The sequence below is a fragment of the Nicotiana attenuata genome, chromosome 10 (assembly GCF_001879085.1).
Source record: "Nicotiana attenuata strain UT chromosome 10, NIATTr2, whole genome shotgun sequence".
NCBI classification, from domain to species: domain Eukaryota; kingdom Viridiplantae; phylum Streptophyta; class Magnoliopsida; order Solanales; family Solanaceae; genus Nicotiana; species Nicotiana attenuata.
In genome coordinates, this window is record NC_031998.1 from 12,133,224 (window position 1) to 12,205,312 (window position 72,089).

The 72,089-nt window shown below is 41.5% G+C and overlaps 1 protein-coding gene and 1 long non-coding RNA gene across 2 annotated transcripts; both read right to left on the reverse strand.

The window, feature by feature from the left end:
* LOC109233838 lies at positions 1,155–23,626 on the reverse strand. The gene is made up of 3 exons (XR_002069092.1): positions 23,499–23,626; positions 23,013–23,411; positions 1,155–1,252 (listed from the first exon to the last, which is right to left on the reverse strand). It is a non-coding gene; the product is annotated as an uncharacterized LOC109233838 (long non-coding RNA).
* On the reverse strand, positions 36,942–43,951 carry LOC109233582. The gene is made up of 3 exons (XM_019399466.1): positions 43,819–43,951; positions 43,523–43,719; positions 36,942–37,010 (listed from the first exon to the last, which is right to left on the reverse strand). Exons 1-3 carry the CDS (start codon positions 43,949–43,951, stop codon positions 36,942–36,944), a joined length of 399 nt encoding a protein of 132 aa, XP_019255011.1.

The window sequence follows — 72,089 nt, forward strand, 5'->3', positions numbered from 1 at the left end:
CGATAAACCGATAACCGAAGAGGACAAAATCGAAATCGAAATTGATAACTCGAAGAGGAAAATTTCGAAATCGAAATCGATAAATCGATAAACCGATATCAATAAACCAATTCGAATGCACACCCCTATTTGGGTTGCTAGTTTCTAGTGTCTGGTGTCCTCTTACGCGATCGCGTAGTGTCCTGTTGATCTGCCCCATTCTTCTTCATCGCGTTCGCATAGAACCTTCGCGATCGCGACAATCTTCTTCCTTCTTCTTCGCGTTCGCAGGTCCTCATCCGCGTTCGCATAGTAGAAATTAGGAGCTGGGGGCTGGTGGCTATTTCTTCTTCGCGTTTGTGTCAGTAAGCCCGCGTTCGTGAAAGATTATGTTTCTTACTCTTCGCATTTGCACCCCTTAGATCGCGCTCGTGATGTGCATTTCTTGGCAGCCTCATCTTTCTTCTTCGTGAAGGCGAGCCTTTCCCCACGTTCGCGATGCATATTCACCCGGGCAGAATATAAGTTTTCCAAATTGAGGCACTACAAAAAAAACAGCGTTTAGCGACGGCCGAATTCCGTCGCTAAATCAATGATTCCGTCGCTATAGTTGTTTAGCGACGGAATAGCGACGGATTCATTTTGGTCCCTAAAATGCTCGTTGCTAAGCTTATAGCGACGAAAAATACCAAACCGTCGCAGAATTAGCGACGGATTAGCGACGACATATATCCGTCGCAAAGGTTAGCGGGGGAAATAACCGTCGCTATATAGCTTGTTTCTGTCGCTATTTTGACGGCTTTCGTCGCTGCAATACATAATAAAATTCGTCTTTTGTTCTTATAGCGACGAAATAGTCCGCCGCTAGTCGTGTTATAGCTAATTGTCCCTGTTTTTTGCAACAAAAAACTTTTGTCGCCAATTCGTAGCAATATATAATTTCACGCGATAATTTTAGCTACGAAAAGTATCCGTCACTAATTTATTTTCAATATTTTGCTGATTTTTTTAAATTATTTCTATTTATTATTTTAAATGTACTCTGTTCAAGCATATTACATAAAAGCTATTAAATACACATAATAAAAAGTCACTGATATTAATATAAATTAACAATATATTCAACATGGTCCAAAATATATAACATAATGCATATAACAGTATCATTAATTAAGTACAAAAAATCCACAAAGACCAACAATAAAGTCCAAACAAAGTAGACTAACTATGTGGATGGAGAGTTACTGTCATCATCCGAACCCAATGCATGAACCTCATCAATGTTAGCATCAGTAGAAGATGTTGGAACTGTAGGTGCCACATCTTGATTGGTGAGATCAGTATTTGGCTGATGCGAGGGGTAAGGGAACTAATTCGCGTACCCGCTAAACGATTACAGGAACTATATGATCTGTCAGAGCAGGAATCAATCGCATCACTAACTTATCTAGATTCCCTGTCGGTGTTGATTGAGCATTTGGAGGTGTTGTTGACGATGTAGCATCAGATCCCAAAGAGCCATGAAGATTTGGCCCGTAGTAGCATTTTGCTTGAGATCCAAGACCATATACTCTTCTTTTCTTTTCTCCTCCCGCGGCTTGATAATATGCTTTACACTGATCAATATCAGATTGGGTTTGTGTTTGTTGTTGTAATATCTCCTGATATTTTTCCTGTAGAGTTAATAAGAATATTCAATTTACAAAATGAAAAAATATATGAAACTAAAGTGAATAAAATTATTAAAAAGTTATCTTACATGTACGATTTGGGATTTCTCAGCAACAAAAGATTTTCCGTCATTACCATGTGTATAGACATGCAAATGCAACTCACTTGGTGTTGGATCTCTGTCGCGCCCCCTTTTTCTCGCGAAATCGGGATTATGACATTTGGGAGGACAACTCGTTCCCTTTTGGGAATTGGGTTTTGAATTGAAGAGTCGACACCTAATGATTAAAGTGCATTAGGACACAAAGAGGGTTTTGATTTAGAAACCAGAGATTTGGGTAAGGGCTAAAAATTATCTCGAGGGGAAGGTGTTAGGCACCCCTCAAGATCCACTAGTGTGGTTCCCGGCCATGCTATAATTGTGACTTTAAATGCAAACAACAAGTAGACACATAAGGGTTTCAAATAGATTTTTTACACAATGGTTGCAAATAGTTGTGATTGAAAGAAAGCAAAGAAGGCTGAAGTTGAAATAGTTTAAAAGAAGGTTCTGAAAACAAACAAGTAAAAGGGAAAGGGGTCTTAGGTTTATGAAAAATATGGATCACATCAATGCAATACCCGGTAATCACTCCTCAGAAGAGGGGTTACACGTGGTATTAGCGCACCGGTCATCATATCCATGTCTACCCTTTCCCATCCCGTTAAGGTATTAAACGCGGAATGGTTTCGTTACTTATTGCATGCTAGTACCCACCCCAATCTGATCAGTCCCGGAGGCATTTGGGACTACTAGTCCAAAAGGGAAGGGAGGTTTGGGCTTTTATGGTTTCAAAAGGATAAAATTTTAAGGCGTCAAGCAAAACACGCAAAGCAGGTATGGGAAAGCACATAACAATTAAAAGGCTCCAACAGGCCTCCTCACTTAAATGCAGATTGTTTAGCATGTCTTGCATGTACTGGTTATTTAAACTTAAACGGAGGAGGCACACTGATTTATTACATATTTCAGATGAGAAACCGGAATCAGACCTGCCTGCTGGTTAGAATTAACGAAGCCTGATTCATTAGCTAATTCACCTTGTAGCTTGCCTAAGTGAAACCTATAGGCATGGTATCTAATAGTGCAGAAGTGTATTGGTTTTAAAGAAGAAGACTTGTTGATTATAGAAAAACATAAGCTCTGCGGACTTGAGTAACGTCACTACTGATTTTAGACTTGTAAGCGAGATAGACGGTTCAGATTCAGATTAGCCGGTTACTCTTATAGGCATGATTTCTAAGTGTTATTCATTTTAAAACGTTTATAGAAGTGCAGAAATCCTATAGGCGTGGTGTCTAGAATACTGATTATTATTTAAACCTACGTATCGTTTGCCTAGCGATGGATGCATATGCAGAATTCAGGAAAACCTATAGACATGCTCTCTATATGATAGGCAAAATGCAGAATCCTATAGACATGTTCTCTATATGAGATGCAAAAATGCAGAAGCTATTGATATGATATATATGTGTGAAATGCAGAACTTATAGGCAGGATTTCTAAGATACAGAAGTGCAGAAATATATAGACATGGCTTTCTAAAAAATGCAGAAGTGCAGAACCTAAAGACAGGATGTCTATATGAAATGCAGAACATGTAGGCATGGTTACTTTATGCAAAATGCAACAATGCAGAACTTGACATGATTGCAGAAGTAAATACCTATGAACATGATATCTACCCTTATGCATACATGAGCGACCCTCCCCCTTTTTCTATAAACCCCATAAGCTATTACAAATTATTACAGCCCAGAATGAATAAAGGAAAGTAAAAATAAAATTACATCAGAAAGCCAAAAAATCCCAACCAAGGAGAGCCTGATTCAGACTTCTGTCTGAAGCATGAAGTAAACCAACTCCAAAGGATCAAATTCCAAAGCGTTTCTCTTATTTGGGATGTGTCAGAGTTCCCTAAGAGTCTCAAGTGGACTCCGGGCAGTGCTTACACCCAAATATATTGCAGAATTGAATTATAGTGCAGTGTGAAAGGGCCAACCCTCAAATGTCCAAGTTCAGAGGGAGCTCAAGGTCCCAAAGCAAGGCTCATAGGAGAGGGCAGAACTTAGAATCTAAGAGAGAGTGCAAGTGCATAGAGGGGATTTTAGGGAAAGCCAAGACAGGCTGGTGGTCATACCCAGCAATGAGGAGTGGTAGCACACCCCAACCATCCTGTTAACCACATTGTTTGGGAGTTAGGATCCATTAAAGGATCAAGTCCAGACATGAGCAGCAATTTGGATACTGCCATGCCTGAACTTTTAACTCAAACACATTGAGGGAATAAAGGTATGGGGGATTCACAACAGCAACAGATGCAAAGAGAAAAGCATATTCAATACTGAACATAAACAGCAAAGTAGACAAGATTGTAGAAGCTGTAAAGCAAACACATAAGGATGAGGCTGAAGACTAAATTAGAACATACCAGTTTCAGGGAAACAAGAAGAGAAAAGCAGTAGTAAAGCCAAATTTGCGAGCAAACAGCCAGAAGATCTCAGAAGAGAGCGGAGTGTTGAATTGAGAGTGTAAGAGTATTGAAATTGAAAGTGTTCAGTAAGTGATGTGTGTTGAAAGTGCAGAAGGGTCGTACCTTTTATAGTGCAAGGAGCAAGTAAAAATAGGCAAGAAAATAGTTTTGAAATCAATTACATAAGTTCCCCTTCAATTAAGGGATTCTGATTTCAAACGGGTAAAAGATAATTAAGGAAAGAGTTTGATCAAAAAATCTTTTCCAAAGTAGCACAAGAAGGGTAAATACACAGAAGTTTATTTAAGGCAAAAGTCCGGTGGTACACGGTTTGTGCAAATAAGGAAAGGCAATCACTCAACAGCCAGTGAAATTAGAATTGAGTTTTTGGTATGAATGAATCCAACCAGAAAAGGTGAAGAAAGGTTTAATTAAAGAAAAATAGTAACAATCAATCGAACCTTATTAAAAGGAATTCTGAATCAATCACAAGTTGGCAAAACCTTTTTTTGTAGGGAGAATTCATCATACATAAAGCGTACAGACATGTGAATCAAGAAAGAACTGTCGTGCTAATTAGAAAAGCCTAGCATAGAAAGTTCAGAGTCACAAACTAAGAGGCTCAAATTCAATACATAGACTCAGAATTAGTTTTGAGAGATCCAGGTTTCCATAATAGAACCTTGGTCCACACACAAGACCAAACTCGTCCAAAACCCCAAACCCTAGGGTTTCCAACTCGAGTAAGATGTGGAAACGAGGAGGCAAATAATCGAAACAGGCTCAGAGGTCTCTTTCAGAGACTCATGTGACGACAAGCAGGTTTGAAACAACAAAGTGAAAAAGCTGATTTGAAGCATAAAGAACACGTTTTAAGAAAAGCCTGGAACTTAAGCAAGTTCAGAAGAGAAATGAGACAGTATAAACTTAAGAAAACAGTAGAGGAAACATGTGTAGAGAGAACTCAAACAAAGTTCAGTAGAAGCAAACAAAACTTAAGAACTCAGTAGGAAATACATACAGTAGAAGAACACAAAATATTGGAAAAGTATAGCATAATTGTGCAGCCATGACACCTGGGACCTGACTAATGGCAACTTTGCACATACTCCTCGTTGGCCTCTGCCTCTAGTGATACCTGTTCCAGAAGCAGCGCCATTAATAACCGCAGCTCGTGTCCTCACCGTCGGTGAGAGAGTGGAAGTATAAAAGTTCAAACTCCAAGATNGGAAAAGTATAGCAAAAGAACATATAGGAAAACACAACAAGATGAACATGTGAGCATGGTGTAGAAGCACAGTAGAACACAAAGCACAGAAGAATCATGTATAGTAGAAAGAAAGCAGAAGAAAAACACATGCGTGGTAGAGAAGAAAACATACGAACATAGTATAGACAAATACACATAAGGAAAAGAAAAGGAAGAATCAGAAAAACATTTTGAAACTTTTCAGAAACCCTAAATCGAAGAGAAGTAATTTTTTGTAAGAAAATTGGGGAAAACGTTTAAGAACTCAAGTAGAGCACACACATATGCCAGATCTTAAAAATAATCAGAGAGAACCTCGAGTAGCTGGGGTTTCAGAGAAACCCTAGAGTGAGAAAGACTTTGGAAAGTCCGATCCTGAGTCGGATGAGTTAGAATCAAGCTCGAAATGCTTTGGATGTGCCGGAGCAAGGTCGGAGAAGCCATGGAACCATGGCTCTGAGAGGATCTGAGAGGACACCCTTGAGGTCAGACCTCAAAACTTCGAACCCCAAATGTTTAAGAATGAAGGGAGGTGCGTATAGGTCATCCATGGCCTGAGAAGCCATGGATTCCGGTGAGGTTGTGGTCGGAGAGGATGAGAGAGGCTAGGGTTTCGTGGAACCTTTGAGAGAGTTTGAGAGAGGGAGAGTATTCAAAGGCAGCTGACCGAATGAAATGGGGGAATTAGGGTAGGGTTAGGTGAATTAAAAAGGCAAGGAACGATCGTGGCCGTTGATCAAAGGCAAGGAACGATCGTGGCCGTTGATCAAAATGATCAACGGTCTGGATTGAAAGAAGGGCCAGGCGGGTTAATTAGTTGAGTCGGGGGTCTGGTTAATATTAAAATTGGACAGGTCCAATTAGGGTTAAGATTGGGTCAGTTGGAGGGTCTATTTTGGCTATAATTGAAACAAATTGGGGCTATATATTAAATAGCCAATTTTTTTCCCTTTTTTATTTTACAAAAATAATAAAAATGATTTTGAAAATAAATTAAAAGTATGGGATTAGTTAATAATACATAAATATTAAACAAAAATATCAGAACCAATTTTATAGTTGTAAAATACTATTAAATCTTAAAATAGGCTAGAATTGTAATTATATGCAATTTTACTTTAAAAATACCAAATAAATTTATAAAAAATATATAAAAATTACCTTAACTATATTTTGGTATAAATATGGGATTAAAATAAATTATTCACCAAAAATTGATGATTTTGGGAATAATTTAAGTGATTTTGTACTGCTAAAATGGACAATAAATTGATTTTAAAAATTGGAAAAATACTAAACACTTGGGCGTACTTATATATGCATATATATGTTATTTTGAAAGTACTTTTTATATATGAAAATATACAGGGAAAAATTGGGTATCAACAGCTGCCCCTCTTTACCTGGGAAAGATGAAAGAGTTGTCGAGTAAAGATATGATGGCCAATTTGATCGAACTAAATGGTTCGAAGAATTTGACCGTGCTCTAGTTCCTGAGCTGCCTACATATCCTTGGTCTTACAGGAATCAGGCCATATGTAGTTCGGGATCCATCGACGGAATATGCCGATGTGGATTTTACAAGAACATACGAGATATCCGGGTTGGGAAGGATAGTTAAGGTCTAATAGGGCTGCGGGAACTGGAGTAGTATCGCTCCTGCTGAGATGGCTGTTGCTCACCGGTCTACCTTCAAATGAGCAATACAAGCATATATTGTGCATAAATTTAAACGTGATGCAAGTTCCCATTGGCCATGAATGTTGTCTTTGGACGGTTAGGATGACGTCCTCAGACCATGACGTTCTGGCCATGAAGCGTATAATAAAGGATTCGCAGGCTATGAAATGATGTTCTCGGGCTATGAGAATGATGCCTCCGAACTATGATGCCTTTGAATAATGATATGCAAAAGATGAAACGGGGTCCTCAGGCCATGGCATGGCATTCTCGGGATATGAAAATGGTTCCTCTGAACAATGACGCCTTTGGAAACTTTGGCGATCTTTCAGCCCATGAGATGCAAAAGGTGGCGATTTTTCAGTCGATGCAAGACGTAAATAAAAGGTGGCGGTATTAGCATGCGGAAAAATAAGTGACGATATTTCAGCCATGCAAGAAAAATAAAGCGGCGATATTTCAGCCATGCAGGATGGAGGTAGAGCTTAACATCGGAAGGCAGAAAGGTAGCCTTATGCAATGCAGGGAAATAGAGATGGAGGTAGAGCTTAACCTTGGAAGGCAGAAAGGTAGCCTTATCCAATGCAGGAAATGCAGATGGAGACAGAGCTTAGTCTCGGAAGGCAGAATAGTAGCTTTATGCAATGCAGGAAATGCAGATGGGGGTAGAGCTTAACCTCGGAAGGCAAAAAGGTAGCCTTATGCAATGCAGGAAATGCAGATGGAGACAGAGCTTAGTCTCGGAAGTCAGAATAGTAGCCTTATGCAATGCAGGAGATGCAGATGGAGACAGAGCTTAGTCTCGGAAGGCAGAATAGTAGCCTTATGCAATGCAGAAAATGCAGAATGGAGACAGAGCTTAGTCTTAGAAGGTAGAATAGTAGCTTTATGCAATGCGGGAAATGCAGAATGGAGACAGAGCTTAGTCTCGGAAGGCAGAAAGGTAGCCTAATGCAATGCATAGAAATAAAAGGCGAATAGTAATAAAATCTCTTAGCTGATAGCTGATAGCTGATATCGTGGTTGCTGGGGATATCGTGTACGGATAGCAATTGTAGATAGGTGATGGTTCTGAGAGTTGTATTCCCGAGAAGTGTAAGTGTATAAATATATCCGATGATTTTGTGACTCGGGTGCCTGCATCCAAAGAAAAATCATGAGTTTTGTAAAGGGGGAAGGTTAGTTCGCATCCCTGTGGACTTCGCTTGACCTTCTTGGCTTTGATCTGGTGATACTGTGTGTATCATTGAGGTAGCGTTGCTAAACAAAGCAATTTTGATAATAGACATGCATGATTTAGTAAAAAATACAACATAAGTATATAATCGAGAGTGGTTTTCTTTAGATGAACCGACGACTGCGACGCGGTTCAAGGCATTGCAATCTCTCTTGCTCCGGAATTTTGAGGGTCCTCCTCAAAATTCTGCCCCAGTTTACTAGGCTGGTACTTTTGACGGCTGCTTGCGGTAAATGGCCGAAATCAACTTTGGAATTTTGAGGGTCCTCCTCAAAATTCTGCCCCAGTTTCCAATAGCGGGGAAAAATGAAAATTTTATGGAATTGTGACCGAACCCATAGGGCTGCCTATGTATCCCCTCTCAAACGGGAATCAGGTCAGGCGTAGTTCAAATTACATCATAAAAGGGAAGCATAAAGGTTACACATAGTATCGCTTGACTGCATCTAAATTGATCGGCTTTGGCCAAACTTCTCCATCCATTTCTGCAAGTATGAGGGCTCCTCCTGTTACAACCCGGTGTACCATGTACGGACCCATCCAGTTGGGAGAGAATTTCCCCTTGGCTTCATCTTGATGTGGAAAAATCTTCTTTAACACCAGCTGCCCCGGTGTAAACTGTCTTGGTTTGACTCTTTTGTTGAAGGCTCTGGACATTCTGTTCTGATAAAGCTGACCGTGGAAAACTGCATTCATTCTCTTTCCGTCTATAAGAGCTAGCTGTTCGTAACGACTCTTCACCCATTCTACACCGTCGAGTTCTGCTTCTTGTATGATCCTCAAGGAAGGAATTTCCACTTCGACGGGAATGACCGCTTTTGTACCATAAACCAGCATATATGGAGTTGCTCCAGTTGATGTGCGGAATCTGGTGCGATACCCCAACAAAGCAAATGATAGCTTCTCATGCCACTGCTTGTGCTTCTCCATCATCTTCCTTAGTATCTTCTTGATATTCTTATTCGCGGCTTCTACGGCTCCATTCATCTGAGGTCTGTAGGCTGTAGAATTCTTGTGTTTGATCTTGAAGGTGTCACACATGGCTTTCATCAAGTCACTGTTGAGATTGAAACCATTATCAGTAATGATTGACTCCGGAATTCCAAACCGACAAACAATACGATCGCGGACAAAATCTGCCACAACTTTCTTAGTCACTGCTTTGTATGATGCTGCTTCGACCCATTTGGTGAAATAATCAACTGCCACTAGGATGAACCTATGCCCGTTTGATTCAGTGGGCTCGATAGGTCCGATAACATCCATTCCCCAAGCGGTTAACGGCCATGGCGAGCTTGTTGCATTAAGCTCATTTGGAGGCACCTTTATCATGTTTGCGTGTATCTGACAGCGGTGGCACTTTCGGACATACTGGATGTAGTCCATTTCCTTAATCATCCAAAAGTAACCTGCTCAGAGTATCTTCTTGGCTAAGACATAACCGTTCATATGTGGACCGCAGGTCCCGGCATGGATTTCTTCTAGCAGTTTAGATGCTTCCTTTGCGTCGACACATCTTAATAATCCCAAATCAGGAGTCCTCCTGTACAGGATCCCTCCGCTGTGTAAGAAATTGTTAGATAACCTTCGAAGTGTGCGCTTCTGAGTAGCGTTTGCAAGTTCTGGGTATTCTCCTTTTGCCAAGTATTCCTTGATATCATGAACCAAGGCTTTCCGTCTGCTTCTTCTTCGACATGAGCACAGTAAGTTGACTGATCATGGACCTTTACTGGAATGGGGTCAATGAAATTCTTATCTGGATGCTGAATCATAGATGATAGGGTAGCCAATGCATCGGCAAACTCATTCTGGCCTCTGGGGACATGCTGGAACTCTGTCTTTGTGAACCTTTTCCTCAATTCTTGTACATGATGCAGATAAGGGAGTATCTTGGAGTTCTTGGTTTCCCACTCTTCTCGGACCTGATGTATAAGCAAGTCTAAATCTTCGATCACTAGCAACTCTTGAATGTTTATATCAATGGCCATCTTGAGCCCTAAGATGCAGGCTTCGTACTCTGCCATGTTGTTGGTGCACAGGAATCTGAGCTTGGCGGACACCGGATAATGCTGACCAGTTTCAGATACTAGGACTGCTCCTATGCCAACTCCTTTGAAATTTGCTGCTCCGTCGAAAAACATCCTCCAACCATCATAGGACTCTGCAATATCTTCTCCTACGAATGATACCTCTTCATCAGGAAAATACGTCTTTAGGGGTTCGTATCCTCCGTCCACTGGATTCTCGGCAAGATGATCCACCAAAGCCTGTCCCTTGATTGCCTTCTGAGTTACGTAGACAATGTCCAATTCACTTAACAGGATTTGCCACTTGGCTAGCTTGCCAGTGGGCATGGGCTTTTGAAAGATGTACTTCAGTGGATCCATTCTTGATATGAGGTACGTAGTGTAGGCACAGAAATAGTGCCTCAACTTCTGAGCTACCCAAGTCAGAGCACAACAGGTGCGTTCTAACAGAGAATACCGGGCCTCGTACGGGGTTAACTTCTTGCTAAGATAATAGATGGCATTCTCCTTCCTTCCCGTTTCATCATGTTGTCTCAGAACACAACCGAACGCTCCATCCAATACTGGAAGGTAGAGTAATAAGAGTCTACCTGGCTCCGATGGGACCAAAACTGGCGGTGTGGATAGGTACTCCTTGATTCTGTCGAAGGCTTTCTGACAATCATCAGTCCATTTGGTAGCGGCGTCCTTCTTCAACATCTTAAAGATTGGCTCATAGATGATAGTATATTGTGCTATGAACCGGCTGATGTAGTTGAGTCTTCCCAAGAAACTCATAACGTCCTTCTTGTTCTTTGGCGGTGGCAATTCTTGAATGGCTTTAACCTTTGATGGGTCCAGTTCTATTCCTCGGCAACTTATGATGAACCCAAGTAGTTTTCCAGCAGGAACCCCGAATGCACATTTTGCGAGATTCATTTTCAGGTTGTACCTTCTCAGCCTGTTGAAGAACTTCCTCAAATCTTCCATGTGATCAGTGAATTTCTTGGACTTGATGATGACATCATCTACATACACCTCGATCTCCTTATGTATTATATCATGGAAAATGGTAGTCATGGCCCTCATGTAGGTGGCCCCAGCGTTCTTTAACCCAAACGGCATCATCTTGCAGCAACACATCCCCCATGGCGTAATGAAAGTCGTTTTCTCAGCATCTTCCTCATCCACCCAGATCTGATGATACCCGGCAAAACAATCTACAAATGACTGCAGCTCATGCTTGGCGCAATTGTCGATCAGAATGTGTATGTTTGGCAAGGGGAAGTCATCTTTCGGACTGGCCCGGTTGAGATCCCGGTAGTCGACACAGACTCTGACCTTCCCATCTTTCTTCGGTACCGGCACAATGTTGGCTAACCATGCTGGATATTCTACTACCCTGAGAACCTTAGCTTTGACTTGCTTAGTAACTTCTTCCTTGATTTTCAAACTCATGTCGGGCTTGAACTTTCTAAGCTTCTATTTTACCGGTGGACATGTCGATCGGTTGGCAGTTTGTGAGCCACAAATGTACTCAGACCAGTCATATCATCATAGGACCAGGAGAATATGTCCTCATATTCCCTTAGAAATTCCGTGTATTCTTCCTTTTCTGACGATGACAAGTGAGCGCTGATTCGTGTTTCTTTGACGTTTTCTGCATTTCCCAGATTAACAACCTCAGTCTCGTCCAAGTTGGACTTAGGTCCGTTCTCAAAATTCTCAACTTCTTTAACAATCTCTTCCGGTATATCATCTTCCTCCGAATCTATGTCCGTTTGTTGCGCTGTCTCGTTGCATGTCACAATCATCGGTTCATCAAGATAAGTAATAGTAATGCTGTATAAATAAAGTAAATGAGAGAAAGTAATAAGAGTAAAATTTATAAGAAACCGAAGTGCTTTGATAAATTTCATAACTGTTTTTGAACATTGGAGCTCTTATTTTGAAATTAAAAATGCGAAAAGAAAGTCAACTAGCGAAAATAAAAGATAATGCATGGTGCTTTATTCAGGCTTGCTACCCCGAAGCTTTCCGTGCTCTGGTGGTTCTGACGGTCCAATTGTTGAGGCATGCTCCTCGGCTTACGGCTTGTATAGAAGGGCCTTCCTCCCCCTCCTCCTCGAAAATGACGCAACAATCCATGTCATTATCTTCTAGGAACAGATTCCTTACTGCTGTCAGTGCTTCCTCTTCTTCCGACCCATAGATAACATCGGCTGGCTGGAAAGTCTGTTCCAACTGGGGTATCGGCTGCTCCAATGGGTAGTAAGGACCGCGCCATGGTGGCGACCATTCATTGAACTCTTTCTAGGTATACTCGTATCCCAGACTGAAGGTAATGCCATGTTTCTTCAGCTTGATAGGCTTAGCGATCCCTTGAAGGTTTTTGCCAAGTCCCTTGCCTGGTTCGTATCCGCACCAATTCAGTATGCTTTCGATTTTATTGTCCCACCACTTGTCCTTATCAACGGTATTGACTCGCTCGATGTGGTGATAGGTCTCCCCACCTATCTTCCTTCTTCCCCCGATGGCCGAGATGGTTTGGCGACTGTATATGGGATTGCTACCATCGCCGTGAATAATTACCTCTTGGTGATTCCTCTCAAACTTCACTGCCTGATGTAAGGTTGATGCTACAGCCCTAGCGGCATGAATCCAAGGCCGTCCCAGAAGCAAGTTATAAAATGCCGGCACGTTTATTACTTGAAAATCAACATCAAACCAAGTAGGACCCATTTGTAGACACAGGCTAATTTCCCCAATAGTGGACCTTTGGGAACCACTTTAACATTGATGGCCCCACCCTTGATCTCATACAGGCTCTTTCCCAATGTTCTAAGCGTTACCAATGGACAAATATTGAGGCTGGACCCTCCGTCAATCAGGATTCTGGTGATAAAATAATCCTCGCACTGTACAGTGATGTGCAATGCCTTATTGTGACTCAACCCCTCTGGCGGCAACTCATCTTCGTGAAAAGTGATCTTGTGACTCTCCAATACCTGCCCCACCATGTTTGCCATTTCTCCTCCGGTGATGTTGCTCGGTACATACGCCTCACTCAGCACCTTTAACAGAGCATTCTTATGTGCATCGGAGCTTTGCAACAAAGCTAGGATAGAGATCTGTGCCGGAGTTCTGTTTAACTAATCAATGACTGAGTACTCTTTCGCTTGTATCTTCCTCCAGAGATCATCAGGCACGATTTCAGTGATGGTCGGCCGACCAGAGGCCTACTTGCTTGACTCAGCCAAATGTTCCGGAGTATAGACCCTACCGGTTCTCGTCATACCCTGTGCCGCAACTGTTTCTCCGAATTTGGCTTTACCTTTCCTCCTTGCCTCGGCTGTGTAATTCCAAGGGATGGCCCTGTATGGAATGGTGATATGGCCGACATTGCTATTGGAATGGGTACTCTTGCTTCGGAAGGTAACACAGCAACCTCAAATGGCACAGGTGCCTTTGGGGACCCAAACTCGACCTCAATCGGTGCTGGCGTCTTTGCTTCGAACTCAAGTGGTATCGACATATTCACCTCGGCGTCCCCAGAAAGATGAATCTGGACTACAATCGAATTAAGGGTGACTATTGGTTTCTTTGGCTCGTCACCTTCTGTGATCAACCCGATCGATCCTTTGGGGTCCCAATCATCTTCTATCTCAATCATGTGAACGCCTCCGCCCTTGTGGTCAGGCAGAGGGTTGTTGCGTACATTTGGAGCAGGCTCCTTTGCCACGATGATCTTGTTGTCAATCAAAGCCTGGATCTTATCTTTCAGAGAACGGCATTCATCAATGGTATGCCCTTTCATGCCCGAATGGTATACACAGGATTTATTTGGATTGACCCATTGGGAAGGGTTTTCAGGAGTTATAGCAGGAACGGGGGTGACATAAGCAGCAGCTTTGAGCCTTTCATACAGCTGGTCAATTGGTTCGGCAATGGCGGTATATTGTTTGGGAGGTCTGCGATCGAAATTTGGTCGGGGTCTAGGAAAGTTTTGGCGAGGGGGAAGTGATTGATAGTGGGCTTGTTGGGTGTTGTAGGCTTGGTATATGTGTGCGGGTTGGGAATATCTGGGTGAAGCGGGTTAGTATGTAGGAGGTGGAGGTGACTGATAAGTAGGCGGTGGAGCTTGGTAAGAGGGCGAGGGTACTTGATAATTTGGGGTGGGTTGATATGTGAGTGGAGGTATTGGGTAGGTTTGGTATTTGATTGGAGACTTTGTTCTCTGTGCAACCATCACGGCGCTCACGTCCCTTTTCTTGGACGCGCCACCAGACTGTAGAGCCTTGTTGGTAGCCTCCAAAGTTTCAAAGTTTGTGACCATACCACTTTTGATACCTTCCTCGATCCTCTCCCCTAGCCTGATGATGTCGAAAAACTTCTAGCTTTCAATCAGCATCAACCTTTCATAGTACTGTGGGTCTTGAGCTCAGACGAAAAACCTGTTCATTTGTTCTTCTTCTAAAGCCGGTCTGACCTTAGCAGCTTCTGTTCTCCAACGAGTAGCATACTCGTGGAATGTCTCCATAGGTTTCTTCTTTAGGTTCTGGATGTAGAACACATCTGGCACATTTTCTGTGTTGAGTCTGAACCTTTCCATGAAATCGGACACCATACTTACCCAATTCGACCACTTCTTCGGGTCTTGGCTGATGTAAAAAGACAGAGCATCTCCCTTCAGACTCCTCATGAAGAGTTTCATGCGAATCTTTTCGTCCTTCCCTACTCCGACCAACTTGTCGCAGTACGTTCTCAGATGAACTCTCGGATCCTCTGTACCGTCAAACATCTCGAACTTAGGAGGTTTGTACCCCTCGGGCAGTTCTACATCGAGTCGAATGCAAAGGTCTTCATAATTTAGCCCTTCAATCCCCTTACTTCCCTCGACGCCCTGAATTCTGCAAGTCAGCTTCTTGAGTTCTTCTGCCAGATTCCTGATAAGTGAGTCTTTATCATTAGACTCGGGTGTGTTTGAAATGGGTTGAGTAGGGTGCGACACAGTTTCCACATAGATGGGGGTGTTGTGGCGAGGATGAAAATGGTCATTTGTGGAGTTCGCAGGTTCCGGGATGAGTAGTGGGGTATTGTTGGATGTGTGGCAAGTGTTGCAGTGGTGGTGAGGAGCGGAGTGGTTTTGTGGTTTTGGAATGTTTTGTGGAGGTGTGGGGTTTTGAGCGTTTGGGAAACTGACATCTAGGGTGGTGAGGGAAAATAACAAGCTTGCCAAGCTCCGAACTTGGTCCAGTTCTTCTTGAAATTTCAACAGCTTCTGTTCGAGCTGGGAGGCACTTTCCTTGGAAACCTGAATTCCCTGAGTAACCTCTACCCGTTCAACTGAATTCTCCTTTCTGGTGTTGCTCAAATCTTCCATTTTCCCCTGTTCCTGTTTCTGATAGGACTCGGAGGAGGAGTAGGTGGAGGGCCCTTGGATCTTGTGGAGTAAGATGATAATGCTAGAGTGCACGAACTAACCTTTGGGGAGGGGAATAAACAAAATTAAAAACAAGGTAACAAGTTAGTGAGGGTTATAAGAAAAGATGTTGCGATATGTAAACAAATAGTGCGAGAATATAAATCGTGTCCTAATTTGGGAGCCTCGTTGTGCCGAGGTAGGCCTAGCAACAAATTGATTTGGAGAACTTATAATACTAATTGCCACATTTTATTGATAAAAATAAGACGAATCCCAAAACGACACTAAATAGCAGGAAATAAAATGTCATTAATGGCCATTGGCCTTATTACATTCTTAATGTAAAGAAAAGACTCCTATTTATTTGGTCTCAGAAGGACCTTCCCCAGACTCGACATCTTTGGCACCATCGAACAGCTTCACCAGCTCATGAAGCCCTAGCAGCAAGTAGGCACTGGCAAGGTGCCCACCTTCATTTCCTTCAGCATTCTGGCAATCTTCGATCCTCTTGATGAACTTCCTTTCCAACTCCACCAAACCCGCTCCAAGTACCCCAGACGCTTGTTGGTGCTGACAGCCATGTCTTTCCACTCTTCAATCAGCTTTTGGTTGGCTTCTTGAATTTCACGATGCTCACTTTCGCATTCCCTAATCCTCTTGCGTAGTTGCTTGTACTTAACTTGTGCTTCAGCCTTTTCGTCGATGATCCTATGACCTCGAACAAACCTGGGTTGACCCAAACCGTCGTGATTGTCCCCCAGCCAGCTTGGATAGTATGGAGTATAGCCAGCATGGTACCTGTCCGGCTCGATGCTATCCTTTCCTGGGACGAGTTTGCAGTGCCACATGTGCTGAGCTTGGCACTTGTAAGGGCTATCATCATCTTGAAAGTCGGCCCGGAAGTGACTCATCTTGTCGACCCTTGGTATAATCTGCTTCTTACCCTGCCTGTCTCATAACCCGGAGAGGGACATAAGGATAGGTTCCTCTCAAACCGATAAGTATCAGAAACGGCGCATCCCGAGATCGAGAAATGAACTCTTTAGTAGGGAACCATTAGAACATCCATTGTACTTGATCCTCTTTCAGATTTTCAAACAGTTTTACCCATCCTTTGGCATCCTCCGGCTGAGCAAACATGTTGGGCATATAGTTCATTCGCCTTGGCTGATGGAAGGCAATATGATCGTCGCAGTCTCTACGCTGAATCTCCTGTCGATATTCACCCTACTGGAGGTGCTCCATGAGCTAGAGTTAGAGTAGTAAGTTGCAACCCTCGAAGTGCTTGGCTCCCTGTTGACATTTTTCCAAAGCTCGGTACATCTCTACAAAAATCATGGGCACTATGCTAAATGGCTACCCGCCAATTCCCTCCATTAAAGTCTTGGTGACCATGGCTAGTCTAGTATGGATCCTAGCCTTCTTCATAGGAAATACTATCATCCCCAAGAAGCAGAACATGAAGATAAAGACCCTTCTATGGATATGCCCCAATGACGTGAGGGCGAACTCCTCAGGGTAAGTACGGTGGGACTTGCTATGACTGTAGCTTCCGTACAAATATTCAAAGGGAATGTACGACTCCTTCAGGAAAGTTAAATCCGGATTCTTCTTTAGATCCATCATCTTGAGAAAACCTCGATCCTTGCGGTTCTCTAGCATTAGCAGACCCGGAGTTTCCCATGGTATACCAGCCAGTCCTCATATTTCCTCTAGTAGGGGTGTCATCTCAATCTCCCCGAAGCGAAACACAGACCTATCGCAATCCTAGAACAGGGTGGCAGCTTCAATAATTTTGTTGTTGGGTTGAATTTCTAGAAGGGAAGGTAAATTCCCCAAGTATTTTCGGACAAGGGTCTGATCACTAGAATGAAGATCTTCCCACCAATTTAGCAATTTCGGTGGATGTTGGTGACCATGCCGAGTCTGGGGACTTCGTGCCTCATTTCTGCAAAACAAAAGTGTTAGGCCCTTACACCCGCCAGACTCAACCATTTAAATATCAATAATTGGCATAAGAAGCATTTAGTTCTCCAAATAAGTGCACAGACGTGATAGTGTCCGTTTGGGTTCCAAGAAAACCCATTGGACTTGGACAAGGCTATCTTAAAGAGTTATAACTGACTCGGCTAGGTTTTAACAGTGATGCATGCACAATTAAACAGAGTAGGATTTCTATGGGGTATTAGACTGGTACCCTTGAGCGGACAACTCAAGAGGGAAAGGCACGGAACCGTCGACTACACCGTTTATCGACTGGTTTTACCGCAAATATGCCTTTGCCAAATTTAGGGGGAGATAATATCGGTAGGGTGCCACCACTCATTATAAGCGTTGCTATGGTATTTTATTTGGCACGAGTGGAATATGATGCTGAATATGCAGTTATAATAATTAAACAAATTGCCATGTATTTGCACGTTCATAAAGTAATAACTACAATAGTTGCTCATAATTACAACAGTATTAAAGGAAAGCGGTAAAAGAAAGCATTAAGAGAAGTAAGGAAAAGAAACAAAGAGCCAAGTCAGTTTCATAGTAGAAGAAGGAATTAAATACTTAAAGGCATTAAATGGAGATATATAAAGAAGCATAAAGTCACAAATAGCATGAAATGGTAAAAGCCTTAAGATATCCCCAGCAGAGTCGCCATGCTGTCGGGCCCCCTTTTTCTCGCGAAATCGGGTTTATGACATTTGGAAGGACAACTCATTCCATTTTGGAAATTGAGTTTTGAATTGAAGAGTCGCCACCTAATGATTAAAGTGCATTAGGACACTAAGAGGGTTTTGATTTAGAAACCAAAGATTGGGTAAGGGCTAGAAATTATCTCGAGGGGAAGGTGTTAGGCACCCATCAAGATCCACTAGTGTGGTTCCCGGCCATGCTATAATTGTGACTTTAAATGCAAACAACAAGTAGACACATAAGGGTTTCAAATAGATCTTTTACACAATGGTTCCAAATAGTTGTGATTGAAAGAAAGCAAAGAAGGCTGAAGTTGAAATAGTTTAAAAGAAGGTTCTGAAAACAAACAAGTAAAGGGGAAGGGGGTCCTAGGTTTATGAACAATATGGATCACATCAATGCAATACCCGGTAATCACTCCTCAGAAGAGGGGTTACACGTGGTATTAGCACACCGGTCATCATAGCCATGTCTACCCTTTCCCACCCCGTTAAGGTATTAAATACGGAATGGTTTCGTTACTTATTGCATGCTAGTACCCGCCCCAATTCTATCAGTCCCGGAGGCATTTGCGACTACTAGTCCTAAAGGGAAGGGAGGTTTGGGCTTTTATGGTTTCAAATGGATAAAATTCTAAGGCGTCAAGCAAAACACGTAAAGCAGGTATGGGAAAGCACATAACAATTAAAGGGCTCAAACAAGCCTCCTCACTTATAGGCAGATTATTTAGCATGTCTTGCATATACTGGTTATGGTTTGAATTAAACTTAAACGGAGGAGGCAGACTGATTTATTACATATTTCAGACGAGAAACCGGAATCAGACATGCCGGCTGGTTGGAATTAAGAAGCCTGATTCATTAGCTAATTCACCTTGTAGCTTGCCTAAGTGAAACCTATAGGCATGGTATCTAATAGTGCAGAAGTGTACTGGTTTTAAAGAAAAAGACTTGTTGATTATAGAAAAACATAAGCTCTGCAAACTTGAGTAACGTCACTACTGATTTTAGACTTGTAAGCGAGATAGACGGTTCAGATTCAGATTAGTCGGTTACTCCTATAGGCATGCTTTCTAAGTGTTATTAATTTTAAAAAGTTTATAGAAGTGCAAAAATCCTATAGGCGTGGTGTCTAGAATACTGATTATTATTTAAACCTACATGTCGTTTGCCTAGCGATGGATGCATATGCAGAATTCAGGAAAACCTATAGACATGCTCTCTATATGATAGGCAAAATGCAGAATCCTATAGACATGTTCTCTATATGAGATGCATAAATGCAGAAGCTACTGATATGATATATATGTGTGAAATGCAAAACTTATAGGCAGGATTTCTAAGATGCAGAAGTGCAGAAATTTATAGACATGGCTTTCTAAAAAATGCAGAAGTGCAGAACCTAAAGACAGGATGTCTAGATGAAATGCAGAACCGGTAGGCATGGTTTCTTTATGCAAAATGCAACAATGTAGAACTTGACATGATTTGCAGAAGTAAATACCTATGAACATAATATCTACCCTTATGCATACATGAGTGACCCTCCCCTTTTTACTATAAACCCCATAAGCTATTACAAATTATTACAGCCCAGAATGAATAAAAGAAAGTAAAAATAAAATTACATCAGAAAGCTAAAAAAATCCCAACCAAGGAGAGCCTGATTCAGACTTCTGTCTGAAGCATGAAATAAACCAACTCCAAAGGATCAAATTCCAATGCCTTTTTCTTATTTGGGATGTTTCAGAGTTCCCTAAGAGTCTCAAGTGGACTCCGGGTAGTGCTTACACCCAAATATATTGCAGAATTGAATTATAGTGCAGTGTGGAGGGCCAGCCCTCAAATGTCCAAGTTCAGAGGGAGCTCAAGGTCCCAAAGCAAGGCTCATAGGAGGGGGCAGAACTTAGAATCTAAGAGAGAGTGCAAGTGCATAGAGGGGATTTTAGGGAAAGCCAAGACAGGTTGGTGGTCATACCCAGCAATGAGGAGTGCTGGCACACCCCAACCAGCCTGTTAGCCACATTGTTTGGGAGTTAGGATCCATTAAAGGATCAAGTCTAGACATGAGCAGCAATTTGGACACTGCCATGCCTGAACTATTAACTCAAACACATAGAAGGGAATAAGGGTATGGGGGATTCACAACAACAACAGATGCAAAGAGAACAGCATATTCAATACTGAACATAAACAGCAAAGTAAACAAGATTGTAGAAGCTGTAAAGAAAACACATAAGGATGAGGCTGAAAACTAAATTAGAACATACCAGTTTCAGGGAAACAAGAAGAGAAAAGCAGTAGTAAAGCCAAATTTGCGAGCAAACAACCAGAAGATCTTAGAAGAGAGCGGAGTGTTGAATATAGAGTGTAAGAGTATTAAAACTGAAAGTGTTCAGTAAGTGATGTGTGTTGAAAGTGCAGAAGGGTCGTGCCTTTTATAGTGCAAGGAGCAAGTAAAAATAGGCAAGAAAATAGTTTTGAAATCAATTAAATAAGTTTCCCTCCAATTAAGGATTCTGATTTCAAACGGGTAAAAGATAATTAAGGAAAGAGTTTGATCAAAAAATCTTTTCCAAAGTAGCACAAGAATGGTAAATACACAGAAGTTTATTTAAGGCAAAAGTCCAGTGGTACACAGTTTGAGCAAATAAGGAAAGGCAATCATTCAACAGCTAGTAAAATCAGAATTGAGTTTTTGGTATGAATGAATCCAACCAGAAAAGGTGAAGAAAGGTTTAATTAAAGAAAATTAGTAACAATTAATCGAACCTTATTAAAAGGAATTCTGAATCAATCATAAGTTGGCAAAACCTTTTTTTTACGGGAGAATTCAGCATATATAAAGCGTACAGACAGGTGAATCAAGAAAGAATTGTCGTGCTAATTAGAAAAGCCTAGCATAGAAAGTTCAGAGTCACAAACTAAGAGGCTCAAATTCAATACATAGACTTAGAATTAGGTTGAGAGAATCTAAGGTTCCATAATGGAACCTTAGTCCACACACAAGATCAAACTCGTCAAAAACCCCAAACCCTAGGGTTTCCAACTCGGGTAAGACATAGAGACGAGGAGGCAAGTAATCGAAACAGGCTCAGAGGTCTCTTTCAGAGACTCATGTGAAGACAAGCAGGTTTGAAACAACAAAGTGAAAAAGTTGATTTGAAGCATAAAAAACACGTTTTCAGAAAAGCCCGGAACTTAAGCAAGTTCAAAAGAGAAACGAGGTAGTATAAACTTAAGAAAATAGTAGAGGAAACATGTGTAGAGAGCACTCAAACAAAGTTCAGTAGAAGCAAACAAAAACTTAAGAACTCAGTAGGAAATACATACAGTAGAAGAACACAAAATACTGGAAAAGTATAGCAAAAGAACATATAGGAAAACACAACAAGATGAACATGTGAGCATAGTGTAGAAGCACAGTAGAACGCGAAGCACAGAAGAATCATGTATAGTAGAAAGAAAGCAGAAGAAAACACATGCGTGGTAGAGAAGAAAACATACGAGCATAGTATAGACAAATACACTTAAGGAAAAGAAAAGGAAGAATCAGAAAAACATTTTGAAACTTTTTCAGATACCCTAAATCGAAGAGAAGTAATTTTTTGAAAGAAAATTGCAGAAAACGTTTAAGAACTCAAGTAGAGCACAGACATATGCCAGATCTTAAAAATAATCAGAGAGAACCTCGAGTAGCTGGGGTTTCAGAGAAACCCTAGAATGAGAAAGGCTTGGAAAAGTCCGATCCTGAGTCGGATGAGTTAGAATCAAGCTCGAAATGCTTTGGATGTGCCGGAGCAAGGTCGGAGAAGCCATGGAACCATGGCTCTGAGAGGATCTGAGCGGACACCCTTGAGGTCAGACCTCAAAACTTTGAACCCCAAATGTTTAAGAATGAAGGGAGGTGAGTACAGGCCATCCATGGCCTGAGAAGCCATGGATTCCGGTGAGGTTGTGGTCGGAGAGGATGAGAGAGGCTAGGGTTTCATGGAACCTTCGAGAGAGTTTGAGAGAGGGAGAGTATTCAAAGGTGGCTGACCGAATGAAATGGGGGAATTAGGGTAGGGTTAGGTGAATTAAAAAGGCAAGGAACGATCATGCCGTTGATCAAAATGATCAACGGCCTGGATTGAAAGAAGGGCCAGGCGGGTTAATTGGTTGGGTCGGGGGTCGGGTTAAAATTGAAATTGGACCAGTCCAATTGGGGGTTAAGATTGGGTCAATTGGAGGGTCGATTTTGGCTATAATTGAAACAAATTGGGGCTATATATTAAATAGCCGTTTTTTTCCCTTTTTATTTTACAAAAATAATAAAAATGATTTTGAAAACAAATTAAAAGTACTGGAATAGTTAATAATACATAAATATTAAAAAAAAACATCAGAACCAATTTTATAGTTATAAAATACTATTAAATCTTAAAATAGGCTAGAATTGCAATGATATGCAATTTAGCTTTAAAAATACCAAATAAATTTGGGAAAAAAGATGAAAAAATTACCTTACTTATATTTTGGTGTAAACAGGAGAATGAAATAAGTTACTCATCAAAANGAACCTCATCAATGTTACCAGCAGTAGAAGATGTTGGAACTATAGGTGCCACATCTTGATTGGTAAGATCAGTATTTGGCTGATGCGAGGGTAAGGAAACTAATTCGCGTACCCGCTCAACGATTACAGGAACTATATGATCTGTCAGAGCAGGAATCAATCGCATCACTAACTCATCCAGATTCCCTGTCGGTGTTGATTGAGCATTTGGAGGTGTTGTTGACGATGTAGCGTCGGATCCCAAAGAGCCATAAAGATTTGGCCCGTAGTAGCATTTTGCTTGAGATCCAAGACCATATACTCTTCTTTTCTTTTCTACTCCCGCGTCTTGATAATATGTTTTACACTGATCAATATCAGATTGAGTTTGTATTTGTTGTTGTAATATCTACTGATATTTTTCCTGTAGAGTTAATAAGAACATTCAATTTACAAAATGAAAAAAATATATGAAATTAAAGTCAATACAATTATTAAAAAGTTATCTTACATGTACGATTCAGGATTTCTCAGCAACAAAAGATTTTCCATCATTACCATGTGTATGGACGTGCAAATGCAACTCACTTGGTGTTGGATCTCGACCCATTTTAACAACCTATACAAAAGTTATTCAATTAAGAAGATAGAAAATATGTAAACAGTTGGACAAATGAAAAAAAACAGTTTACTAATTACATTAATACATTAGTAGAAGTTCAAAGGAAACAAGAAATTTCAGCAAGCTAGAAGATATATTCTCCAGATTTCAGCAAGCTAGAAGAAACAACTTAAAGGAAATGCCAAAGGCTGGATAACTTAAGACAATAAGTTACTCACTTTGTCATCTGCTATTGTTACAGGCTAAAATAAAAACAAAAACCTGTAATGTTAAAATCACTCTAGCGATGGAAGGTATCCCTAAATCTGAACTAGCTTCAGATAAATGTTAAAATCACTCTAGGTAGAAGAAAGTTAATGGAATACATAAATCTGAACTAGTTAAGAAAAGGACAAATTTAGGGAAATATAAGTGGTAATTTCCTCATCAGTCTCAACAAAGATTGACACAGACATAAAGCACCCTAGGAAAGAGGTAATGTGGTCATCAATTCTGTGCTTGAAAGAATATTGATAAATTTCCTTCAAGATCTTCCATAACACCACCATCATCATTACGGGACAGATTATGATTACGTGTCATGACATGAGGTTCAAAATAATGAAAAAATAATTGTGTTGATTCCATCATCAAGTATGCTTCACAAATTGAACCCTCGACACTAGCTTTATTCCCTATCATTTTTTAAGAGTTCGAAGGTACCTATACAAGTAAGTGGATAGACCATTAAATTCATAAAGTCATGTGTAGCATATTTTTCATAATAAGAGCATAAAAAGTTCAGAACCTCTCAAAAGGATACATCCATCTATATTGTACAAGTCCAGCAATCCTTGCTTCATATGGCAGGTGTACAGGGACATGTTCCATTGAGTTAAAGAATCCAGGAGGAAATATACGCTCCAACTTACACAAGATCTGTGGGATGTCTGCCTCTAATCTCTCCATGTCCACCACTCGAAGAACAGTCGAGGTGAGATCCTTAAAAAATAAGCTCAATTCCGTAAGTGCTTGCCACACGTTACTAGGAAGTAGCTCACGAAAGACAATAGGCATTAATCGTAGCATGAACACATGGCAATCATGACTTTTAATACCAAATAATTTATACTTGTCTGCGTCTAGGCACCGACTCAAATTCGAAACATACCCATCTGGAAACTTCACAATTTCCAACCAATTGAACAAGGCAATTTTTTGATTCTTCTCTATTGTATATGCAGCTTTGGGATAGCTTCCATCAATAGGATTATTTGCCAATTGCGGTTGATCGCAATAGTTTGCCATATCTTCACGTGCCTTTGGATTGTCTTTTGTTTTTCCATCAACATTAAGAACTGTGTTTAATACATTATCAAAGACGTTCTTCTCAATATGCATGACATCGAGATTATGTCGGATCATGTTAGAGCTCCAATAAGGCAAATCCCAAAAGATACTCCTCTTTTTCCATCCACAACACCTAGAAATTCTCCCATTAGCTTCTTCTGCATCTAGCTCAGTTACTTTCCTTAGTCCCAACTCACAAATTTGGTTCAAGATTTCCTCTCTTGTTCTAAGGGGTGGTGGTAACCTTCTGACAGTCTGACCTTTACGAAAGTTTTTACGATCTCTCCTAAACGGATGATTTTGGTCAAGAAACATTCTATGACTGTCAAACCAAGTTGTTTTCCCACCATGACGTAATCTGAAGGATTGTGCTTCCTCCATACAATAAGGGCATGCTAAGTTACCGGCAGTACTCCACCCAGATAACATAGAATATGATGGAAAGTCATTGATTGTCCACATCAAAGCGGCCCTTTATTGAAAATTTTGTTTTTTTGAGATGTCAAATGCTTCTACACCCGTCTCCCACAACAAGGTCAATTCCTTTATTAAAGGTTGTAGATAAACATCAATTTTTTATTTAGGGTTGTTTGGCCCTGGAACAATGACAGTTAAGAACATGTACGCCTCTTTCATACACATCCCTGGAGGCAAATTGTATGGAGTGACAATCACTGGCCATGATGAGTATTTCCTCCCTGAATGACCAAAGGGTTGAAAACCATCAGTACATAATCCCAACCTCACATTTCTTGGTTCAGCAGCAAAAAAAGGATGAGTTTCATTGAAGTGCTTCCAAGCCTTAGAGTTTGATGGATGACACATTACGCCCTCCTCTTGTATGTGCTCATGATGCCATCTCATATCTGCGGCTGTAGCATGAGATGCATATAATCTCCGCTATCTAGGAATCAAAGGAAAATAATACATTTTTTTGTAAGGGATTAATTTCCTCTTACGAGAACTGACACGATGTTTGTACCTCTGGTGGCCACAAAACTTGCAAGATGTGAGGTCCTCGTCTTCACCCCAATACAACATACATCCAGAATTACAATAATCAATCTTTTCAATTGGCAAACCCAAGCTACGCACTAGCTTCTTGGTCTCGTAATAGTTATCAAGCATTGTGTTATCTTCTGGTAAAGCCTCTTTCAACAATTGCATCATTTGGTTATAACCTCTTTGTGATAAAGTATTCTCCATTTTAATATTTAGCATCCTGGAAACCACTGCGAGTTGTGAGAGGGAAGAACCAGGGTATAATTTTGCATCAGCGGCCTGTAACAAATCATAAAACCTTTGGCACTCAAGATTTGGCTCCTCCTCCATTAAAGGATTAGGCTCCTCCTCCGTTGAAGGATTAGGCTTCGCCTGCATTGAAGGTTCATGAGACGACTCAGGTTCAGTATTATTATACGACTGCCAGCTCAAACCATGACCAAAATTAGGTCCAGCTGCATCCAAGACCATTTGTCGATATGGATTCTCATATCTAGATTCAGGTTGAGCGCCACCATGCAAATCACCACTAGAAGACATCTCACCGGCCACATTTTTTTCTCCTTGATACTTCCAAAGAAAATAGTTCTCAATAAATCCATACTGATAAAGGTGCAATTTAACAGTTTCAACATCCGAGTATTTAATGTTGTGACATTTTTTACATGGACATCTAACATTGTCACCACTCATGCGATTGCGCTGAGAACAAGCAAACTGGAGAAACTTGTTCACACCAGTTATGAAACTTGAATTAATACCCCCTCGACCATCCAACCTTTTGTACATCCAATCACGCTCTAGATTGTCCATGTTCCTATTTAATATTAAAATAAACAAGACCTTAGAGTTCTTTATTTAATAAGACATCAGAATGCTTTCTAAAAAGAATAACAAGTTGACATTAGAATAAGATGAGAATTACTAATACCCCAATCTTGGAATGAAAAAAAATCTTGGAATGCTCAGTTCCTTTCTTTGACCAAAATAAGAACCTCAAATAGACAAATGAAAGAGTTAAAGGAGCAGCTTTAGGAACTCCTTGATAAGGGGTTCATTCGGCCTAGTGTGTTACCTTGGGGTGCGCCGGTTTTATTTGTGAAGAAGAAGGATGGCACTATGAGAATGTGCATTGATTATAGGAAATTGAACAAAGTAACAATTAAGAACAAGTATCCCTTTCCTTGCATTGATGATTTGTTTGACCAACTTCAGGGAGCGAGAGTGTTCTCCAAGATTGATCTCCGTTCGGGTTATCACCAGTTGAAGATTAGGGACTCGGATATTCTTAAGACAGCTTTTAGGACCCGATGTGGTCATTATGAGTTATTGGTAATGGCTTTTGGGCTGACCAACCAATGCCCCAGTAGCATTCATGCATTTGATGAACAGCGTGTTCCGACCTTATCTCGATTCATTTGTCATAGTCTTCATTGATGATATTCTAGTATATTCGCGTAGTCAGGAGGAGCACGCGGAGCATTTGAGAGTTGTGCTACAGAGATTGAGGGACGAGAAGCTATATGCAAAATTCTCCAAGTGTGAGTTTTGGCTCAGTTTAGTGGCCTTCTTGGGGCACGTGGTGTCCAGCGAGGGTATTCAGGTTGATCCAAAGAAGATAGAGGCAGTTCAGAGTTGGCCCAGACCGTCCTCAGCCATAGAGATTCGCAGATTTCTTGGTTTAGCAGGCTATTATCGCTAGTTTATTCAGGGATTCTCATCTATCGCATCGCCCTTGACCAAGTTGACTCAAAAGGGTGCTTTATTTGTATGGTCGGACGAATGTGAGGAGAGCTTTCAGAAGCTCAAGACAGCTTTGACCACAGCTCCAGTGTTAGTTTTGCCATCAGCTTCAGGTTCATATACCGTGTATTGTGATGCTTCGAGAGTGGGTATTGGTTGTGTTTTGATGCAGGAGGGTAGATTCATTGCTTATGTTTCTCGTCAGTTGAAGCCACATGAGAAAAACTACCCCGTTCATGATTTGAAGTTGGCTGCCATAGTTCACGCGTTGAAGATTTGGAGGCATTACTTGTATGGTGTGTCTTGTGAGGTATTTACTGATCATCGTAGCCTCCAGCACTTGTTTAAGCAGAAGGATCTCAATTTGATCAGCGGAGGTGGTTGGAGTTGCTTAAGGATTATTATATCACTATATTGTACCATCCGGGGAAGGCCAATATGGTGGCCGATGCGTTGAGCCAAAAGGTGGTGAGTATGGGGAGTTTAGCATACATTCCAGTTGGGGAGAGAACTCTTGCAGTTGATGTTCAGGCCTTGGCCAATCGGTTCGTGTGGTTAGATGTTTCGGAGCCCAGTCGGGTATTGGCTTGCGTGGTTTCTCTGTCTTTCTTATATGATCGCATCAGAGAGCACCAGTATGATGATCCGCATTTGCTTGTCCTTAAGGATAGAGTTCAACATGATGATGCCAGAGATGTGACCATTGGTGATGATGGGGTGTTGAGGATGCAGGGCCGGATTTGCGTTCCCAATGTAGATGGGCTTCGGGAGTTAATTCTGGAGGAGGCCCATAGCTCGTGGTATTTCATTCATCCGGGTGCTGCGAAGATGTATCAGGATTTGAGGCAGCATTATTGGTGGAGAAAAATGAAGAAAGACATTGTAGGATTTGTAGCTCGGTGTCTCAATTGTCAGCAGGTGAAATATGAGCATCAGAGATCGGGTGGCTTGCTTCAACAGATGGACATTCCCGAGTGGAAGTGGGAGAGGATCACTATGGACTTTGTTGTTAGACTTCCACGGACTTTGAGAAAGTTCGATGCTATTTGGGTGATTGTGGATTGGCTGACCAAGTCCGCACACTTCATTCCTGTGTGTACTACCTATTCTTCAGAGCGGTTGGCAGAGATCTATATTCGGGAGATTGTTCGTTTGCATGGTGTCCCAGTTTCCATCATTTCAGATAGGGGCACTCAGTTTACTTTGCAGTTTTGGAGGTCTGTGCAACGAGAGTTGGGTACTCATGTTGAGTTGAGCACAACTTTTCACCCTTAGACGAACGGGCAGTCCGAGCGCATTATTCAAATATTAGAGGACAGGTTGCGTGCTTGTGTTATTGATTTCAGAGGGTCATGGAATCAGTTTCTACCGCTTGCAGAGTTTGAACAATAGCTACCAGTTGAGTATTCAGATGGCTCCGTATGAGGCTTTGTATGGGAGGCGGTGTAGATCTCCAGTTGGTTAGTTCGAGCCCGACGAGGCTAGGCTATTGGGGACAGACTTGGTGCAGGATGCTTTAGAAAAGGTGAAGGTGATTCAGGAGAGGCTTCGCACGGCGCAGTCGAGGCAGAAGAGCTATGCTGATAGGATTGTTCGGGATGTGTCCTACATGGTTGGCGAGAAGGTTCTATTGAAGGTTTCACCCATGAAGGGTGTTATAAGATTTGGTAAGAAAGGGAAATTGAGTCCTCGGTTCATTGGGCCTTTTGAGGTGCTTTGGAGGATTGGGGAGGTGGCTATGAGCTTGCTTTTCCACCCAACCTGTCGAGTGTGCATCCGGTATTTTATGTTTCTATGCTTCGGAAGTATATTAGGGATCCGTCTCTTGTTCTGGATTTCTGCACGGTTCAGTTGGATGATGATTTGACTTAAGATGTGGAGCCAGTAGCTATTTTGGGTCGTCAGGATTGGAAGTTGAGGTCAAAGGACATAGCTTCAGTGAAAGTGCAGTAGAGAGATCGGCCCATGGAGGAGGCTACCTGGGAGACCGAACGGGAGATGCGGAGCAAATATCTTTACCTGTTTGAGGCTTCAGGTATGTTTCTTGACTCATTCGAGGACGAACGTTTGTTTAAGTTGGGGAGGATGTGATGACCCGGCCAGTCGTCTCATGAGTTACTGCTCCGTTTCCCACATTTCTGCTTCTTTATGCTTTGTTATTCGTGTTATGTGGTATTGGGTTGGTCGGATCAAATCCGGAATAATTTTTGGTAAGGTTTGAGACACTTAGTCTCTTTTAAGGAAGGTTAAGTTGGAAAAGTCAACCGGATGTTGACTTATGTGTTAGAGGGCTCGGATGTGAGTTCCGATGATTCGGTTAGCTTCGGGAGGTGATTTGGGACTTAGGAGCGTGATCGAGATGAGTTTTGGAGGTCTGGAGTAGATTTAGGCTTGAATTGGCGAAGGTGGATTTTTGGCGATTTCCGGTTGGTAGGCGAGATTTTGATATAAGGGTCGGAATGGAATTCCGAGAGCTGCAGCAATTCCGTTGTGTCATTTGGGATGTGTGTGCGAAATTTCAGGTCATTCGGACGTGGTTTGGTTGGGTTTTTGATCAAAAGTGGAATTCAGAAGATTTTAGAAAGTTTGGCTTGAATCCGATGTGTTTTGGTTGATTTGATGTTGTTTGAGGTGTTTTGAAGATTGGTACAAGTTTGAATAAGGTATTAGGACACGTTTGTGCTTTTGGTTGAAGTCTCGAAGGCCTTAGGGTAATTTCGGATGGTTGACGGAAAGGTTTGAGACTTGTTGTAGCTGCTGAGCTTTGCTGCTTCTAGTATTTCCGCACCTGCGGATTAGGGACCGGTGGTGTGACGCCGCACGTGCGGGAGATCGGTCGCAGAAGCGAAAAGGGATTGAGGAGCAGGAACCGCAGAAGCGGCTAAGAGGATCGCATCTGCGAAGTCGCAGATGCGGGTATGGGATCGCAGGTGCGGATGGGGCATTTAGTGATATCCGTAGAAGCGGAGGAAGAACCGCATATGCAGTATCATAGAAGCGAGTATTGGACTGCAGATGCGAAAATGTCTGGGCAGAAGGTATAAATTGTGGCCTTCGCGAATTTGAGCTATTTCACCAATTTTGACTTCGGCTTTGGAGCTTTTTGGACGATTTGAAAGAGGGATTTCAAGGGAACTTCATTGAGGTAAGGAATTTGGACCTAAAACTCATTTCTATGCTATTATTTCACGGATTAGAGCTAGAAATCATGGGAATTAAGGGTGAAAATTTGGGAAACTAGGGCTTGGAAACTTAGACCTTTGCTTGAGGATTTGAAGGACCATTTGAGGTCGGATTTCAGAACTTTTGATATGTATGAACTCGTGAGGAGATAAGGAATCTATTGATGTAAAAATTATCGAATTCCTAGACGTGGGCCCGGGGGTCGAGTTTTGGTAATTTCGAGATTTGTGTCATTTATTGATTGTTTTCGCTTGGGCTTCGTTCCTTTAGCCTATTTTGACGTCCTCATTCTGATTTTGGATAATTTCGACGCGAGTGGAGGCCGATTCGATGGGCAAAGGCGTCGTGGAGTAGTATTTTCACCAGTTTGAGCTAAGTAACCATTGTAAATCTAGAACTGAGGGTACAAAACCCAGGTATTTGACTTGTTTTGATAAATGTAGTGACACACATGCTAGGTGACGAGCGTGTGGGCGTGCACCGGTAGGGATTGTGACTTAGTCCGTCCTGTAGCGAATATTAAGCCGCGTGTTTGATTTGGAAATTCTTATATTATACCGTAGTTTAGTCATTTATATTGTATTATGGGTTGTATGCCATGTTTGGGGCCTTGTGCCGATCTGTAGTAACCCTCAGGGGAATTTTGACTGTTTTTCCTCACTTTACTTTCTAAAAGCATATCCTCAATCATGTTTTAGCTGTTTAAATGTTTAAAAACTGGTTTTATCACTCCACTTCTAAACGAGAGGACTATTTGGGCTAAGTTCCCTAATTTCCACTGTTGTGCCGGAGAGGCTGTGAGGTTAATGACTGAGAGAGGTTGAGAACCTAACTGTGAGGGTATTTATATATATGTGAGTTATGGATCGGGCTGCACGCCACAGCGATACTTATATGGATCAGGCTGCACGCAGTAGCGATACTTATATGGATCGGGATGCACGCTGTAGCGATACTTATATGGATCGGGCTGCACGCCGCAACGATATATATATTGGATCGGGCTGCGCGCCGCAGCGATATGATGCTTGGGTTGTAGGAGCCCCTCCGGAGTCTGGACACCCCCAGTGAGCGTAGTCGACTATAAATAATGGATCGGGCACGCTGCACCGGTTATTATGGTTTCTACTAATAAGAGATATTAAAGAGACTGAGTGATGAGAGTTGAGTCACGAGTGACTGAGAGGTTGATCGAGAGGCCACATTCTGAGTGATTCCTTGCCCGAGGGGCCCAATTATGATATTTTTACTGATTTCACTCTTCTTTTAAATATGTCTCTGTTGGAAATATTGCTAAGAATATGATTTCAAGTGTTTAAACTGAAAATGTTGATTTTATGACAAAACTGGTTTCAAACTGTAAAGTTGATCTGTTATCCTGTTGTTTATTCAGTTATATGATTCTTAACTACTCGTCACTTCTTTCAGTCCTTATTTACTTTAGTTACTTACTGAGTTAGCGTACTCACGTTACTCCCTGCACCTTGTGTGCAGATCCAGGTGCCCGAGCGGCTGAGTAAGGGTCCTCTGCTAATCCAGTGTTGACGGAGATTTCAAGGTAGCTGCATGGCGTCTGCATCCCTATTTTCTCCTCCCTCCCTATCCATGTACTAGAGGCTCTAGACTCGTGACACCAGATTATTGGTCTGTGTATTTTCATGTTTATTCGACTTCCGCATATATATTTTGTTGCTTTTTAAACGTTTTATGAAAACTTGGTATTTAAACCGTGTTAGAAAATGGGTTATTAAATGAAAATGAGTTGTGATTATTTGGTTGGTTCGGCTTGCCTAGTAATGTGATAGGCGCCATCACGACCGGTATTTGGGGTCATGACAGGGCCTAGGGTCGACTTTTGGACCAATTTTTGGATTTTGTTAAAGATGGAGACTTTATGATCCGGAATAGTTTCTTATGAGTTTTATTTATGCTTTGAAGTTATTTTGGTTAGATTTGAGCCGTCTGAAGGTCTTTTCACCCGACAAATTCATTTTAGAGTATCAGTTTGTTTTCTTTGAGGTAAGTATCTTTCCTAACCTTGTGGGAGATTTTTTCTTAGGTTGAGTCTTCTGTGTTGATTGTAGTTCGTGTACGCAAGGTGACGAGTGCGTGCTCAGACTTACTTGTAGAAAATTGTGCTTTTAGGGTTCTTAGGTCCTTACATTAACTAAGTAGGAAGTTGTTCATGATATGATTGAGTTTCCTAATTTCTAGTTTCACCTCTACATGCTTAATTGGAATTAATTGCTTTATGACTCACTCTTATTGCCTATTTCACTTAATTGAAGATTTGTACCTCTCCTATTGACATGCTATCTTTTCATATCTGCCTATATTTATCTGAAATTATTATTGTCTCATCCTGTAACTGTTTGGTCTTATTTGAGGTTGCGATTATCTTTCCGCCACTTATCCTTAATTGAATTGTTGAATAACCTTCGTAATTGCTCAACCTTGAAAGAAGTTAGTATCCTATATTTGAGTTGACATAGCATTATTGGAATTATTTAACTCGCGTTAGCTTCCTTGCGGTTGAACCATATATTGTGGAGTTGTTGCTACATTTCAGTTTTCCCTTGTTAATTTGTTCTCTTTACGTCTAGTATTCCTTACTGTGGATATCCCTTGTGAATGAGTTCTATCGTTTCTTTTTGGATTTAAAGTTCTTGAGTTGATTTACTTGCCGTACTTTGTATTATTGTCATTGTTGCTATTGTGCTTGTTGTGGTGATGCACGAGGTTCCTGTCGTGTTGTTACTGTTATCTCGTTTAGTTGAGTTGCATATTTACTTTGGGACTAAGGAATGATATTTCGGGAGATCCCCCTACACTGCATATTTACTTTGGGACTACAGAACGGTTTTCCGGAGAACCCCTGTACTACATATTTACTTTGGGACTACGGAACGGTATTCCGGGAGATCCCCCTGCACTGCATATTTACTTTGGGATTACGGAACGGTATTCCTGGAGATTCCCCTGCACTGTATATTTACTTTGGGACTACGGGACGGTATTTCGGGAGATTCCCCCCTATATTGCATATTCAAAATTTAAATTAAGTGCAATGTCATTTTCTTCACTCAAACTATTTCGGAACTAAATTGATCCCGCGGATCTTTATATATTGATGTTTTTTCCACGTGAGTTTTCTGTGCGGTTGTGATAGAAATATGGCCACGAGGTGCCATGGAAATATGAAAGTGGGCTGAGACCCATATTGTATGATTATGAGATGAGGTGTCACAGGCTGACTTATATTCGAAAGATATTTATCTGAAAGGATTATAATCGAAAGGTATTTATTTTGAAAGAACTATATTTGAAAGATATTTTTGAAGGAAATATATTCGAAATATCTTTATTGGGAAGGATTATATTCTAAAGATTTCTATTTGAAAACTTATGGTGAAAGTTATATTTGAAGGATTTGATTAATTGATTGGAATTTGTTGGCTAAGACCTGATGTGAAAACTACCGTAGTTGCTGAGTTATTACTTGTCTTTACTGTATTTGTGATTTCGGATTTGGGTTGTGTTTTCGTTCACTCTTCTGTGTCCTTATTATGGTGTTTCGCTGATACCTGTTGTTTCCTTCATTATTGCAATTACTGTATTGTTGGCCATATCGTGTAGTCTTTATATAGATATCATGTTCTGTTGTTTCTATACTTATTCTTTTCAGTTTATTAGACCAGTAGGTGTCTTGACTGTTCCTCGTCACTACTCCACCGAGGTTAGTCTTGATACTTACTGGGCACCACTGTGGTGTGCTCATGCTACACTTATGTACATTTTTATACAGATCCAGGTACTTGTTCGTTAGTAGCTGTGCGGATCGCTGCTGTGGAGACTCAAAGTAAAGATGTTGCTGCGTTCGCAGGCTTCAGAGTCACCTTTTTATTTTTATATTCACACTATTTTACTTATTTCCAAACAGTTGTATTTAGATGTTGTAGTAAACTCTGTATAACTTATGACTTGTACTACCGGTTTTTGGAAATTAAAAGTTTTGTAAAGATTTCTATAACGGGACTATTAGAATTTTCTTTCTTATTGTTGTTATTCCGTAAATGTTAGGCTTACCTAGTTCCTAAGACTAGGTGCCATGACTGTCACACCTCCTTTTTACACACCCTGAGAGGGAAGTATAAGGGAGTTTTTCCAATTTAAGTGACATTATTCGAAATGAGATTATTTATTCAAATTCAGAGTCACCACTTGGGATGGTTTGTTTTCTGGTGTCCCAAGTCACCAATTTATTTTAAAATACCAAATCGAGGAAAATTCGACTTTCCTTTTGAAGTCTGCGAACCAGAAATTCTGAATAAGGAATTCTATTAACCCGAGGGAAGGTGTTAGGCACCCCCGGATTCCGTGGTTCTAGCACGGTTGCTTAAACTATCATAATTGGCCTATCATCTGATTTTAATATATGTTTTAGCCTATGAAACAATTTTAAACTATTAACCGCTTTTAGTTAATTTTAAGAAGATTTTAACGTCATCTAAAACGCGTCTTTGTACCACGCCACATGAAATGCACCCGCAGTCCGAGACACATTTTATTTAACATTGTTGAGATTTGGATTTGGGTCACATGAAATGCACACCCGAGTTTAGGAAGGTAAAATTTTAAAATAGCGCGCCTAAAGCAACTACGCACATTTAACTTTGCGAGGACAATGGGAAATTCAACTAAGTGGCGCGCCTCGATTTCTAAGGATAAAAAAATTAATTAAGCGAGGGCCACACATTTTGAGATTTTATTTGGCATGGCACACATCGATTCTGATTTTAAAAAGAATTTAAAGCTAAACTTTTGAGGGCCATAGACTATGTCTTACCTAATATGGCATGCCTCAAATCTAAATGTCTAAGAATGAAACCTAAGTAAGATCATGAGGGCCATAAACTAATTTTGTTATTTAATGTGGCTCACCTCAATTATTAAAGGAGTCTAGTTAGTTAGCTACAGGCTTAACGTGATTTGAATTTAATCTAGGCAAACAAATAACTTAACCTTAAGAATCAGTACAATAAATGAACCAGCGTTTGGTTATGCGCAAAGCCCAATTAACAGCCAGCCCAAATCAGCCTTTTGTAAGCTTGCACGTCAAAAACAAAGGGCTAGGCTTAAATGAAACCTGTAGCGCATCTTGGACGCGAAGAGGACACTGGGCCAGTGCTAAAGGCCCAATTGCAAGATCCAACACTAAATTATAATCATGCACAACGCTTTGAATTAGAAACAATTACTGTCTTGTAGACCAATACCAAGCATGTTCTTATTATTCAACCCTTTTTCAAGATATAAAGCATTCTTTAGAGTCATGAGAACCACATACACAAACATTTGGACTCTCTAGTAGAACAAACGCCTAAGTCTGATTCCATTTATTAAATCTCACTCCAAATATCCTTAATCAAACAATTGATTTCTAGGTGCGTACATTCCACCACTTATATCCATATTCACTCTTTAAGAAGTGCTTAAATTGGACAGTGTTTTAATAAATCTGAAAACCTCCACATGATGATTCTGAATTCCCTTTTTAAAAGCAGACTTTGAAACTGTGAAGTAAGAGACTCATTTCAAACAGATGTTGAACACATGAATGATTTATGCCAAAACCTTAAACAAAACTCATAGGCAAATTAGACTGTTTTTCAACATGAGTTCATAATCAATACACTACAAGCCATTCACAGCAAAGAGAACATCTCATAGAATCTTTCAAATAACATATCACACGTTTTCATTTTTACCCTTAGCCTCTTTACAGCTAGTTCTAACATGAAGTTATCACCAAGCAATGTAAAAAACTGAAATGTATAGCCAAAACTAAAGAAGAACTGAAACGCATGCCTTTGACTAAGTCTTTTATCCACAGCATCTTAACAGTCCCAAATTAGATACAAGACACAAATTCCACCAGCTAGACCAAAAATTAATCAGGAAGACAATGAACTAAAGCTACAAAAAAAACACCATACAATAAAGAGATAGAACTAAATTCACAAAATGAAACTGAAAATATGTTTTGAACTCTAGTTTTCCATTTCATTCTTCAATTCAAGCTTCACATGAGGTAGAACCAGAGATCATGTACCTGATTACAGCAAATGGAACAAGTAAAATGAGCTGAAAAGTGAAACAGCAAGAGTAGAAGCAGCAATGAAACAGTAGCCAGCAACAGCAAAGCTCAAACCCAGATTTTCAAGTCCCAAAGATCAAACCATTTCTTCAAACAGGTGCAGGAGTTTGAAGTTTTAAAAATTTTTGACTAAAGGAGAGGATCAGAAAATCCAAACTTAGCAGAATTTTGAGCAATTTAATCCAAGAAAATGCCGGAAATCAGTGTAATTTTAGAGTTTTCAGCCGTTTTGTTTTTTTAGGATATTTTCTTCTCTAAAATTTGACTTGAGCTTGAAGAAAAGGATGCCTTTATAGGCAAGGTACTAGGGCAGCCTAAATAAATCAGATTTTGCATTTTGACCCTTTTTGAATTTTCATTTTTTCTTAAAGATCCTTTAGTTCAGAAATCAGATTTCACATTAGTCCCCACCCCAGCTTCCTAGAAGTTTCCCTAGTCTGTTATTCAGAGACTCTTTCACCTAAACTCCCTAAACTACCCTTCAGGACCCTGTTAATTACTTTTGAAACCAGACCAAAACATTGGGTCAAATTGACCCAATTTCATTTAGTGGGTCTGTATAACTCAGGTCTTGGGCTTCAAATTTCAGGGTCCAAATCTAATCTGAACTCTGTCAAACCCAAATTCCAAGTCAACAAACAAAATTACCAACCAAAACGACCTACTGAATCACAAAGACTCATGAAGTTTTGGGCTTAATTCGCACAAATCTAACACAAAAGGGAAACATGCTAAATAACAAATTAACATTAACATGCATAACAAAAATGACTCTGAAGAACTAACAAAAACGAGAAAGAATCCAGAAGAAAGAAAAAGATAGAAGACAGAAAAAATGATGAAAAAGAAAGGAAGAACAGATTAAACAAAAGGAAGATGGGAAATACCTACAAAAACTCGGGCATCAAGGGGCTGAGATTGGGTCTTCAAATCTCTCAATTTTCAGCTCAATCTGAGATTAATCGTGTGCTCTTTATAAAAAACACACGAATAAAGTCAGAATCAACCTAAAATCTTCAAAGAAATCTCGATTATGAAATTTTAGGATTTTAGGGTTCAACTTTGATTCAAGATTTGAGGGGTTCAAGTCTGATTTGAGGAAAAAGGGGTGTGGATTTGGAATGAGGAGGTCGTGGTGGTTATGTGGTGTTAATTTGGATCGGTTTGGGACCGGTGCCGCCGGCTAAGAGCGGTGAGAAATGGGGGCGGCGCTAGGGTTCTTTGGTCTGAGGAAGACGAAGTGAGAGAGGGCATTTGAGAACTGACTTGGTCTTTTAGGATTTCGGACATTTTTATGTGTTTAGGGAAGGGCCTTGACGGCCGTTCGATGGAAGGAAATGGAAGGCTCAGATTGAGCTAGAGTTGGGAACTCAAAACGACACCGTTTCACATGAGATGCTGACCGTATAAAGATCCGGGTTTGGGCCGATTTTTGGTTGAATTGGACGGGTAACGAGTGTTAAATCAATTGTGCTTGGTACTTTAAGGATTTGGCCCAAGAAAAATTTGATTCTTTTTACTTCTTTACCTTTCATTTCCTCTTTATTTCAAATTTCTTTTCTTTTCAAATTAAAATAAAAACCTAAATTAATCCTTAAACTAAAATATTCTAACAAATTAGACTAATTACTAAAAATAGTATTTACAATAACTAATTAATTACTAAAAAAACTATAAAATTTAAAGCTAAAAAAATCAAAAAATACGAAAATGAGTTTTTTTATTTTTTATTTTTCCATTTTTGTAAAACGCTAATTTACTAATTAATCTAAAAATATAAAATAAAATCCTAAATGCAAATGCAGCATATTTTTGTATTTTTTATGAATTAAATAAAATTAAACGTGCACACAAAATGCAAACAAACAAGAAAATAATTCCTAAAATAACAACTAATTAAAAGGAAAAATCTAATTTTTGGGATTTTGTAGGAGCAATTCAGGTGAGGCAAAAATCACGTGCTCATAGCTGCCCCTCTTTGCTCGGGGACACGAAGGGTTTTTGGGCAAAGATAAAATGAGCAATTATGAGTGATTTTTGCCCGTTTGACACTCCGTGGGAAGCATTTTTGAAAAGAGTCTGACCGAACCTTGCTTCAAAGGTTGTCTACATATCCTTGGCTACAAAGGAATCAGGTCAGTGTAGTTCTGGAAGTTTTGGTAGCTGGGACTACCGGGAATCTGTGATTTCACTGTTGCTGCTGCTGCTACTGCTTGCCGAACTCCTTATTACACCAAAAATGGAAAATAAAAAAACTAAGCTAGCTAAACCTATCAACTACGAGTTACAAGATTCCTATATATAAATCTCTTGAAGCTTGATCTTGAGTCTTAGCTGGTTCTTGCTGTGGACTCCAATCTGAATCTTGATGCTCGTTAGTTGCAACCACGGGTTCATTCTTCAGCTTTTGAATCAAGGCGGGACATGCAAAGATTGTGACTTCAATCAAATTTCGAGCAGTCCGCATCTTTCTCCGCTTCAGCACTCTAAGTTCACTTCTTTTGTTCTTTTCTCTTCTTTTCTTTATTTTGGATTGAGACTCATTCTTTTGGTCATCTCGAACCCTGTGCCTCGAGGTCAAACCTGCTCAGACACCAAAACAAACAAACGAACGAAATTTTTCTGCCCCAGTTTTCACTAGGAAAATTTCGTGAGTTATTTGCAAAAAAAAATCTAAACTATTTCTTCATTGAAAGCAATAAAAATCAGGATTGTGTACCCTTGGGAGTAGGGAGTGAAGTCCTAAATTGGGAAGATTGCCAGGTTATGCTGGAAAGATAACCGGGTTATGTCGGAAAAGAAAAAGGGTCATCGGGTTATGCCGGGGAAGTTATCGGGTTATGCCATAAGAAAAGAAAAAGGTCCTCGGGTTATGCCGAGAGAAAATAAAAAAGGTCCTCGGGTTATGCCGGGGAGGTCCACGGGTTATGCCGGGAGAAAAAGAAAAAAGATCCCTGGGTTATGCCAGGGAGGTCCACGGGTTATGCCGGGAGAAAAGAAAAAAGGTTTCTGGGTTATGCCAGGGAGGTCCACGAGTTACGCCGGGATAAAAGAAAAAAAAGGTCCTTGGGTTATGCCAGGGAAGTCCAAGGGTTATGCCGGGATAAAAGAAAAAAAAGGTCCTTGGGTTATGCCAAGGAGGTCCACGGGTTATGCCGGGATAAAAGAAAAAGGTCCTTGGGCCAGGGAGGTCCACGGGTTATGCCGAGATAAAAGAAAAAAGGTCCTTGGGTTATGCCAGGGAGGTCCACGGGTTATGCCGAGATAAAAGAAAAAAGATCTTTGGGTTATGCCAGGGAGGTCCACGGGTTATGCCGGGAAAAGAAAAAAAAAGGGTCCTTGGGTTATGCCAGGGAGGTCCACGGGTTATGCCGGGAGAAAAGAAAAAAAGTCCCTGGGTTATGCCAGTCAGGGCCACGGGTTATGCCGGGAGAAAAGAAAAAAGGTCCTTGGGTTATGACAGGGAGGTCCACGGGTTATGCCGGGATAAAAGAAAAAAGGTCCTTGGGTTATGCCAGGGAGGTCCACGGGTTATGACGGGATAAAAGAAAAAGGTCCTTGGGTTATGCCAGGGAGGTCCACGGGTTATGCCGGGATAAAAGAAAAAAGGTCATTGGTTATGCCAAGGAGGTCCACGGGATATGCCGGGGAGGTCCGCGGGTTATGCCGGGGAAAAGAAAAAAGGTCCTCGGGTTATGCCGGGGATAACTAGGGAATGGGGCCCTATGTTGAAATGATGCAGCTAGAGATTGGAGGCCCTATGCTACCATGATTTTGGGATTTTCTTCTCTTTTTTTCTTTTCATTTTACCCTTTTTATTTCATTTCATTCTTCAATTCGATTTCCTTCTTTTTTTGTTTTTTAGTAAAAATGTAGGAAAGAATTTGGAGGAAACTTCCCTTTTGGGTTGATTATTACTGCGAAGCTGTTTCTAGCTCTTGCGCATTCTTTCCTTTTTGGTTGCACCTGCTTCTTGCACGGTTGCTTTGGATTACATCTTTTCAATTTTTCAAATGAAGAACATTGTTAGTTTGAAACGGTGGTTGGTTTTGTGGCCTTGATTGTTTTGATCACTCGATCTCGACCCAACTTTTGGTGAGAACCTCTGCTTGCTGGATTTTCTGAAGATCGATCTCTTTCTTAAACCGAGGGCCTCAACTTTTCAAAAATTTATAGTGACCGCTCGCCCGTATGGGGCTTTGGTCCTTTCACTTTATTCTGCCTCTAGGGGCTTTTGCCTTGGCTTCCTTTCATTTTCAATAACTTTGGGTTTCAGAGCATCGGCCGTCATGGCCAGTCGGGGTCGACTTGATGCACTCGCTGAGGTTTGGTACTTTCTTTGGACTTGGCTTTTATTAAGCGGGACCCTGTAAAACCAATCTTGCCACCTTTTCTTTGTATTAGTTTCGGAAACAGAGTTAGACCGAAAGGGATTCAAGGAAAAGTAAACAAAGGACAAGAAAATGAATTTAAAAAGAAGTGTCCCTTTTGGGGAGGAAAGAAGGACTTATCTGGGGTTGCATGCAGACTTCAATAGACATGACAAGCTTCTTGGACTGGGTGCCCGATCCGCACACACTATCCCAACTTCCAATAAACCACATTGCGAACCGTGTTTCAAAATCGAGAAACCTTGCCAGGACTCTTTCAATACCAATGGTGGTGAGGGGTTTCTTCTTTTCGATCAACAGCGCCCTTTGCGGGTTTTCGCCAATCGACCTCTCTCATTTCTCTTCTTACCATCGCCTTATAGTGCTCTTTTACGAGTTTTCACTAACAAGACTCTCTCATTTTCAATTTCTCTGCTCACCGTCGACTTATGGTGCTTGTGGGTTTTCACCAATAAGACTCTCTCGTTTTATTTCTCTCATCCTGGTTGCATGGGATCCAAACAACTACGTTCTCTGATTTTGAAAACCTTTTGCCAATTGATTGGAAGGACTTGAACAAGGTTTGGGTAAAAAGAATTGGATTGAATTACAACTTTGGAACCGTTATGGCGGGATCATTGCCGACCAATATAACATCTGCCCCAGTTTCACTTTTTGGGGAAAACTGGTTTTTTATTTTGTTGTGACTGAACCCTAGAGAGAGACTGCCTACGTATCCTATCGGAATCAAGTCGAACGTAGTTCAGGGAAACATTTTGTTTTTGTTTTTTGTTTTTCTTTTTGCTTCTTTTTTTTTTCATCATTTAATTTTCATCATCATATTTTTTTTTACAAACATCTTCGAGTTCCAAAGAGGGTAATGAAAGAAAGATAACCAGCTCAAAGGGTTAGCAAAGGATTGGAGTGTTTGGGGTAGCAAGAATGAAAGCCTTCGTCATCCCAATCGGATAATGTTGTCGCTGCAGAAAGACTAAACATAGTACCTTTTGACTGCATCCACATTCACAGCTGCTTCGGAATCATTTCCTTCGATATCTCCCAAGTATAATGCCCCTCTTGGCAATATCTTTCTGATGATATACGGGCCTTTCCAATTAGGAGAAAATTTTCCTTTTGCTTCCTGATGATGGGGAAGAATACGCCTTAACACGAGTTGCCCCACTTCAAAATTTCTGGGCCGCACTTTCTTGTTGTAGGCACGGGCCAATCTTTGTTGGTACAACTGCCTGTGGCAGACTGCAGCCATTCGTTTTTCATCAATCAGGTTTAACTATTCCAGACGGGTTTCGACCCACTGACTATCTTCAACTTCAGCTTCAACAATGATCCGGAGAGAGAGGATTTCAACCTCCATGGGTATTACGGCTTCAGTGCCATAAACCAAAAGATACGGGTTGCTCCGATTGATGTGCGCACAATAGTGCGATATGCGAACAATGCAAATGACAACTTTTCATGCTACTGCCTCGAACTTTGAATCATCTTTCTCAAAATCTTCTTGATGTTCTTGTTTGCTGCTTCGACGGCACCATTGGCTTTAGGCCGGTAAGGAGTAGAGTTCCGATGCGTTATCTTGAATTGTTCACATATCTCCCCCATCAAATGACTATTCAAGTTTGCAGCATTATCTGTGATGATAATTGCAGGGATACCAAAACGACAGATAAGATAGGAGTGCACAAAATCTACCACAGCTTTCTTGGTGACAGATTTGAGAGTGATTGCTTCAACCCACTTCGTGAAATAGTCGATGGCGACCAGTATAAATCTGTACCCATTTTAGGATTTTGGCTTGATTGGCCCAATGACGTCCACTGCCCAGGCAACAAATGGCCAAGGCGCTGACATGGGATGCAGTTATGTGGGAGGTGCATGAATCAAATCACCGTGCACCTGACACTGATGACATTTCCGAACAAAACTGAAGCAGTCTTTTTCCATGGTCATCCAGTAGTAGCCCGCTCGGAGGATTTTCTTTGCAAAAACATACCCGTTCATGTGGGGTTCGCACACTCCGGCGTGCACTTCATACATGATTCTTCCAGCCTCTTCGGCATCAACACATCTTAACAAGTTGAGATTCAGAGTCCTTTTATACATGACATCACCGCTAAAAAAGAACCACTTGCGTGCCGTCTAATGGTTCTCTTTTGGTCTCCGCTAGCTTGCTCAGGGTATTCTTTAGTTTTCAGAAATATCTTGATGTCATGATACCATGGCTGAATATTTGGTTCTTCTTCAACCGTATTACAATAGCCATGCCTTTCCCGGATTTGGATCTCCAAAGGATGAATGTGGGCATTGCCTGGGTATGGCAGCATAGAGGCCAAAGTAGCAAGTGCATCAGCTAATTCATTGTGACAATGTGGGATGTACCTGAACTCTATTTACTTGAATCGCCTGCCAAGTTCTTCCACATGTTGCCTATAAGGAATAAGCTTGACATCTCGGGTCTCCCATTCTCCTTGAGCTTGTCGGATAATCAGATCCGAGTCCCCCATGATTAGAAACTCTTCGACATCATGGTCGATTGCCATGTTCATACCCATAATGCAGGCTTCATACTCGGCAGTATTGTTTGTGCAGAAAAACCGAAGTCGGGCTGTGGCTGGATAATGCTCACCAGTGGGTGAGATCAAGATTGCCCCGATTCCAACACCTTTTGCGTTTACCGCCCCATCAAAGAACATTTTCCAAGCATTGGTGTCTTCGGATATTGCCTCAACTGAATTCACCTCTTCATCCGGGAAGTAAGTGTTCAAAGGTTGGTATTCATCATCGACCTGATTCAGCCAAATGATCTGCTAACGCCTGGGCTTTCATTGCCGCTCGAGTGACATAGACTATGTCAAATTCCGTGAGCAGGATCTGCCACTTTGCTAATCTCCCAGTGGGCATTGGCTTCTGGAATATGTATTTTAAAGGATCCAACCTGGTTATGAGGTAAGTGGTATAGGCTTGCAAATAATGCCTCAGCTTCTGAGCGACCCAAGTTAAAGCGCAGCAAGTTCTTTCCAATAAAGTGTACTTGGCTTCATAACTGGTAAACTTCTTGGTCAGATAGTAAATGGCCTGCTCTTTCTTTTCGGTCACATCATGTTGCCCGAGGACACAGCCGAAAGAATTTTCCAAGACTGTTAGATACAAGAACAGAGGCCTCCCTGGTTCAAGTGGGACCAATACTGGCGGATTTGACAGATATTCTTTGATTTTATCAAAAGCTTCTTGGCACTCGTTTGTCCATTTGATCGCCGCATATTTCTTTAACAGCTTGAAGATGGGTTCGCATGTAGATGTCAGCTGGGCAATGAATCGGCTGATGTAGTTCAATCTTCCCAACAAGCTCATAACATCTTTCTTGGTTCTTGGAGGAGGCAAATCCCGAATAGACTTTATCTTTGTTGGGTCTAACTCGATGCCTCTCCGACTGACTATGAATCCCAAGAGTTTACGGGATGGTACCCCAAATGCACACTTTGCATATTTACGTAGCCGCTCAAAGAATTTTCTCAAATCCCGAATATGGTCATCCTGGGTCCTGGACTTGATGATCACGTCGTCCACATACACCTCTATCTCTTGATGCATTATACATGAAAAATGGCAGTCATGGCCCTCATGTAGGTTGCCCCGGTGTTCTTCAAACCAAACGGCATGACCCTGTAATAGTATGTGCCCCAGGGTATGGTAAAAACTGTCTTTTCTGCATCTTCTTCATCCATCAACACCTGGTGATATCCTGCGTAACAATCCATGAAGGACTGTATCTCATGTTTGGCGCAGTTATCAACAATGATGTGGATGTTCGGCAAAGGGAAGTTATCTTTGGGACTTGCTTTGTTTAGATCTCTGTAATCCACACACACTCGGGTTTTCCCGTCTTTCTTTGGCACTGGAACTACATTGGCTAACCACGTGGTGTATCGAACCACTCGGATCACCCCCGCTTTCAACTGTTTCGTGACTTCTTCTTTAATCTTGTCACTGATATCAGTTTTAAACTTTCTTTGCTTTTGCTGGACAGGGGGTTAATCGGGGTAAGTCGGCAACTTATGAACCACCAAATCAACACTTAGCCCTGGCATGTCGTCATATGACCAAGCAAACACATCTTTGAACTCAAACAAGAGTTGGATTAATGTGTCCCGGGTTTTTCCATCTGTGTGAATGCTTATCTTGGTTTCCCTGATTTCTTCAGAACTACCCAAATTAACCGGCTCAATATCATTTAAGTTCGACTTAGGTTTATTCTCAAATTGTTCCAACTCTCGATTTATTTCCCTAAAAGCCTCTTCTTCATCATATTCTGATTCTTGGTTCATTATTTCACAGTTAGACATCGTGTTTGAATCTGGTCATAAAGTCCGCAAGCATGTCATGTTATTTAAAGCCGCATTATTAGAACTGAAAGAAGAAAAAAAAGAGAAAAATAACAAAAATCAGAAGGAATAAAGAAAGATGAATGATGAAATATTGATTTCATTTCATTGAATTTGAAGATAACAGGGTTTACATTGGAAATTAAAAGACAGGAAACTAAAGAAAACATCCGAGTTACAACCTGAAATAACTCGTGATGCAGAAAAAGTGGCAGGACTAGTCTACGGGACTCCTGCCTGATTGGGAATGGCGTAGCCTTCCAGTTCTGCAGCTTGGCATTAGGTCCCATATACAGCACCTCAGCGGTGCTTGAGCCTTCCCCTGGTTGAACCATGTGGGTTTCGTACAACATCTGCCTCATAGCCCCACAGATTTCTTCAATTTCCTCGGCCGTAAAGGCCTCATTCCTCTTCCTCATTGTATTTAGGCTTGACAAATGTCCTATGAAGACGCGGAACTGGCTGAGGCAAGTCCCAACCATCGTTCTTTCGTATATCTGCCCAGGTCTCATCAGCTGGCGTGGCTTGGAAGCCCACACCAAAGCGCTTCTTGCTAGCAGCCAGAGTGACAGGTTCAGTAATTCCATGCAATGAAGTCCCGAGCCCCTTCCCGGGCTTGTAACCATGTCTGATCATTTCTTTGGCGACCATAATTGACGCATTGGAGAGAAAGCGTTGAGGGCAGGGTTTTCCTTCTTCAGATTGGTACGCGACCACAATTTCAAAAGCCTGGTAAACTATGTGTTCACTTCCCTCTCTAGCTTCAAGAGAAGGGACTGACGGGTCCCGATAGATCGATTGCTCATCTTCCCCGTGAACTACAATATCCTGATCTTCATGTTCGAATTTCACCATCTGGTGGAGAGTAGAAGGCATAGCCCCTGCTGCGTGAATCCATGGCCTTCCTAAGAGGAAGTTGTAGGAAGTATCCATGTCCAAAACTTGGAAAGTCACTTCGAAGTCCACCGGGCCGATAGTCAGGATCAGATCAATCTCGCCTATTGTATCTCTCTTTATGCCATCAAAGGCACGCACACAGACGTTGTTGGGTCGGATTCTCTCATTACCGATTTCTATACGTTGCAGGGTTGAAAGTGGGCAAATATCTACCCCAGAACCACCATCAAGCATGACCCTTTTCACATAATACCCTTCGCATTTGACTGTGTGAAGGACTTTGTTATGTGCGGCCCCTTCCGGCGATAGATCACTCTTGCTAAAAGAGATTTGGTTGATTGCAAAAAACCTCTCTGCCATCCTCTCCAACTATTCTACAGTGGTTTCAATAGGCACATATGCTTCGTTGAGAGTTTTGATCAATACTTTTTGATGTTCAGTTGAGTTCATCAGCAGAGACAAAAGGTAGACTTGATCAGGAGATTTTCGAAGTTGGTCGATTATCTCGTAGTCTGCCGTTTTCATTTTCTGGAAGAATGCTTCTGCTTCCTCAGCACTCACTGGCTTCTTAGGTGGGAAACACTTCTTTGTGGCATTATTTACTTCCTCCAGATTAAGGTACTTCTCAACCGGGTTATTTTCCTTAATTTCTCCCAAGATATCTTTGCCTTTGTAAGTTACTACTGATTTGTTATAGTTCCATGGCACCACAGTGGGATCTGTCATGGGCCTTTATGGCACGCGGCCAATAACCACGGGCTCACTCAGCCTTGGGGGAATTATTGGCCCCCGCATCACGTAGGTCCCTTTGGGAACATACATTTGAGCTCCCCTGTTTAGCTCAAAACTTCTAGGAGGACTCAATGACATCTGCTCTTTCTTGCGGCCTCGAGGGACATAGAGAACGACATCTTTGGAGGGTGCTGCCCCAGTTTTAATTCCACCTTCTTTCCATCTTCTGAGGGGTGGTTTTGCTCTTTTTCTACCCATTGTCTTGTTTTGGGACCGCTTTTGGTTTCTTTTCCACGTCGGCTATGGCAATGATGGCTTTTAGAGCTGGGTCGAACTCTCTGTCCTTGCAGATCATTCTAATAACCGGCCCGTTGTTGTGAGCCGGTAGTGGATTGTTGGTTACATTAGGAATATCTTCGTCCCTTAGCACTATTCTCTTTTGTTCTATCAGATCTTCCACAACCCTCTTCAAGGTCCAACAACTATCTATATCATGCCCTTCTGCCCCTGAATGATAGGCACACCGGGCGCCATGTTGGTAAGAGGGTGATTCTGGGTTTTGCCTATTAGGGGTACGGGTTGCAACAAACCCATTTGGACCAATTTGGGGAATAGTCTAGAATAGGACTCACCAATGGGTGTGAAGTTTGTTTTCTTGGGTGGTCCCCGGGTATGGAAGTTGTTCTGTAGAGGTCGGGGGTTGTAGTGAGCTTGGTAAGGAGGTTGATTTCTGGGGAATGGAGCTTTGTTCTGGTTAAATTGTTGTTGTGGCCTGACATAGGGTTGGGCATTCATCACTGTGTATGGCTGAGGAGCATAAGCTACATCTTGGTGGGGATAATAGTGGTGTGGGGTTCTTTCAGAGAAAAGAGGTCTGGGTGGACGAGGTTTTCTTGCACTCGAAGTTGCCATTGCTGTTTCTTCCTTTTTCTTTCGATTTGCTACTCCTCCAGACCCGCCCTGGATGGCTTGGGAGGTAGCCCTTATAGCAGACTGACTTAAGATTCACCCTGTTTTCAACCCATTTTCAACCATTTCACCGATTTTGATGGCTTCGATAAACGGCTTACCCATCGCAGACATCATGTTTTGAAAATAATTAGCCTCTTGGGCTTGAAGGAAGACCGTGACCATTTCAATTTCGTCCATTGGAGGCTTTGCCCTGGAGGCTTGCTCACGCCACTTGACAACGTACTCTCGGAAGCTTGTAGAGGACTTCTTCTTTAGATTTATTAATGAGTTTCTTTCCGGGGCAATGTCGATGTTGTACTGAAACTTCCTGACAAAGTCTCAAGCAAGATTATCCCAAATATGCCAACGGGATATATCTTGGTCCATATACCATTCAGACGCGATGCCAACCAAACTCTCTCCAAAGTAAGCCATGAGGAGCTCTTCTTTTCCGCCCGCTCCCCGCAACTGGTTGCAATATCTTTTAAGGTGGGCAACGGGATCCCCGTGCCCGTCATATTTCTCAAACTTCGGGTTTTTAAATCCCAATGGTAGATGCACGTGAGGGAACATACACAAGTCGGCATAGGATACACTTTTCTGTCCGCTCAAACCCTGTATGTTTTTGAGACTCTGCTCCATGCTTCTCATCTTTCTTGCAATCTCCTCTTGCTCAGGGGTTTTTGTGGCTTTCTCCTGCCCTATGGTAAACTCGTACCGAGGCGGCTGAGGGTAAGTATAAGTAGGAAACTGTGTAGGTTCCAGTGGGAAAGATGGTATTTGGGAGGTGAAGGATGATGGGTCAAAGCTGGGCCTAGGTAGTGTAGGTTGTGCTGTAGCCGAGCAAGGTGGGGCAGTGAATATATTTGAAGCCGCGCCTGAAGCTAACACTTGGGGGCGAGCCTCAGAAGGTGTTCCCACAAAGTTGGCGGAAATCGTAGGGTATCCTAGTGGGGTATTTTGATAATTTATGGGGATGTTGGAGGTCCAACTTGCCCTGGGAAAAAGCTTGGGAAATCCAGGGATTGCACTTGGTAGTTCTTTTCCGTTTGCCCAGGCGTCCCACATTTCCATCATGCGGAGACGCAGAAACCTGTTTTCCTCGGCAGCTTCCAATTCTGAAGTTGGGATGCCCGAGATCGGACTATCATCCGCAATAGGGACTGTTGGCAGAGGCATTTCTGAAGACATCTCAATGCTTCCTTTCGACCTCGTGAAGTATGGGTGCAATGCCAGACTACCACAAAACCAACCACCTTAATATAGAACCTGGGCTTAACAGTAGACAACAAACCGGTCAGCTTGAAGCAAATAACACATAGGTAATCGCACGTTGGGGGTGTGATGCACCTATACAGTTAAATGTGTTTCTACGTGTTTCGTAACGGTTGCATGTTTCATCCCGTCTTTACTTATTTTTCCTGATTTTCTCTTCTTTCCACTTTACTATTTTCCACTCTTTTCTTTCCATCTCTTTTCTTGCTCTCTTTTTCTCGTTTTTCTTTTGATTTTTCTTCGACTCTCTTTTCTTTCTTTTTTTGGGTTTTTCTTTTGGGTATTTCTTTTCACATCCCTCTCTTATTGGAGTTATTTACAAAATCATGACCGGGTCCGATGAGGATTGCCTACGTATCACAACACCGCGTGAATCAGATCATAACGTAGTTCAAGAAAATAAATGCGAAAAATAAAGAAACAATTTTTTGGGAATTTTCGATTTTCATTAATAAAAACTCCTAAACTTTCTATTACAAAAGACTTCAAACTATTCATTTTCTTGGAATATAAAACTACGAATAGACTCAAAATAAACCGAAATATAGACTCGATAAATGAAAAATCAGGAATACATCAAGGCTTCGACTCCTGGGGCCCGTGGGACATCATTCGGTCTCGCCACGGGCCTGCTTGCGAAATCCCCTTGAAGCCGCTGCAAATCACTCATTATCTGGCGGACAAATGTCATCACTGCAGCGAAGAAAGTGGTTCGAGTCATGCCCTCACATGCTTGGCATTTCATGACAATGTATTCGGCAATGGCTCTAACCCTCTCTCGGACAATACCTTTTTCCTGAAGCATGCGCCCGATTTGCTGATTCGGGCTTCTAGCACTTGAGTATCATGTTGGCTTTGATTTTGCAACTATTGCATATCTTCCTCCATCTGGTCCATCAAAGCATAACATTGTTCCCTATTGGCTTTAAAGTTCCTAGCCTGTTTGTCCGCCTCATTTTCAAAGGTGGTTAGCTTTTTCTTCAGATTGGTGATTGTCCCTTCATATTTTCTTTTCATTCGTTGCATAAACTGTGCCCGCCCTTCTGCATTCTTTGCCAATTGGGCCCGGACTTTTGCTAGACTGGCTTCAGACTTTTTTAAGTCATCTTGACACTCAAGTGCTTTCTTTCTCAGACTGCTTATAAGCCTTTCATCCGCTCGGCTTCTTTCCGGGTTTCTAGCAACAATTCTCATTTTCTGGATTTGAGCTTTGAGGCCTTCGTTTTCCTGAGTTAGCTTTTTCTTTTCCCCTTCATTTGTGGCAGCCTGGATATTGTTGCCAAACTTGAGGTCTCTGATTTGTCCCTCTAATTTACTTATTTTGGCCCTATAGCTTTCTTCTTTTGCCAACCAGCCTCACTGCTCCTGCGAGTCGTTAGTGAATTGTTGAACATGTGGTCGCTTAGCAGGTCTCTCAGGAATTTGAAACCTTTTACCGAACCAAATAATGTACTTAGGGTCTACCTCACCTCTAGCTAGATCCCGGACCATAGTCTTAGGTTCAAGAAATCTGCATTCATTCCACACTTGGCGAACTCTTCCTTTCGGAAACACGGCCTTTGGACCCAATTCGATGACATGTCTACTCAAGTCTTCGTCATGAGGAGTGGTTTGAAATCTGCCCAATTGACGCAAAACCCTATGAGGAGCATATGGCTGGATGCTCCAGATGCCCATCAGGAGGAGATAAAACACTTCGGCTGACATGTGTACAACTTCGGTGGCAGGGAGCCATCCGAATGTCCACTCAATTTTATCAGCAGTGAAAGAGCTCAAGTGTGCAAACCAAGCCTCAGTACCCTTGGGAAATTCAACACCCACCACTCGATTTTCCAATTCTTCGATGCAATTCAAACCATTCATACCGTAATTCATATACCCGACACGGTGGTAGAGATGTTCCTGTATCCACAATTGTAGTAATAGGTTACAGCCTTCGAAGAACTTTCCACCTTCTCGATAGATGGTCAAAGCTCGGTAAATCTAAGACAAGATCAGGGGAACCAGAGTGCCATTGGCTTTCTTAATTGCGACATCAACCATTCCCACGAGGCCCAAATCTATGTTGCGGTCTTTTCGCGGACAGATTATAACACCCAAGAACGCTACTATAAAGACCAAACCCCGCCTTGCCTCCTATTTATCTTGATTTCCGGCATGAGTCAAACCGGTATTCGGTGCTTCAAAACTTTGAGGGTTACCGTAGCGTTGATACAAGAACTGGAAAGAGCAATACTCTTCAGACAAATTCTCTTCCTGAATGTCCCTGCTAATACTCAACATGTCGAGAAATTTGTGGGGAGATACCGGTCTTGGTGACACAGGGTACCGACTTCTAAGATTTCCATTAAGGCCGGCGTAACCCACAATCTCTTCTAGTGTGGGTGTGAGCTCAAAACTAGAGAAGCGGAACACATTTCGAGTCGGATCCCAGAAAGCTATCAAGGCTTCAATTATGTCCAATCTTGGCTTGATGTTCAAAAGTCCGACAAGACCACCCAAAACTTTAATCACAGTTCCTCTACTGCCTTTTCCAAATCATTCCACCATATATGAAGCTGTAAGGGGATTTCCACAAGAGCTGCGAAGGGTTCATTTTCATTTGTGCTCATCCTGCGCATTTATTAAGGTGATTTTAATGACTCATTCTGACTCAAATAAAGGTTAACACTATTATTATTTTTTTGAAAGTTTTCATTTCAAAAACAAAACCCGACTTTGCAAATACGGCCTTTAAGCACTTCGGGGAAGAAGATTTTAAGGTTGTGCTTGCTAATCGGTCAAAAATTGAAACAAAGAGACCAAAGGCGGCTGTTCTTGCAAAAACAGCCTTCCGGCGCCCTTTTGGGGACATTCGGCTATTTTGGACAAGAATGGCATCACCTTACTTATTTATAATAAAGAAATAAAATTTTTGTTCTTTTGGGCTATTTTTGCAAAAGGGAAGTTGGACCCGATGAGGGTTGCCTACGTATCCCACATCCGGTGAGAATCAAACTGGCGTAGTTTGGGAAGATTTGACAAAATAAAAAAAACACCAACTATTTTAAAAACAAGATTTTTTTTTCAAAATTTCGGTAGAGTTTCAGTACATTTTTGGACATTGGTTTTTTCAAAAACAGGCAATTATCTCTCTTAATCCTCACACCGACTCTTCTTTTTCCCAACTTTCTCCTATTATTCATGAGCCGGTCAACATGCAAATTCGAAGCAAATAAATGCACAAGTAGCAAGTAGGATGCATCAGGATGGTCTTTTTATTTCGGGTACACCTGTCGTAGACGGACCCAACCCCTGTGTTGAGTCCCCTAAGTCAAATGCACGTGATGCAAACAAGCGTTCCTACTAGGAATCCAGCATGAGGCTTTGCTATACTAGGTTTAAAAACCTGAGTTTATTGTTCTAGACCTGGCTTACCCGAGCGGACAACTTGAGCCGAGGGGAGGGCAGCGTACCAGGAATACAGGAGCTTCACCGGCTTTGCAACTTGTCCGAACCTCGTTCTAAAATTGGATATGACTCTAACTGAAGAGAAGTTATACGAAGTGCACCCTTCCTAGATGATTTAGAAGACTCAGAGAGAGGAGGGTTTCGTAGCAATTTATATACAGTCCAAACAATATCAAAGCGGTAAAAAGCGGCATTTAGTATATTAGGCTCAAACATGTAGAAAATTAGATAATAGATAAAGCCAATCATAGCAACCTACATGAGGGCCATGACTGCCATTTTTCATGATATGATGCATCAAGAGATAGAGGTGTATATGGACGACGTGATCATCAAGTCTAGGACCCAGGATGACCATATTCGGGATTTTAGAAAATTCTTTGAGCGGCTACGTAAATATGATCCGAAGTTGAACCCAGCCAAGTGTGCATTTGGGCTACCATCCGGCAAACTCTTAGGATTCATAGTTGTCACGACGCAAACCCCGCTCCGATCGTGATGGCGCCTATCGTGAAGACAAGGCCAGCCAACCAACCCAAATCGCTTTTTCAAAAATAGTTCAACGTTAAGAAACAGTTCAAACAGGATTTAATGATATAATTAACGGAAGTACAACCCGACACAGCCCAAATCGGGGTGTCACAAGTCACGAGCATCTATCAGAGTATAAATATTACAACAAGGCCTGAAGTGTACAAAAATATGACTGATAAACAAAAAAAGGGGAGAAAAGCGGTGCTGCGAACTCTGGCAGTCACCTCGCTAAACTCCGATAACTCTGCCTCCGATTAGTCAAGACCCGCTACCGGGTGAAACAAAACTTGCATCTGCACACGAGGTGCATGGAGTAAAGTGAGTACTCCAACTCAGTGAGTAATAAATGTAAATAACAACTGAGTAGTAAGAAATCAGGTAAAGCAACCAACATGCTGTATAGAAGCAATGTAAAACCCTTTGAGAAAAGCAGTGAAGCTGTGAAATCTTTGAAAATATCTTAGCTCAGTTCAAACCTCTTTTGAAAATGACTTTTTCAACAGTTACGCAATGATTGCAAAATAGTTAGTGCTGATAAGCACAAAAAATCCGCCCCTCGGGCACAAATACCACAGTATAACAGGTAAAATGACAAGTAAATATAAAATATGAACACATAAAAGTTCGCCCCTCGGGCAATATCTCAGAATAGTACCTGCCCCTCGGGCTACCTCGCAATCACTCGTATCAGCCCCTCGGGCTCACTCTAAGAATAGTATCAGCCCCTCGGGCTACCTCACAATCACTCGTATCAGCCGCTCGGGCTCACTCTCATAAACAATGGGTACCCGCGCTCACTGTGGGTGTGCAGACTCCGGAGGGGCCCCTTACGGCCTAACCGCTATATCAAGCCACCTCTTGGCATCATCACTCAGCACTCGGCCTCACATAACTCAAGCCACCTCGTGGCATATAAAGTATCTCAGGCCCTCGGCCTCATATCACTCAGCATATCCTGACATATGGCCCTCGGCCTCACTCAGTCCGGAAATCATCACAAGCCCCTCGGACATTAGTAAAACAGTAGTTCTCAGCCGAAAAGGTCATTTAAAAATATCATTTGAGTTTCAAACCTAATAAAAGTGGCTGAGTTTGTAAAATAGTAGATATCATCAGGACTGAGTTCAAGAATAAGTCAAAAACGGTGAAGAAACAGTGATGAAAATCCCCGAAGCGTTCAAATAGTTGGCACGAAGCCCAAATATGGCAATCAGCCCAAATCATGATGATAACAAATAAATTTCGGTCAAATACGGGGTAAAATCCTCAATCGGGATGGACCAAGTCACAATTCCCATTAGTATACGACCACACACTCGTCATCAAACGTGTGTCTCGCATCAATATAGCACTACGATGTGCAATCCGGGGTTTCAAACCCTCAGGATATCATTTACAATCATTACTCACCTCAAACCGGAGAATTCTCTAGCTCGCGACGCCTTTTCCCTTCAAATCGGCCTCCACGCGCGTCGAATCTATCCAAAAACAGAACGAATACATCACAATATGCTAAGGGAACAAAGCCCAAGCTAAAACAATCAATAACGGGCACAAATCCCGAAATTACCAAAACCCGAGCCCCGGGCCCACTTCTCGAAATCGGGTAAAATTTACATTTTCAGAATCCTCATACCCTCACGAGTCTAACCATACAAAAATTATTCAATTCCGATACCATTTGGTCCTTCAAATCATCATTTTACATTTTGGAAGATTTCACAAATTTTCATTCCAAATTCCATCCCAAATCACGAATTAAATGATTAATTCAATGATAGATTCATGTACTCTAGCCAAATCTGAGTTAGAATCACTTACACCGATGAATTTCTTGAAAAACCTTCGAAAAATCGCCAAAATCCGAGCTCTGTAGGTCAAAATACCAAATAAAACCCAAAACCTTGTATTTATAGAGTACCCCCCGGATTTCCACCTTCGCGGCCGCACAAAAACGACCGCGGTCCGCACAAAACCAGTGCGGTCCGCACAAAAACGACTGCGGCCGCTCAAGCTTTTGACTACAGTGACAGGCTTCAGTATTTTGGCCATAACTTTCGCTACAGATGTCCAAATGCCTATTATAATATGTTTCTAAAACCTAGATTCAAAGATACACACTTTTCGTTTTCCAATCATCTCAAAATTCCTTGTGGATCAAATGATATGAGCTTCCGAAGTAGGACCAGTGAAATGTTCTTCACCGCGACCGCACAACACCTACCGCGGCCGTACTTCATTTGGTGCGGTCCGCACAGCAGATACCGCGGGCGCACTTCTTTTTGTGCGGACCGCGTGGGTGAGTTCCGAGGCCTGCAACCCTTCTGGACCTGCTACAGCTATAATTTTCGGCCTGAATCATCCCGGAACCTACCCGGAACTCCCGGAACTTCAAACCAATTGTACCAACACATCCCATGACATCATTCAAACTTGTTCAAAATTTCGGAGCGCTCACAACAACATCAAATCACCAATTTAACATAGGATTCAAGTCTAAGAACTCCAAGATCTCTTAAATTATACTTTCGATCAAAAAGTCTATCAAACCTCGTCCGAATGACCTGAAATTTTGCACACACATCGCAAATGATACAAGGAAGCTACTGCAACTCTCGGAATTCCATTCCGACCTCTATATCAAAATCTCGCCTATCAACTGAAATTCGCCAAAATACTAACTTTGCCAATTCAAGCCAAATCCTTCCACGGACTTCCAAAATGCATTCCGATCGCGCTCCTAAGCCGTAAATCACCCAATGAAGCTAACCAAATCATAAAAATTCCGATCCGAGCTCATATACGAATAAGTCAACTCTTGGTCAAACCTTTCAAATTCAAAGCTTTCCACTGAGACTGTTCTTTCAAATTAATTCCAAATTTTCCTAAAAACTAAAACCAACGATCTACATCAGTCATAATACATTACACGGGGCAAGTCATGCCCGAGAACTGGCAATCAAATTGCAAAAGCTCAAAACGACCGGTCGGATCGTTACATCCTCCCCTACTTAAACACATGTTCGTCCTCGAACGTACTCAGAGTTGTTCTAAAAGCCAACCAATAGCTGAATAACTTTACCATGCATATACCCGGGGGTGATCCCACGTCACCCTATCTCATATAGGTCCGATAACACATTGTAACTGAAATTTTCACAGTCCAAGTCCCATAAACCATAGAACCACATTTCCACTTCTAAAGTCATCGATACGATCAGAATCCCACATCTATTTTCAGAATAAGCCCGAACAAGATGTAATCACCCATACTTGCAAATCTCAGGTGCAATCACTTGATATGCCACATAACTCAAACACTCGTAGTGATAAATTCTAATTATAGCAGCTGCACATAACACCCGAATACCGGTAGAAAAACTCTTATCAACTAGAGTCTCACCCCAACACTTTCATATACTGCCAATGATCACTAAAACACGCGGTAAGCCATAACCATTTCCCAGATCAACCATTCAAGAAGCCAATCCTCCTTTGGCAAATACCACAGCAAATTTCTGAGCTGAAGCTCGATATTATCCTTCCAATATGCTGAAATTGAACCCATTCGTATTCATTAATAATCCCAACAATCTCCTTTAATCCAACACACCACTCTGTGACATGGCACATTAATATAGGCCTAAGCCACAACTTGCACAATACACACACCAATAAGCAATAGTCCGAACATACCTCCAATCATGAAAATGACTAAATGAAAGAGCTGTATCTCAAGCTCACCAGTACCGCCACAACACACAGCTGAGAACCTGTCTCGCATCGTAGGAACATAACACACGAATATAACCCGCAAGGTCATACCTCCACATAACTTCGTTGCGATGCGCGATCCTATCCAACATTGCTCTATATGAACCACCTCAAGTCACTATGCTCGAAATTGATAACCACGTACAATTTGATGTCTGGAACCAAAGCAAATCATCATACCAATGGTAGAGCAAATAACCTACATCACACAAACCTGAAAGGACGTAACCAACACACCATTCACCGAGCAACACCAAATTTCTCTTCCCGCTCAGTTTCCACTATGAAACCCCAATCAAACCGTACCATAAGTTCCTATAGCCAACGAATCACAACACATCGCAACACAGAAAGGTAACTCATAGATCTCCCCAGATTACTAATCAGCTCAATAACAATCGAATCAACACATCCCTCAATAATACAATTCGGAGCAAACCAAGCCGACTCAAATTAGAACACGTATCTGCGTGGCCTGCCAATGAACTCCTTATCATGAAAATCCTGGAGCTACTCTTCAACTCCTTTAACTCTGTCGGTGCCATACGATACGGTTCTCGGCATCGAATCAATACCAAAATCAACAACCTTGCTTGGCGATATGCCCGGCCACAAGAAACACATCCGAAAAGTCCCTCACCACCAGAACTGAATCAATATGAGGAGCCTCAGCACTGGCTCCCATCACAAGATCCCAATTAAGAAAGGCAAATCCTTCCCAGTTGTCCGCTGGGTCTTCGAAATATAAAAATCTCTCCAATAGGACATGATCCGTCGAACATCGCCACTTAATCCGTGGCATTTTCTGGCATAGCGAACAGCCCCACCTTAGCGCAATTGCCCAGAATAACACAACACAGAGACAACCACTCTGAACCCCATATCATGTCTAAGATCTAATCTACCAAGCAACAAAATATCCGCTCGGGTCTCCAAACCCCGATAGTCACTAAACAGTGCCGATATACACGAACTACAACCACACATAGCCTGAATATAAGAACTTCCGTCTCCAAATCCATACGACACAAGAATCACCACATCCGATCCCAACTTCACTGTCCGAATACATGCCATACCTCTAATACCCAGTCACATCATGAGAGATACTCTATAATTCTCCTATGCCACCAAGCAAACTCGAATATCAGCAGTCGATCTAGTCTGAAAGTGCCGCACTACTACCGAAGTGCCATCAACTTAATCACATTGCCCTTTTTCTGAAACATATACTCTCGTCAAATCATTTCCAATTAGCAGTACCATTTCCTTAATTATCTGAGGCTACCCGCTGCCTAAGAGTTTTATGAACTCCCTTACAGAATTGAACTAAACCTTACACACGCTAATCTCGATCCTCCACTACATATCGCACATAACATACCATCCTAGTATAACATGTGAAATTCATCTCCCTTCCGAGCCACAGACATCTACAAACTCAACTAGTCAAGAACTTCCCATTGATCCCAGCTAGAAGAAAAATCACTATACATCCCATGCTTCGCATGCCTATAGAAAATATACACCTCCAAACTACAGTAGAAATCATCAAGGACTCTCCGAATTCCCTTTGCACAAATCAGGCCGGCCAGGACTGAATCTTTCTAACTCGACCAAGCTAAGCAAGCCATCAAAACCCAAGAGCATTGCTGCAAAATACCTGTAAGAACTCATTCCCTCGAACACACACAAGGAGTTAATCATATCCTTACCATACCGATCCGGTCTACTATCAAGCTACTCTATCTATCTAAATTTCCTTCTGATTCATCTTCAACTTGCAATTCCCTCTTGCTATAACACCACAATTCCTCAACCCAGGCTTACCACACAAGATCCAAGCATAAAACCACACCATCTAAGACCCATAAGCCGTTGAATACTCTCTTAAATATTCCCAAAAACACCACCTTCCAGAATAATTTACTCTGAAGAACTTGCTGCGAATCTAAATTCGTTACCTTTACTCTCCTGATACCGGTACAGAGAATCCCATAATTAACATAGAAATACCACAAGTCTTGACCTCCTCCAATGAAAACTCTGTTTCTAACCGCATATACAACTTTAAGATACCCAACTGTTACTCTTCTTATTCAACTGCAATTTACCTGACCCAACAAACAGAACCACCCGTGCCTAATTGGCACTCCGACACCGCAGAATGTAATCCTCATCCCAATACAACCAAGCAACTTCCTGCTCTATGCACCGAGCATTATTGCCAACAACAACTCAAGACATCCTGTGATTCTCACACACCTATGAAGCATAATATAACCTTCATCAAAATTTTCCCTTACCCGAGCCATCCCCGGTCTCGATTTTTGCAAGGCATAACTGATTCACCCGTGCACCTCAAACTGGAACCAACACAGCACCTAACCGTGCAATCAAATACTCACAACAGACTCCCCCACTTGGCTCGAAGCCATAGATCACTTACACTCAATAACTCATAACACTTACACTCTATTGATGCCACAATACCATAGTGAGATTAAACTCAAATCCTTTGTAAGCTTGTGAAAACACAGATCATCTAGTACTTTAAATCTTCTACAAATCTCGTATTCCTCCCTGCAACAGTTAAGCCCACTCTCTTAAGCGATCCAAAATTTTAAATTTCAACATGTACTTTTCACATACATATGAGATCTTCTAACATACACATAAGGATCACAGCACTTCAAAACACTCCACAGGAGATAACTCGCCTGCATCGCCTCAATATAACATTTCTGTATACCTTCCACCGTCATACACATTACACAGTCACTTAGTCTTCCTAAGTCTGAACTCATACCGCAATATGAAATTTACTTCACTCCAACTAGGAGACAGAAAAGATTCTTCACACGCCCATAACTCGGGGCTACACATCCAATCACAAGGGAAATCAAACACTTAATAGTTCATCTATCATCTAGCAGACCTTCCTTGTCACTTCCAAGTCATATAGATACCTCTCAAAGTACTAACATACTCATCATGTAGCTATCTAGCCGTCATTCCCACCAATAGGGACAATACCGAACATATAAGTTCAAAACACTTGCTCACACAATCAGCACCTCGGTGCTCAAATCATAGGCAAAGATCCGGCCTCAAGTCCTTCAGACTGGCCCAACATCAACTCACAGAGATCACATCTCGCCCCTCGATCGAGGAATCACAAGCCATCAAGGCACATCTGATACTGAGCGCTCATGCGCGTATACGGATGCGTGGAAGGAATTGCAAGAGTTACTTTCTCAAGCTGAATCAAGGACGCACGATAAGAATTCAAGAATGCGAAGTTTTCCTAAAGGTTCTACAGCCTCTCGAGGATAAATACAAACGTCTCCGCACCGATCCGTAAGACTCTGCTAAACCTGCTCATGACTCGTGAGACCTATATAACCTAGGCTCTGATACCAACTTGTCACGACCCAAACCCCACTCCGGTCGTGATGGCGCCTCTCGTGAAGACAAGGCCAGCCAACCAACCCAAATCGTTTTTTCAAAAATAGTTAAATGTTAATAAACAGTTCAAACAGGATTTAATGATATAATTAACGGAAGTACAACCTGACACAGCCCAAACAGGGGTGTCACAAGTCACGAGCATCTATCAGAGTATAAATATTACTACAAGGCCTGAAGTGTACAAAAATATGACTGATAAAAAAATAAAAAAGGGGAGAAAAGCGGTGCTGCGAACACTGGCAGTCACCTCGCTAAACTCCGATAACTCTAGCTCCGATCAGTCAAGACCCGCTACCGGGTGAAACAAAACCTGCATCTGCACACGTGGTGCAGGGAGTAAAGTGAGTACTTCAACTCAGTGAGTAATAAAGGTAAATAACAACTGAGCGGTAAGAAATCACGTAAAGCTACCAACATGTTGTATAGAAGCAGCGCAAAACCCTTTGAGAAAAGCAGTGAAGCTGTGAAATCTTTGGAAATATCTTAGCTCAGTTCAAACCTCTTTTGAAAATGACTTTTTCAACAGTTACGCAATGATTGCAAAACAGTTAGTGCCGATAAGCACTGTAAATCCGCCCCTCGGGCACAAATACCACAGTATAACAGGTAAAATGACAAGTAAATATGAAAGGTGAACACATAAAAGTTCGCCCCTCGGGCAATATCTCAGAACAGTACCAGCCCCTCGGGCTACCTCGCAATCACTCGTATCAGCCCCTCGGGCTCACTCTCAGAATAGTATCAGCCCCTCGGGCTACCTCACAATCCCTCGTATCAGCCCCTCTGGCTCACTCTCAGAAACAATGGGTACCCGCGCTCACTGTGGGTGTGCAGACTCCGGAGGGGCCCCTTACGGCCCAAGTGCTATATCAAGCCACCTCATGGAATCATCACTCGACACTCGGCCTCACATCACTCAAGCCACCTCATGGCATATAAAGTATCTCAGGCCCTCGGCCTCATATCACTCAGCATATCCTGACATATGGCCCTCGGCCTCACTCAGTCCGGAAATCATCATAAGTCCCTCAAGCATTAGTAAAACAGTAGTTCTCAGCCCAAAATATCATTTAAAAGTATCATTTGAGTTTCAAATCTGAGTAAAAGTGGCTGAGTTTGTAAAACAGTAGATATCATCAGGAATGAGTTCAAGAATAAGTCAAAAACAGTGAGAAAACAGTGATAAAAATCCCCGAAGGGTTCAAATAGTTGGCACGAAGCCCAAATATGGCAATCAGCCCAAATCATGATGATAACAAATAAGTTTCAGTCAAATACGGGGTAAAATCCTCAATCGGGATGGACCAAGTCATAATTCCCATTAGTATACGACCACACACTCGTCATCAAACGTGTGTCTCGCATCAATATAGCACTACGATGTGCAATCCGGGGTTTCAAACCCTCAGGATATCATTTACAATCATTACTCACCTCGAACCGGCGAATTCTCTAGCTCGTGACGCCTTTGCCCTTCAAATCGGCCTCCACGCGCGTCGAATCTATCCAAAAACAGAACGAATACATCACAATATGCTAAGGGAACAAAGCCCAAGCGAAAACAATCAATAACGGGCACAAATTCCGAAATTACCAAAACCCGAGCTCCGGTCCCACTTCTCAAAATTGGATAAAATTTATGTTTTCAGAATCCTCATACCCTCACGAGTCTAACCATACCAAAATTATCCAATTCCGATACCATTTGGTCCTTCAAATCATCATTTTATATTTTGGAAGATTTCACAAATTTTCTTTTCAAATTCCATCCCAAATCGCGAATTAAATGATGAATTCAATGATAGATTCGTGTACTCTAGCCAAATCTGAGTTAGAATCACTTACACTGATGAATTTCTTGAAAAACCTTCAAAAAATCGCCAAAATCCGAGCTCTGTAGGTCAAAATACCAAATAAAACCCAAAACCTCGTATTTATAGAGTACCCCCCGGATTTCCACCTCCGCGGCCGCACAAAAACGACCGCGGTCCGCACAACACCAGTGCGGTCCGCACAAAAACAACTGCGGCCGCGCAAGCTTTTGACTACAGTGACAGGCTTCAGTATTTTGGTAATAACTTTCGCTACAGATGTCCAAATGCCTATTAGAATATGTTTATGAAAACTAGATTCAAAGATCTACAAATTTCGTTTTTGAATCATCTCACAATTCCTTGTCGATCAAAAGATATGAGCTTCCGAAGTAGGACCAGTGAAATGTTCTTCACCGCGGCCGCATAGCATTTTGTGCGGTCCGCACAACACCGACCGCGGCCGCACTTCATTTGGTGCGGTCCGCACAGCACATACCGCGGGCGAACCTCTTTTTGTGCGGACCGCGCGGGTGAGTTCCGAGGCCTGCAACCCTTCTAGACCTGCTACAACTATGATTTTTGGCCTGAAACATCCCGGAACCTACCCGGAATTCCCGGAACTTCAAACCAATTATACCAACACATCCCATGACATCGTTCAAAACTTCGGAGCGCTCACAACAACATCAAATCACCAATTACTCTTAAATTATGCTTTCAAAAAGTCTATCAAACCTCGTCCGAATGACCTGAAATTTTGCACACATATCCCAAATGATACAACGAAGCTACTGCAACTCTCGGAATTTCATTCCGACCTCTATATCAAAATCTCACCTACCAACCGAAATTCGCCAAAATACTAACTTTGCCAATTCAAGCCAAATCCTTCCACGGACTTCCAAAATGCATTCCGATCGCGCTCCTAAGTCGTACATCACCAATGAAGCTAACCAAATCATAAAAATTCGGATCCGAGCTCATATACGAATAAATCAACTCTTGGTCAAATCTTTCAAATTCAAAGCTTTCCACTGAGACTGTTTTTTCAAATTCATTCCAAATTTTCATGAAAACCAAAACCAACGATCTACATCAGTCATAATAAATTACACGGGGCAAGTCATGCCCGAGAACTGGCGATCAAAGCGCAAAAGCTCAAAACGACCGGTCGGGTCGTTACAATGGTCAGTCGGAGAGGCATCGAGTTAGACCCAACAAAGATAAAGTCTATTCGGGATTTGCCTCCTCCAACCAAGAAAGATGTTATGAGCTTGTTGCGAAGATTGAACTACATCAGCCGATTCATTGCCCAGCTGACATCTACATACGAACCCATCTTCAAGCTGTTAAAGAAAGATGCGGCGATCAAATGGACAAACGAGTGCCAAGAAGCTTTTGATAAAATCAAAGAATATCTGGCAAATCCGCCAGTATTGGTCCCACCTGAACCAGGGAGGCCTCTGTTCTTGTATCTGACAGTCTTGGAAAATTCTTTCGGCTGTGTCCTCGGGCAACATGATGTGACCGGAAAGAAAGAGAAGGCCACCTCCCTTTTACACACCTCGGGAGGGAAGTATAAGGGAGTTTTTCCAATTTAAGTGACATTATTCGAAATGGGATTATTTATTCAAATTCAGAGTCGCCACTTGGGATGGTTTGTTTTCTGGTGTCCCAAGTCACCAGTTTATTTTTAAAATACTAAATCGAGGAAAATTTGACTTTCCTTTTGAAGTCTGCGAACCAGAAATTCTGAATAAGGAATTCTATTAACCCGAGGGAGGGTGTTAGGCACCCCCGAATTCCGTGGTTCTAGCATGGTCGCTTAAACTATCATAATTGGCCTATTATCTGATTTTAAAATACGTTTTAGCCTATGGTATAATTTTAAACTATTAACCGCTTTTAGTTAATTTTAAGAAGATTTCAACGTCATCTAAAATACGTCTTTGGACCATGCCACATGAAATGCACCCGCAGTTCGAGACACATTTTATTTAACGTTGTTGAGATTTGGATTTGGGTCACATAAAATGCACACCCGAGTTTAGGAAGGTAAAATTTTGAAATAGCGCGCCTAAAGCAACTACGCACTTTTTACTTTGCGAGGGCCATGGGAAATTCAACTAAATGGCGCACCTCGATTTCTAAGGATAAAAAAATTAATTAAGCGAGGGCCACGCATTTTGAGATTTTATTTGGCATGGCACACCTCGATTCCGATTTTAAAAGGAATTCAAAGCTAAACTTTTGAGGGCCATAGACTATGTCTTACCTAATATGGCATGCCTCAAATCTAAATGTCTAAGAATGAAACCTAAGTAAGATCATGAGGGCCATAAACTAATTTTGTTATTTAATGTGGCTCACCTCCATTATTAAAGGAGTCTAGTTAATTAGCTACAGGCTTAACGTGATTTGAATTTAATCTAGGCAAACAAAAAACTTAACCTCAAGAATCAGTAGAATAAATGAACCAGCGTTTGGTTATGCGCAAAGCCCAATTAACAGCCAGCCCAAATCAGCCTTCTGTAAGCTTGCACGTCAAAAACAAAGGGCTATGCTTAAATGAAACCTGTAGCGCATCTTGGACGCGAAGAGGACACTGGGCCAGTGCTAAAGGCCCAATTGCAAGATCCAGCACTAAATTATAATCATGCACAATGCTTTGAATTAGAAACAATTACTGTCTTGTAGACCGATACCAAGCATGTTCTTATTGTACAACCCTTTTTCAAGATATAAAACATTCTTTAATGTCATGAGAACCACATACACAAACATTTGGGCTCTCTAGTAGAACAAACGTCTAAGTCCGATTCCATTTACTAAATCCCACTCCAAATATCCTTAAACAAACAATTGATTTCCAGGTGCGTATATTCCACCACATATATCCATATTCACTCTTTAAGAAGTGCTTAAATTTGACAGTGTTTTAATAAATCTGAAAACCTCCACATCATGATTCTGAATTCCCTTTTTAAAAGTAGACTTTGAAACTATGAAATAAGAGACTCATTTCAAACAGATGTAGAACACATGAATGATTTATGCCAAAAACCTTAAACAAAACTCATAGGCAAATTAGACTATTTTTCAACATGAGTTCATAATCAATACACTACAAGCCATTCACAGCAAAGAGAATATCTCACAGAATCTTTCAAATAACATACCACATATTTTCATTTTTACCCTTAGCCTCTTTACAGCTACTTCTAACATGAGGTTATCACCAAGCAATGTAAAAAACTGAAATGTATAGCCAAAACTAAAGAAGAACTGAAATGCATGCCTTTAACTGAGTCTTTTATCCACAGCATCTTAACAGTCCCAAATTAATTACAAGACACAAATTTCACCAGCTAAACCAGAAATTAATCAGGAAGACAATGAACTAAAGCTACAAAAAAAACACCATACAATAAAGAGATAGAACTAAATTCATAAAATGAAACTGAAAACATGTTTTGAACTCTAGTTTTCCATTTCATTCTTCAATTCAAGCTTCACATGAGGTAGAACCAGAGATCATGTACCTGATTACAGCAAATGGAACAAGTGAAATGAGTTGAAAAGTGAAACAGCAAGAGTAGAAGCAGCAATGAATCAGTAGCCAGCAACAGCAAAGCTCAAACCCAAATTTTCAAGTCCCAAAGATCAAACCATTTCTTCAAATAGGTGCAGGAGTTTGAAGTTTTAAAAAGTTCTGATAAAGGAGAGGATCAAAATATCCAAACTAAACAGAACTTTGAGCAATGTTATCCAAGAAAATGCTGGAAATTAGTGTAATTTTAGAGTTTTTAGCCATTTTGTTTTTTTAGGATATTTTCTTCTCTAAAATATTACTTGAGCTTGAAGAAAAGGATGTCTCTATAGGCAAGGTACTAGGGCAGCCTAAAGAAATCAGATTTTGCATTTTGACCCTTTTTGAATTCTCATTTTTGCTTAAAAATCCTTTAGTTCAGAAATCAGATTTCACATTAGTCCCCACCCCAGCTTCCTAGAAGCTTCCCTAGTCTGTTATTCAGAGATTCTTTCACCTAAACTCCCTAAACTACCCTTCAAGACCCTGTTAATTACTTCTGAAACCAGACCAAAACATTGGGTCAAATTGACCCAAATTCATTTAGTGGGTCTGTATAACTCACGTCTTGGGCTTCGAATTTCAGGGTCCAAATCCAATCTGAACTCTGTCAAACCCAAATTCCAAGTCAACAAACAAAATTACCAACCCAAACGACCCACTGAATCACAAAGACTCATGAAGTTTTGGGCTTAATCCGCACAAATCTAACACAAAAGGGAAACATGCTAAATAACAAATTAACATTAACATGCATAACGAAAATGACTCTGAAGAACTAACAAAAACAAGAAAGAATCCAGAAGAAAGAAAAAGATAGAAGACATAAAAAATGATGAAAGAGAAAGCAAGAACAGATTAAACAAAAGGAAGAGGGGAAATAACTACAAAAACTCGGGCATCAAGGGGCTGAGATTGGGTCTTCAAATCTCCCAATTTTCGGCTCAATCTGAGATTAATCGTGTGCTCTTTATCAAAAACACACAAATAAAGTCAAAATGAACCTAAAATCTTCAAAGAAATCTTGATTTGGAAATTTTAGGATTTTAGGGTTCAACTTTGATTCAAGATTCGAGGGGTTCAACTCTGATTCGAGGGAAAAGGGGTGTGGATTTGGAATGAGGGAGTCGTGGTGGTTATGTGGTGTTAATTTGGGTCGGTTTGGTACCGGCGCCGCCGGCTAAGAGCGGTGAGAAATGGGGGCGGCACTAGGGTTCTTTGGTCCGAGGAAGACGAAGTGAGAGAGGGCATTTGAGAAATGACTTGGTCTCTGAGGATTTCGGACATTTTTATGTGTTTGGGGAAGGGCCTTGATGGCCGTTCGATGGAAGGAAATGGAAGGCTCATATTGAGCTAGAGTTGGGAACTCCAAACGACACCGTTTCACATGAGATGCTGACCGTATAAAGATCCGGGTTTGGGCCGATTTTTGGTTGGTTTGGATGGGTAACGGGTGTTAAATCGATTGGGCTTGGGAATTTAAGGATTTGGCCCAAAAAAAATCTAATTCTTTTTACTTCTTTCCTTTCATTTCCTCTTTATTTCAAATTTCTTTTCTTTTTAAATTAAAACAAAAACCTAAATTAATCCTTAAACTAAAATATCCTACCAAATTAGACTAATTACTAAAAATAGTATTTACAACAACTAATTAATTACTAAAAAAAGTATAAAATTGAAAGCTAAAAAATATCAAAAAATGCGAAAATGAGTTTTTCTTTCCATTTTTGTAAAACGATAATTTACTAATTAATCTAAAAGTGTAAAATTGAATTCTAAATGCAAATGCAACCTATTTTTATATTTTTTATGAATTAAATAAAATTAAACGTGCACACAAAATGCAAACAAACAAGAAAATAATTCCTAAAATAACAACTAATTAAAAGGAAAAATCTAATTTTTTGGGATTTTGTAGGAGCAATTCAGGTGAGGCAAAAATCACGTGCTCACAATGACGATACCCAACGGAAGGAAAATTAGGCCGTGACAAAAACCACCCTTTTTCCAAAAAAACATTATCAAGGAAAATATTTTCCTTCATACCAAACACACCCTTATTCAGAAATGCACCTTCTATTTAACCTTAAAATTTGTCTTTCTTGAGGTGTTGTTGATATTCTAAATTGTGTAGTGATTGTGTAAATACATGATATATCAAACAAGTTGACCATTTTTTCTTTCAAAGGAAAAGAAATATAGATTTTAAAGGAAAGGTGCATAGCATTTACACTACTGGCTAGGGGTGTTTATTGGGCAGATCGGGCAGATAATTACGCTTAATGGTTCGGCTTATCGGTTATCGAATTATAAATGTAGTAATTCACTAGCCATCCAATAAGACAACGAGCAAATTGATATCGGCTTATTGATTATCGAGCGGTTTATCGACTAAACCAAATAGAAATTTTTTGAACTATCCTAGTCTTGTGAATACCAAACGGCCAAAATACATAGTTCACTTGCTTTTATCATTTCAACTTACTATTCATAATCCTCTGTGACGACCCGGCCGGTCGTCTTAAGAATTAATGCCCTGATCCCCTATTAACTGTTTCCTCTAAGTTCATTTCTGCTATTTTGGTTTGCTGGGACGTTCGGTGTTGGGTTTCGGAGAGTTTTGGGACACTTAGTCCCTAAATGAGAGTTTAAGTGTTGGAAAGTGGTCCGTAGTCGGAACAATGTGAAGACAGCCTCGAAATAGAAATCCGATGGTTCCGTTAGCTCCGTTAGGTGATTTCGGGGTTGGGTGCGTGTTCGGAATGTATTTTGGTGGTCCGTACCTAATTTAGGCTTGAAATGCCAAAGTTTGAGTTTTTGAAGTTTTCGGTCAGATAGTGAAATTTTGATCCGAGGGACGGAATGGAATTCCAGAAGTTGCAGTAGCCCCGTCATGTCATTTGGGATGTATGTGTAAAATTTCAGGTCATTTGGATGAGGTTTGGTTAGGTTTTTGATCAAAAGCGTGTTTTGTTAGAATTTGAAGTTCTTAGGCTTAAATCATTGATTAATTCGAGTTTCCGGCATTGTTTTAAGTGGTTTAAGGATTGGTGCAAGTTTTAATGATGTCAGGGGATGTGTCCGCAGATTTGGTTGAGGTCCCGGGGGCCTCGGGTTGTTTCGGATGCCCAACAGGGCATTTTTGTGTTTTTAAAAATTGCAGAAAACTGAACTCAGTTGTTGCAGACTTTTCATCTTCGCGATCGCGGCCCCTCTCTCGCGTTCGCGTAGTGTAATCTTGGAGGGGGGCCAGTTCCTTCTACGCGTTCGCATAACCCATTTCGCGTTCGCGAAGACCCACCTACTTCCCCATCGTGTTTGCGTACGCTGCCTCGCATTCGCGTACCTATGCCAGTTCGTTCTTCGCGTTATCGAACGCGAGGAAGCGTTCGCGTAGAGTAGCTTCTGGACCTCAACATTTTTCCTTCATCGCGTTCGCGTTACAGGCGTCGCGTTCGTGTAGCTTCATGTTCCCAGGCCTTCGCGTTCGCGTTCTACCCCTCGCGATCGCGAAGGGCATTTTTGGCATCATATAATTTTCTTCTCCGCGAACGCGAGCTCACCTCAACGTTCGCGATGCATTAAATGTCTGGATAGTATTTAACATTTCAAAACCGAGGGTTAGCCATTTTAATCAGAAAACAAGCTTGGGAGCTCGGATTTGGGAGAGATTTTGAGGGTTTTTCGAGGGCAACGGTTGGGTAACGATTCCCTACTCCCTTATGCTTAAAACCCACTAATCTAATCACGAATTAATTTTTAGTTTCGGATTTTTGAATGAAAAATGGGTAAAACTTCATAGGCCAAACTTTTGAGTTTTGAGTGGGTGTTTGACCTCCGATTTGGGAGACTTTTATTTGCTTAGACTCGTGAGAGTACGAGGGTTATGAAAATGTGAAAATTATTCGATTCCGAGACGTTGGCTTGAAGGGCATTTTGGTCATTTTACCTAAATTCGCATCTTAGCTTTAAATTAAATAGTAGAATCAGTTGCTTGAGATGTTATTTACGATATGTAATTGAATTGAATAGATTTGGGTCATTTGGAGTCGGATACTCGTGGCAAAAGTGTGGTTTCGAGTTGATTTTGGAGCCGGTTTGAGGTAGGTGGCTTGTCTAACCTTGTGTGGGGGACCTTTCCCCTTAGGATATAATATTTGGTATTTGAATGCCTTGTATGTGAGGTGACGAACGCGTACTTGAGCTAATTGTTGAAAAATCCAATTTTTACTTAAGATATTGAGACTGAGTTTCTTTTGAATTTGCTTTATTCTACTTGCAATTATAACCTGTGTTAGATTAGAAAAGCATGTCTGGTTGATTTAAATTGCCTATTTGCTTAAGTTGCATTAACTGTACTACGTGAAGCATGTTAGGACAGTATTACCTGTTGTTTGTATTTTTGTGCTTCATTTCTGAATATCTTCTGGTTGTGGTTGCGCATTTACATTGGGACTACGGATGTAGGATTCCGGTAGCTCCCCCCTTGTTTGTTTACTTTGGGACTACGGGTTAGATTCCCTGTAGATCCCCCCGCACATTGATAGTTGGACTACGGGACGGTATCCCGGGAGATCCTTCGGATATTCTCATATGATGGACTACGGGCCGGTATCCTGGGAGCTCCTCGGACAATTGATGAAATGGACTACAGGACGGTATCCTGGGAGATCCTCGTTGTGGGTACTGATATTGAGTTGTCTCACTCTATGTTACCTTATTCTCTGCGTGCTATTGTTACTTCGTATGACTTGTCTTACTTCATAATTTTATTCGTTATTTCTGTTTATTTCATGCTGTCGCAAGGTTTATTATTATATTTTATCTCAGTAGGGCCCTGACCTTCCTCGTCACTACCCAACCGAGGTTAGGCTTGGCACTTACTGAGTACCGCTGTGGTGTACTCATGCCCCTTCTGCGCATGTTTTTCATGTGCAGATCCAGGTACCTCCACTCAGGCGCACTATCCTCGAGGCGGAGAGATCTAGCGGAGACTTCGAGGTATATCTGTCGCGTCCGCAGACCAGGAGTCTCTATTCTATTCCAGCTTTAGTAGACAGTCTATCCTTTCTTACGAGCTATTTAGACATTCTGGAGTTAGAGCAGTGTATTACATTTCTATTAGCCTGTGGTTCCCGTGAGTTTCCGGTTTTTGGGATGATATTGTAGAATTTTCCGCGTTTCTGAGTTGTATATGCCAAGTGGCACTTATATACCGTTTCCTTCTATTTTTGCTTAGTTTAGTTAATTGTTTCCGCAAGTTATATTATTTCCGCATTGTTAAACTTACCTAGTCGTAGGGACTAGGTGCCATCACGACATGTTCACGGAGGGCGAACTGGGGTCGTGACAAGTTGGTATCAGAGCATTAGGTTCATAGGAGTCACGAAACACAGGCCGGTTTAATAGAGTCTCGCTGATCGGTACGGAGACGTCTGTACTAATCTACGAGAAGCTATGTAACTGTTAGGAAAATTTTCACTTCATTTGATTTCCTTGTCGTGCGATATTTTGAAATCACCAATTCTGAACTTCTATCTTCTATTCTCTCACAGATGGTGAGGACACGCGCTACTCGGGATGATTAGGCACCCGCGCCCCCTACTGCAGCCGTCAGAGGCCGGGGCCAGGGTAGAGGTCGAGGACGCACAAGTGGTGCAGCCAGAGCACCTGCGCGAGCTGCCGCCGAGGCACCACCAGCAGATCCAGCCAGAGCCCAAACACCTGGCACGCTTACTACTTCCACTACTACTCCAGCTTTTCAGGTGACTTTGGCTCAGTTCATGAGTATGTACACCACCTTGGCTCA

Bases quoted from the DNA above. Each gene is read 5' to 3' on its own strand.
- LOC109233582 (XM_019399466.1), bottom strand. From the start codon at position 43,951: ATGGCAATCGACCATGATGTCGAAGAGTTTCTAATCATGGGGGACTCG. The intron at 43,720-43,818 runs GCAGGCGATTCA...TGCCATACCCAG, and splicing joins GCAACATGTGGAAGAACTTG to GCAATGCCCACATTCATCCT. The intron at 37,011-43,522 runs GTGATGTCATGT...TTCACTTTTCAG, and splicing joins CAAGTGGTTCTTTTTTAGCG to CTCATTTTACTTGTTCCATT.